The sequence below is a fragment of the Lathyrus oleraceus genome, chromosome 1 (genome assembly GCF_024323335.1).
Source record: "Lathyrus oleraceus cultivar Zhongwan6 chromosome 1, CAAS_Psat_ZW6_1.0, whole genome shotgun sequence".
Taxonomy (NCBI): domain Eukaryota; kingdom Viridiplantae; phylum Streptophyta; class Magnoliopsida; order Fabales; family Fabaceae; genus Lathyrus; species Lathyrus oleraceus.
Window position 1 is genome coordinate 44,710,896 of NC_066579.1, and position 68,822 is coordinate 44,779,717.

Here is a 68,822-nt window from a genome sequence, read left to right on the forward strand (position 1 = left end):
TACGAAGATGTATCATGATTTGAAAAAGTTATTTTGGTGGCCGGGAATGAAAAGAGAAATTGCGAGTTTTGTTTATTCTTGTTTGACTTGTCAGAAGTCAAAGATTGAGCATCAGAAGCCGTCAGGGCTAATGCAACCGTTGGCTATTCCAGAGTGGAAGTGGGATAGTATCAGTATGGATTTTGTTTCTGGTTTACCGAGGACAATTAAGAATTTTGAAGCTATTTGGGTGATTGTCGACAGATTGACGAAATCGGCTCATTTCATTCCGATCAGAATGGATTATCCGTTAGAGAGATTAGCCGAGTTGTATATTGAGAAGATTGTAAGTTTGCATGGTATTCCGTCGAGTATTGTTTCGGACAGAGATCCTAGATTTACATCGAAGTTCTGGGAAGGTTTGCAGAGGGCTTTGGGAACCAAGTTGAGATTGAGTTCTGCATATCATCCGCAGACTGATGGTCAGACTGAGAGGACAATTCAGTCACTGGAGGATCTTTTGAGGGCTTGTGTTTTGGAAAAGGGAGGTGCTTGGGATTGTTATTTACCTTTGATTGAGTTTACCTACAACAATAGTTTTCATTCGAGCATTGGTATGGCACCGTTTGAAGCTTTGTATGGTAGGAGATGTCGGACACCTTTATGTTGGTATGAGTCCGGTGAGAGTGCTGTGATTGGACCGGAGATTGTTCAACAAACTACGGAAAGGATTAAGATGATTCAGGAGAAGATGAGGATTGCTCAGAGTCGTCAGAAGAGTTATCATGACAAGAGGAGGAAGTCACTTGAGTTTCAAGAGGGAGATCATGTGTTTCTTCGTGTTACTCCGATAACTGGGGTTGGTCGAGCTTTAAAGTCGAAGAAGTTGACACCTCGATTTATTGGTCCTTATCAGATTTTGGAGAGGATAGGGGAGGTAGCCTATCGTATCGCTTTACCGCCGTCACTTGCGAATTTGCATGAAGTTTTTCATGTGTCTCAGTTGAGGAGATACATTCATGATCCGTCGCATGTGGTCCAAGTAGATGATGTCCAGGTGAGAGATAACCTGACTGTTGAAACATCACCTATGAGGATTGAGGATCGAGAGTTGAAGCAGTTGAGGGGTAAAGAGATTGCTTTGGTAAAGGTAGCTTGGGGAGGACCAGCAGGTGGCAATGTAACTTGGGAACTTGAGAGTCAGATGAAGGAGTCTTATCCTGAGTTATTCGCTTGAGGTATGTTTTCGAGGACGAAAACTCTTTTAGTGGGGGAGAGTTGTAACACCCCGATAAAACAAGATAATTATTTAATTTAAGTTAATAATATATTTATTAATTTAATTAAATAATTGGAATTTTTATTATTGGATTATTATTTTATTGGAATAAAAGTTGGAATTTAGAAAAGGTCCCATTTAGTAAAAAGGTTTATTTTTCACGTGAAAAGGAAAAAGGGGCAGAAAAGTGGAAAAAGGGCAAAGAGAACCAGAGAACAAGGGTTGGAGAGAGGAAGAGCTTGAAGCTGCAGGATTTGCCGGATTAACTCAGGTAAAGGGGTTTATCGTTGATTAATGGGTATTATGGGATAACATGTAGTAGGTAGTGATAGACCATTGATTTGACTCTATTCGGAATGATGCATGATGAAATTGTGAACTTTTGGATGAACGAAATTGGATTGTGATTGAGAGGAATTCGTAGGAATTAGATGTAAAAATGTTAGAATTGGTGAAATTGAATAGGGTATGATTCGTGTTAGATGATATGAACGATTACTGTGAAAAATTGGATTGTAGGAGGTTGGAATTGGTAGATCTCGTAGCAGAGAAGACCATAGCAGATCTGGAAATCTGGTTTCTGGTCATACGCGTATGGGACTAGGCAATACGCGTATGAGATGGTCTGGTACGCGTATGGCACTAGGCAATACGCGTATGGATGAGGAAGATGATGTTTTGAACGTGGTTTGGTCTCTGTTGGTACGCGTATGGGGAAGTGGTACGCGTAGCATACGCGTATGAGATAGGTGGTACGCGTATGGAATTGGCTGAGAATTGGGCCATACGCGTATGGGACTAGGCAATACGCGTATGGGCAGGATTGTGATTTTTCTGTGCTGTTGTTGTGCAGTTTTGGTTGTTCAGCTGAGTAATGTAAATTAACTGATGTATGATAGAGTAGGGATCATTTCCCGTTGTTTTGAGTAGTATAGGTATTAGTAGAGTGTGCTAATGCTGTGATTGATTATGTGGTATGACATGATATGATTATGTGGTGAATATGTTGATGATGTATGATGATATGCATAATGTTGTGAATGTATCTATCATGTCTGAAATTATGAATGGACTGTTTATGGCTTAGAGTGTGAGCATATGTCCATTGTGGATGATTGTTGATGTTTGCATGACTAAGTGATTTAGCTTGCATATTGTGGCCTTTATGGTGGTAGCTAATTCCCATGGTGAGGAATTAGTGAGTTAGTATTGTGGATCGTTGTTGATGTTTGCATGCTAGGTGATTAGCGTGCATATCATAGCCCTTGGGGTGGTAGCTAATTCCCATGGTGAGGAATTAGTGAGTGAGTCACTAGGTCTCAAATGAGTGGGACTAGTGAGCTTGGTAGCCGTATCTGGATTTGATCGGTGAGGTTGAACTATATGTTCACGAATAGTCGGTACCGCATGCATGGAGTCTCATTGCATAATGTATGTATGTATGACGTATAATATGAATGGATGTATTCCAATATTATACGTGTGTTTTATGGTTGTGTTGAGTTTGAGTATGATGATGATGATGATGATTATGAGTTGATATTGCCGTTGCTGAATATGTGAGATCTGATTAGGGTGGTGATATGTGTTAAATTACTTAGCATTACATGATATTTTATAATGCTTATTACATCGATTGAGGAACTCACCCTTACAACTATGTTTCAGGTAACGAGCAATGATTGAGTAGGAGCTAGTGCTTGGAGTCTAGTGTAGTTCCTTAGTGGGTCATGCTCTGATAGATGTAACATCGGGATGGGATGTTTTTAATTGTCTTATTGTTGGTTGTTGAACCATTTTACATGTAATGTGTTACATGTTTTACAATGATTGATGAGATTTCTATCCGCTGCGTATTATGCAAATGCTTATGTTTTGAATTAATAAAAGAGCATGACAGTTTTTTTGGTGAATGGTGTGAAGTGATTGTGTGACACCCTTAATTGCATATCTACTCTGATATATATATAATTGTTGTTTTAATTAAATATTTGGGGTATTTTAGAAGGGTGTTACAGTAAGCCTCCGCTTCACTATCTCTCGACTATTCGAATAATTGGCGTACGCCATATTGCTCGGATTTTCGTCATTCAATTCAAACCCTAAAAATTCTATAAAATTAAAATCACTCCCCCAAATTATTTATAAATTCTAAAAGCTTTACTTTAATAATTAATTTTGAATGAAAAGGAGAATAGTAAGCCTTCTTCACTATCTCTCGACTATTCGAATAATTGGCGTACGCCATATTGCTCGGATTTTCGTCATTCAATTAAAACCCTAAAAACTCTATAAAATTAAAATCACTACCTCAAATTAATTACAAATCCTAAAAGCTTTATTTTAATAATTAATTTTGATTGAAAAGGAGAATAGTAAGCCTCCGCTTCACTATCTCTCGACTATTCGAATAATTAGCGTACGCCATATTGCTCGGATTTTCGTCATTCAATTAAAACCCTAATAACCATACAAAATACAAATCATCTTCATAAATTAAGGTAATACTAAAAATATACCTTTTTATAAACTTGGGATGAAAAGGAATATAGGAAGCGTTCGCTTCACTATTTCTCAAGTACTTGAATGATTGGCGCACGCCATATTGCTCGAGTTCTTGTCGCCCGATTAAAACATCAAACCATAACATTCCGAATCATTTCTTTTAAATCAACTACAAATTCTTTTAATTCTAAATTTCCGAAAATTAAGGATGGGAGGCGTTCGCCTCACTATCTCTCGATTATTCGAATAATTGGCGTACGCCACATTGCTCGAATCTTCGTCATCAAATTAAAACGCGATCGAATAAATGTAAATCATTTTTTATATCAAATACAACATCTAAAAACATTTCTTCTTAAATTAAACTTCGGATGATAAAAGATGGGAGGCGTTCGCCTCACCATCTCTCGATTGTTTGAATAATTGGCGCTCGCCATATTGCACGAATCATCGACTTCCGATTAATACATTTTAAATAAACTTGGATAAAGGAATAAGTGGCGTACGCCTCATTATTCTTTGAATAAGCAAGTAGGAGGCGTACGCCTCACTACCGTGCATATTCAACATCCACAAACAAACCTTCAAAATAATCGAACGAAAAAGGAGTAGAAGGCGTTCGCCTTATTATTCCTCGAAAGAATTGGACGATTGGTGTGCACCACATTGCTCAATCTTTCGTCGTTCTTCAAAACACCTTAACAAATCAAATTAATGTCTCGCCCCCGTGCGACCAACAACTTAAAAATTCTTTTCAAAAGAACACTGTTAATCCTTTCTAATGCGCACCACAAACCAATGCTTAAGCCTCCGCCGAGAGTAAAAAAACCAGCGTTTAGCCTTTAGAACGCGATCTACACAGTCGTTCATTAAAAGACACCAACAAAAACCGTAGTTCCCCGAACTACGAATGCTCTGATTTCCTTATTGCACCATAAGGATACGTAGGCAGGAGATTGTTGTATCTTCGCGAGCACACTAATAAAAAACCTCCCCTTTTCTCCTTTTGAGGTCTTCACCCATACCTGTCATCAATTCTAATTACTCGAAGCAAATAAATAACAGTCAACTAACGTTCAAATAGCAAATTAGACTAAAAGGTTCTCGTTGAGTACAACGGACGTGAGGGGTGCTAATACCTTCCCATTGCGTAATCGACTCCCGAACCCGAATATGGTTGCAATGACCATCATTCTATTTTCTAAAAGGTTTTATCGATATTTTCCTATTCCTTCATTGGAATAAATAAAGTTCGATGACGACTCTGTTCGAACATAAATTTTTCCGCGACCATCGCGAGGAATCGTATTTTTCGAGATGCGACACATCCAAGATAGGATTAGGCGGTGTGCTTATGTAGAATGGTCAGGTTGTAGCTTATGCTTTGCGATAGCTAAAGATTCATGAGAGGAACTATCCTACTCGCGATTTAAAGCTGACAGTTATGGTATTCGTACTGAATTTATTGAGACATTATTTGTACGGTTCTAGATTAAAGGTATTCAGTGATCACGAGATTTTGAAATATTAGTTCAATCAGAAGGAGTTGAATATGAGGAAAATGAGATGGTTAGAGTTTTTGAAGGACTACGATTTTGGTTTGAAATATCATCTCGGTAAAGAAAATGTTGTAGCAAATGCTTTGTGTCGCACCTCGAAAAATGAGAACACGACTTAGCGAAGCGCAATCGCACGCTCGCATGATGAACTAAACAGAGTCGCCACCGAACTTTATTTATTCCTAAGAAGGAAATGGGAAATATCGATAAAACCTAAGAAAGAATGACAAAGATTATGGTCGTCGCAACCAAATTAGGGTTCGGGAGTCGATTACGCAAGGGGAAGGTATTAACACCCTTCACGTCCGTTGTACTCAACGGGAACCATTAGGTTAGTTGTGCGCGTTAGTGTTAGTTTAAAATATTAGGCTTCTCAAGATATTATGAGGAAAAGAATAATAGGATCAAAAGAAGAGAGAAGATGCTTTTGGATTTTTGCAACAAATGGGACTAAACCTAAGTTTTTTATTAATGGGTCTGATAAGATTTACAAATCCTGCTCCTACGTATCTCCGGGTGCAATAGAGAACTCAAGGCTTATGTAGTTCTAGGTAGAAAATGTTGGTTTGTTGGTTGATTTTAGCGAAAGCTATATTGTATTAATCGATGAAAAACATTGTTTTACCCAAAACAGATGAGGAGCGGACGTATACCACACATCGAATGGATTTACAAATCAATATTCGGAAAAACGTCACTTATCTCAACTCAACAATAATGGATGAAGCATTGCTTTACATCACCTTAAGACAAGACGTCTTTCGTTTATGAAAACGTTTTTCTGATTAATCGCACGGCGGCGAAGAAAAAAGTTTGATTGGTTGGATGTATTTTTGGGTTGAAGGACGAGTATTTATGACTTGCAAGCTCTTACAACTTGGGTTTAATACTCGGGATTACGACTGAACATTCATTCAGATAATTTTGTTCTTTCAATTTTATTGAGAGAAAGAAGTTTGAATATTTACGAGTGTTTTAGAGGAGAAGACGAATACATAGGGCTTACAAGCTCTTACAACTTGGGCCTAATATTCGGGATTACGACTGGATATTTCATCTAGGTAATCTTTTTCTTCATATTTTATTAAGAAAAATACGTTTGAATATTTACAAATATTTTGAAGAGAAGACGAATACATAGGGCTTACAAGCTCTTACAACTTGGGTCTAATATTTGGGATTACGACTGGATATTTCATCAAGGTAATCTTTTTCTTCATATTTAATTATGAAAATGTCTTGAATAAAACATTAAAATAATTAAAGTACAGAGGTTTGAAATTATTGAAAGTTAAGTTGATGTTGCTTAAGAGTTCATTGTAAGAAGGCCCAAGAGTAAGCCACGAGACCGAAATTCAACCGAAATTGAAAGCAAAACGAATTTTGCTCTAAACTATCTTAAAGTGGACTCATATATAAATCACTTTATAAGAAGTCGAGCAACAGAATCTATGCGTCCAAGCGATTTTCGGAAGTCAAATTGGATTTTAACTCCCGAATCGCAACGCAATGAAAAATCAAACAACAAATCAAATATGTTTATTATCATTATAGCACTTTTATAGTTTTTGCGACACATACATGCTATTCACAATGATCCATATTATTACGAAATCGACATAAAACTAACAATAAAATAAAATATAAAAACAATATTAACACACTACAAAAAAAAAAATATATATATATATATATATATATATATATATATATATATATATATATATTAAAAAACATTACAAAATATATAAACTTCACAAAACTAAAACATAATTGTATATATATAAAAAAAAATTTAACTAAGATTATATATATCTATATATAATACACAAAAGTATCCTAACTATATATACATATATAACTAAAAATAGAAGAGTATATATATAATATATAAAACCCACGTTAAGCAAAAGTATATAAAATGAAAAATGAAAAAAAAACAGAAAGTAATATATATATATATATATATATATATATATATATATATATATATATATATATATATATATATATATATATATATATATATATATATATATATATATATATATATATATATATATATATATATATATATATATATATATATATATATATATATATATTATATAAAACTATATTATAAACCTATAAATAAATAAAAAATTTGCAAGTATGTATATATTATAAATCTATAAAAAAATAAAAAAATCTGCAAGTATATATATTATAAAACTATAAATAAATAAATAAAATCGGCAAATATATATATATATATTATAAAACTATAAATAAAATAAAAAATCTGCAAGTATATATATTATAAAAATATAAATAAAATAAAAAATCTGGAAGTATATATATTATAAAATTATAAATAAATAAAAAACAGAATGTATGAATATATATATATATATATATATATATATATATATATATATATATATATATATATGTTGGTGTGAATAGAAATGGTTTATTTATTGTCATGAAGTTGTGAGGTGTTGTGTGTAGAAATTAAGATGATATATGGTGTGGGAAGATGTTGTAGAGATTTGTAGTTGTGTTTTCTTTCTCTCTACACATTATTTAACATGGAATAAGTGTGAGTATGTTTGAAGCTTTTAATGGTGTTGTTGAAGAATGGATGAAGGTTGGTGTTGATACGGATATGTATTCCTTCTACTGTGTAAGGAAAAAAACAAAAGAATGAAGAAAGAGTGTCTAGGTTGCAAGTGGTATCAATGTATTAGCTTTTCAAAATGAGAGATAATTTTATTATGAATGGTCCTCTCAAAACCGTGTTGGATCTTAGCATATGAAATATGACTTTTTTTCCCTCTCTTATTCAATGCAAATGAGAGAGAGAGGATTCCAAGTCTAATTGAGAAAGAGAAAGTGAGGTGATGTTGGAGTTTTAAGAGGTGAAAAATAATGAGATGATGTTATGTGATGTAGAAAAGATGCAAGATGTGATTGAAAAGAAGAAGGAAATATTGCAGGTGGTATGTTGAAAACGTGTTCTCTCTTTCCAACTTGCCTTGTCTCTATTTTTATTTTTCTAATTTGAAAATGAGAGTGATGTTGTATGTGAGGGGGCGCCGCATGTTGATTGGGATTCGTCCTCCGTTCCTCCTCTTCCACATTCTTATTTATACCAAAACTTAGGGTTACTCGTGCAATACAAATGTCATAAATGTCCTTGTGAATTAAAAAGAATTTAAATTATTCAAAATAAATGAACTCAAATAAATTAAATAAACATAATAAAATTGATATGAAAACATGACTAATCTTATTTATTTATTTAGCACATATTGACAAAATGCAAAAACTAAAAGGGATAAAAGTGAATAAAATTCGGGCACGAAAGTGCTCAAAAAATTAAACTGAATGCACTAAAATGATCAGCGCGAAATAAACCTCTCAGAAATATACAGAGTTTGAGCCAATTTTGAAATAAAATTTGACCGGTTAAAAGACTCAGACTATTTAAAATTCGACTGAAAAAGTAGTCCAAAAAATAAGACGAGCACACCAGATTAAATTACACAAAACGTAGATCAATAAAACTGATATTTGCAAGCTTGATTTTGAAACTTTTTCGCCCGCTATTTTGACACACATTTGATAATTGATTCAACTGGTTTGCCTGTAGATCCAAAAATTTATTTCGATTTACATTTTAGGCATTATGCGGTATGGAATGCATGTTATGATATGCAAAGATGCAACGACTATGATAAATGTGTTAAATTGGTGATTCAGGGTCAAAATCGGGGTGTGACACTTTGATTCAGAAGTCCTTGCACATGGCAACGTTGATGATTATGGAGTTGGATTTAATCGAGCATTTAAGAGATTTGAGCTATGTGTGCAAGGTGAATGCAGATACTGTGAGATTAGATATGTTGAAGCTGACTAGTGGTTTTTTTATGAGATCAAAGAAAGTCAAAAACTGGATGTAGCCTTGGTTAATCGTATGTCATTCGTTAATCAAGGTGAAGATGAAGATTTTAGAGTTGACGAGGATGAGATCCTAATATTTTGGGATAGAGTTTGTGTACCTGATGTACCTGAACTTAAGAAGAGCATTTTGGAGGAGATTCACCGAAATGGTTTGAGTATTCACCCTAGGGCTACTAAAATGTATGAAGACCTCCAGAAAATGTTTTGGTGGCCCAGTATGAAGAGGGATGTTGCACAGCTTGTATATTCATGTCTGACTTACCAGAAGTTGAAGATTGAGCATCAGAAACCGTCTGGATCGATGATGTCGTTGGATAGTCCCGAATGGATGTGGGACCGTATATCGATGGATTTTTTTACTGGGTTTTCGAATAATCCTAGAGTATTTGATTCAATTTGGGTGATCGTGGATAAGCTGACTAAATTGGCACACTTCATTTTGATTAAGACCAGTTTCACATTATAGAAGTTGGATGAGATTTACATTATTGTAATTGTGAAGCTTCATAGTATTCCGTCGAGTATTGTGTCAGACAGAGACCAAGATTCACATCCAGGATTTGAGAGAGTTTATAGGAGACCTTGGGTACTAAGCTAAAGTTGAGTTCTGCTTATCATCCATAGACCAATGGTCAGACTAGGAGGATTATCCAGTCTTTTGAGGACCTATTGGGGGCTTGCATCTTAGAGTAAGAAGGTGTTTGGGATAATTTTTTACCATTAATCGAGTTTACATATAATAAAAGCTACCACTCTAGTATTGGAATGACACCATTCAAAGCTTTCCATGAGAGGAGGTGTAGGCTCCTTTTTGTTGGTATGACTCTAGAGAGATTAATGTACTTGGACCAAAGATTGTACAACAGACTACATTAAAGGTAAAGATGATTCAAGATAAGATGAAGACATCTTAGAGTAGGCAGAAGAGTTACCACGATAAGCGGAGGAAGGCTCTTGAATTTCAAGAGGGTGATCATGTGTTTCTGAGAGTCACTCTTGTGACTTATGTAGGAAGGGCTTTAAAGTCTAAGAAGCTTACTCCTTGTTTCATTGGTCCCTATTTGATTTCCTAGAGGATTGGAGTTGTTTCCTATAGGGTGGCCTTGCCACAATCCTTTTCGAACCTATATGATGTTTTTCATCTATCACAGGTTTAGAAGTATATTCTCGATCCATCTCATATAATCCAAATGGACGATGTTCAAGTGAGGGATAATCTGACTGTTGAAGCATTGCCTATAAGTATTGAGGATCAAGAAGTGAAACAACTCGGAGGGAAGGAGATTTCTTTAGTGGTTGTGGTATGGGGAGGACCTTCTAGAGGAAGTTTGACATGGGAGATGGAGAGTCGGATGAAGGAATCTTATCCGGATCTGTTTGCTAGGTAATTTTCAAGGGCGGAAATATTTTTAAGTAGGGGAGAGTTGTAACCGTAGCGGTAAATTCATGATCATCAAGCTATGGATAAACTTGACGTCAATAAAACCAGAGTCGCCACCGCGCTTTTATTGTTTCCAACGGAAAAGGTAAAAGTACGAACAAAACCCAAGGATAAGAAGTTTTCAAATCAAAACTAATAAAATGCCAAAGATTACATGTAAGGGGGTTGGTTACACAAAGGGAAGGTGTTAGCACCCAAAATGTCCTAGGTACTCCTAGGGAGCCTTTTTTTATGTGCATATGTTTCTGGATATAAATGATGTTTGATAAAATAAAGAATGTGGGGATGAGAAAAGAATTCATTGATTATATTTTTGTGTATGACAAGACCTTCGGTCTTGTGCCTACGTACCAACATAAAAATGAGGGATCAAAACCTCGTTGTTCATGGTAAAAATTTCAAATGAGTTGGTGAATTGATTTTAACAAAAGTTTAAGTAAAAGGGAATAAAAGCCAAAGTTTTGAATGTGGTTGTCAATTCTTTTTGTCTTTTTGAAATTTGAAGTCAATATAGTTAAGTTTATTTACAAATTGGATTTAAAAAAATGTTTGAAAAATTCAATGGCATAAGGCCAAAGTTTCTAATCATTAAAACATGTCTAAGTTTGAAATCACAAGCAAGGAAAGTTTTTGAAAAGAGGGAGAGATTTTGAAATTTAAGAAGTGGGAGGAGATGAAGAAGCTACCCTAAGCAAAAATTTAAAATTTAAGAGTTGAAAAGATCTGACCAATGGGATGTAATCCAACAGACAAGAATGTCATATAGAAACCCATTTTCCTTTGGACTTTAATCAAGCAGTAAGCAACAAACAATGCGCAACATCCATACATCATAAATATCAAGGCATCAAATAAAGATAGCCACATCCAAGCAAGCATTCCAATAGCTAGCAGTCTTCATTGTCTTCCAATGCATCAGATGAAATATTCCTTTATCAACTCAGAGCAAAACATCAGACATAAGCAATAATAAAATAAGCAATTAAGCATAAGGACGGGGTAACAGATGAATCAATGGGAATTCAAGGTCTTGCATCAGATGAAAGTCACTGTCAAAGATAGCTCGGCCTCAAAATGTTGGCATTGGTCAAGTCCTTTAGCACATGGAATGTTGCCTAATTCTAAGTCCAAAAGCTCATATCAAGTCCCAACAGTCCACCAAATGTTTTTTAGGGTTTTTGTTGTTATTAGGTGTTTTAGGGTCCTATGACCACAAACAAAATCACAACACACAAACAATATATATATATATATATATATATATATATATATACAAATCACAAGATATGACTCAAATGAGAAAAGTGAAAAGTACTGAAATATAAATAAGTTATATGAAATGTAAATGGCAATGAAGGATAAATGATTGAAATTTAAATTGCATAAAGTAAATGACTTGAAAGTAAAAGCATAATGAATAAGGGTTAGTCAATGATTAGTTAAATGTTAGTGTTGAGTTTTAATTGATTAAATTATTCTTTGGAGAACACTCAATCATTCATTCACAAGTATGGATCCTTAAACCAAGACATCTTCCATGAGAAGGGCTCCAACTTGGATAATTCAACAAGTATGCTACTAACTCTCATGAAAGAAAAAAAGGTCAAGTCTCCATACAATTCCATGAAGAATGGGAGACTTACAATCTCACTTACTAGAATGTTATGCTTTGAGGGTCAAATTTAGCTCTATGTTAAGCAGTCATAATTGGACTTATGTAGAAATCAGAATTATCTGAGATCGGGCAATAAAAATATAGGTATTAATGAATGTTAGAATTTTGGTACAAGAACCAAACTCCTAAAACATACCACACATTAAAAAGAAAATGGGAGGGGTCTATCTCATTCATACTTGTATTGATTCATCTGACACAAGGTCATTGATGAATAATTTAACATTTAGACATTAGAGATTCATTGGTCAAATGAGGGAATGAGAAAGAATAGGGGTGAAGATGAATAAGGGGGGGGGGGGGGGGTAATAGAAACACAAATTGATCGTGAGAGAAATTTCATTTGGTCAAAACCATCTATTCATTTTGGGAGATAAAATGTACATTTCATCAATCCCCTAAATTCAATGGTTTTGATCCAACAAAAGTCAAATCAACCATGACCAAGGCCCAAACAGAAAGTCAAACATCACAAGACCATAAAAATGGCTCAACATAATTTTTGAACATTTAATCAATTAAAAATCAATTTAAAAATGAATTAAAATGCATTTTAATTTGGACAAAACCTCAAATCCCTTCAAACACCAAATAAATGGTCAAAGGACCTTAGACAAAAAATTTCACCATTTTTAAAAAGTCAGAAGTATTTTTAAATAATTAAAAATATGCACAAAAGCACTTAATTCATGAAAAATACCAAAATCAATCCAAAAAATAATTTTAATTCGGAATATTGAAGAGAAAAATATTTAAAGATTTTTGGTGAAAGTCTCATATTTTTTGGATTAAAAATGGATTTATTATGAATTAAACAAAATAAAGCAATTAAATAAAAAATTAGAAAATATGAAAAATCAAGGGTCATCAGATATCCCTCATTAATTGAGGTGGCAGATCTGATGGCCAAGCGCGTGCTATCCATAATGCACCTCATTCAAAGCATCACATACGTGGTAATCATAAGGAAAAGCTGAGATTAAAACAATTCAAATGGATCAAAAGATTGAGAGAGTGCCAACGCACCACCGGAGCCCTAGCTCCGGTTTTCTTCTCCGGTGGACCTCACCGGACTGGTCCACCACCAACCTTCACCAAAATAAAAAAGTGTGGACATGGTTTTAAAGGAAAAATGCTCAGGAGCTCGAATATGGCCTCAATTTCTTCCAATTCCGAGTGTATTGAAAGATACATGGATTTGAATTTTGAGGATCATGAACTGAGTTGCTTCGATTTGACCTCAAAGTAACTCAATTTTGTTGCCTACATTGGTAGGACTTTAGCAAACCAAAAATCAATCAAAATAGTTGAGAAATGAGGGAGAATCGAAGAAGAGAAATTTCTAAAATTTCACCTTCGGGTAGCTTCAAATCAGCTTGATCTTGCTTCCAATTTGTCTTAGCTTGACTCTAGAAGCTTGCAGGAAGTGAAATTGATCAAAGAGAGGCTTTGATTCTTGGAGTTTCAATCTCAAAACAGAAGGAGATTTGAAACTCAATTTCAAGTGAAATCTTCAAGTTTATCCTTTAATGGAGGTTAGGGAGGCAATGGTTCAAATCTTGGACAAGCAGGATCCCTATTCTGATCACCAAGGCCATGTATATATAGGGTATCAAGTTGCTTTACACACACTTTCAGTTTTTGCCAATTTTAGGAATTTTGCTTGCAAGGATGTATGGGCGTGTACAAGGCCCAATTCATGATGCCAAATGATCCAACATTTTGTGCTAATCAACCTGAAATGATGTCACATGATCCTGCATTATGGAAATGAATTTTGAACATAGATCTTACCAAATGAAGCCTTGTAAAGAACATATGCACAAGTCCTTCAATTCTTGTCCAAATTAGGTGATCTTGGACTTTTTGGAAAGGTGACATCAAGGGGAACAACTTTGATGTTGAGAACTTTTCCATTTGAAGCATGGATCGTTATGGATTTTAAGTTGGAAAGATGAGAAATCAAACATAATTGAAATTTTTGTAAGTACCAAGTCAAATATCCACTTTTTCCACCTTGAATAACTTTTTCTATGAGTTTCAAATGGAAATGGTTCCTTTATAAAAGTTGTATCTATTTCAATACTATTCAATTTTGTCACATATTTTACCTTATTTGGATTTGTCATGAGGGGGTTATGCATTTTAGAAGTTGAGGAAAATTGCTTGTTCAATGGTAATGGCCCAAAATGACCTATAATGTTTCCTCTTGGAACATGCCCTTGCAAGTTGAATTTGACATTTCTCAAAGAATAAAAGTTGGAGATGACATCTTGAAATTAATCATGAAATTTTTATGGACTTTATCTCATAAAAATGAGTAAGTTATGATCCTTGGAAGTTGACCTCCTAACTAGGGCACATACAAAATGACCTATAATCTTTCACCATAAAAGATTTCTTTCCAAGCAAAACTAGCTCTTGATGTAAACATGAAAGTTGTTTAAAATGTAATAAGGAGTAATATTTCTATTGAAATCATTTCCATATGACAAAAATTATAGGAGATGGGGTCTAGGGAACCCCAGTTTTGACTAGTTGACTTTCTCTAGTCAACCTTTTTGAACCAACTTGCAAACTTGAAATTCTCTTGATATTTGGAACTCATGGAGGATCATATATGAATAAGATGACATGAAATGAAGTATCCCTTGATATATTGGACCAATTGTTGAAGAAACTTATTGAGGAAGTCAGACAAGATACCAAGATGAATTAGGGTTTCCAAGGCAAACAAACTTCAAACTCTTGATGAATTCTTGATCTAAATTATAAATGAAGAATATGGGGATCAATATATGATGTTTAGAACCATTGTGAACCATCTCTTGATTGATCTCCTTGCACTGAGGGTTTCAAACCCTAGTTATGAGCTCGATGAGGCATAAGAGGACACTCACACTATCTACAAAAGAAACAAAGTTATACATAGACATATTTTGACATATTTTTGGTATTTTGGTTAGTAAACAACGAAAAATAAAGTATGATACAATCAAAAATGTGCTTAGTGATCTCTCCCAATGCAAACCCAATGAATAAGGGGTAAGGAGGATGCCAATGTGTGATCCCAAAGTCAATGCAAATGATGAGATAGCATGAGGGATCATAGGGTCAAAATTGGGGTCTTACAATAACACCCCAACTTTTTATCGAGTATTTTCATTTAATTTTTGGTGTGTTTTATTCATTATACTTGATTTTTTTGTGTTTTTTGATGTGTATGAGTATTTTGGTAATTTAATAGTTACTAGGGTTATAGAATTGGACAGCAGAAAAATAAAGTAGAAAGGTTATTATGAATAATTGAATATATTTAATTATTTTGTAATAAGTTGAGAGAATAGAAAATTAAGAAATTTTGGTTAAATATTTATTTAATTTAAATAATATCTTATGAAAATTTGAGATGGGAAAAAATTAGAGTTTTTAATAAAATTTGAGGGTTAATGTGTGGTAATAAAATATTGAGGGGAAATTTGAGAATTTTCCCAAATCTATTGGGTTATTTAAATAGAAAAGTTAGAAATTGGGAGAGAATTGCTAATACGTGAAATTTGGGAGAAACGGAAAAGCGAATAGGAAACCCTAAGGAGAGCTCTAGGAAGGAGAAGCAACAACTTATCCCAGAAACTCTGCAATTCCAAGGTTAGGGGGAATTGTCATATTGATGGGTGACTTGGATAACCATGATGGTTAGGGTTCCTTACCCTCCCATCAGCGGCTTGGGATAATGTAATTTTTTTTCTTATTTTCTATGATCTATATAATTTTAGCCAAATAAGATTTGGGTAAAACCTACTTGGTGTTTCATTTTTGTCTTCTTGAAGGTGAATACCATATTCTAGTTTCCATGATAATGATAATATATATTATACAAATTAATTATGATTGGTACGGATAGACGGGCTTGCGGGTAGAATTTTAGAAATATGTTGCCCGAACCAATAAAAATCGAGTTTTATGGTTTTGTTCGATTTTTTCCCAAACTAAAAAACTTCCCGAACCAAACATCATAGTTTTGTTTGGATTCCAGTTTGGTTCGCATTTGACCGAACCAATTAACACCCTTAAATATGAGTTACAGGAATCTAGATATGATCAAATTACTGGATATATGTCATGATGTAAGTTGTGCTGAAAAATGGCCGCTTCTTGACAATTTCTTCACTTTTTCTTTAGAATTATTCTAAGTACCTATTTCTTACTCTTGATAGATTTTTGCTCACTTCTTCACACTTTGGTATGGATTTTTCTCATTATTCCTTTGATTTCATTTGAATTTTCTCAGAAAAAAATCATGTAATGACGACTGTCGTCATAACCCTAAACTTACTTTGTTGCTTATCATCAAGTAACATGTCTGTACACTGAACACTTTGGTCCCTTCTTCAATCCAATCAACTCGAAAAATTTCTTATGAACCTACAAGTACTCAACTTGTCTTTCATCTCATATATATGCCCTAAATTTGACATGGTAATCTCTCGATTTATATACAAAAGCATTTAATAGTGAATTTCTAAGGTTTCTAATCAAATCAATCAAAGTCATATTTAAACACACACTTTCGAGATCTTTTTTAGGTTGTAATGTGACTTATGTCTGGGTAGGATAATTTAGGATAATAGGCTTAAACCTTTATAGTTAGGTACCTAGTTTTCTCGATGTTATCTAATTCCTTCCATATCACTCTTTTATAATTCACTTGGTACTAGAGAATTACATATTGTTGGTCCTATTTTTATTTCACAACTTTTTTTGAAGAAGCTATTTTAACTTCTTATTTTTCTTTCTTTTTATTTTTGACCAATTTCTCTAGTACCCTGATCCATGAGATGTGATCATCAGTCTATATACATAATAATCTTAATGCTTTAATGTTATCCCACTTTACAACAAAGCTCGACTACGAATACTTTAAGAATAATGTCCTTATGTTTAATTGGATCTCAGGATTAAGTCACACTTGATACATTAAACGGACTAGTTATTCTAGGGACTTGATCAGTCACCATTTATAGTGAGTTTTCATTACAGATCCGACGCAAAACAGAGACATTTGATACACTGTGCAAGCATTTATGGTACATTTCGAGTTAATTTTACTTTCGTTATTTTATTTACGCATTTTTAATCTTTGTTATGCTTTACTTCTTATTATCTTGATTTTATGCGTGGGATAGCTGTGTTTATGTCCGACAGATCCAGGTAGAAGAACCAGAGAACTCAGAAGAAGACAGTGTGAGATTCCAGCATGCAAAAGAGCCACAAAACCCCGGTACAGGAGGCCTGACACGGCCACCCATGTCACCTGACACGGGCCGTGTCAGAACAAGGGAAGCAAAGGAAGGAAAACAGTAGCCTAACACGGCCACCCGTGTCAGCTGACACGGGTCGTGTCAGGCAGAAGCTCCAACCGTGTTAGCCTTGCCATGGGCGTTGTCGCATCCGCGAAAAACAACCGGCGGGCTGAAACAAAAACAACACAGAGCCGCCACCGTGCGTTATTTATCCCAAAATAGGGAAAGGAAACGCTCAGAGTAAACCTGGAAAAAGCATGGTCTCGCGACCAAAGAGAAAGGGTACGGGAGTCGGTTACGCAAGGGGAAGGTATTAGCACCCCTCACGTCCGTCGTACTCGACGGGATCCACGCTCTAAAAGAAAGAAAAGGTTGCTAAAACAAACATCACACACACACACTGAAGACAACACAGGTGGGGGAAAAGAGGAGAGGGCTCGCTAGGACATCGCGTCCTATGCCTACGTATCTCGTCTGGAACGAGAATCAGAGCTGCCGTAGTTCGGCTCACGCACGCCAAACAAGACACACACAAACACGGGCAAACTTGGAACCCGAATGCCAATCGCTGGACTTACATCGGCTTCCGAACCAAACAAACACAATCAGGATACGGACAGCCAATCGTTGGGCTTTAATCCATATCCTGACACACAAGAGAATTAACAAGCAAACACACACAAAAAGAAAAAAAATGTGCTCGGAGAGACCTCGTATGGTCTCCTGCCTACGTACCTCATCTGGTATGAGGATCAGGGCGACGTAGTTCCCCTGAACGGGAAAGAAATTCTAACCAGATACAAAGGGAGACACACTACCAGGGAGCTGGACTTGAGCCTAGTGTTATCATGCATCATTGCCCTATGTTATGGTTTCTATCCTAACTTGCTCAATAGCAAGCTAATCCTAACCAGGAAGAAGCAAAGCATGCAAGCATAAGCAAAATAAAGCAAACATTTCACATTTAGCACACACTATATCCAGTCAAAAAGTGGGCTCAAACAAAGGGTCAGACTGCCAAGGCAAGTCATCTGTACAAGGGTGGTGTTTAGCTCTTAACCCTGACATTGAGAGTCAGGGTGAAGCCAGATGAAAGGTGAGTGAAGATGGGACTTCACAGCTCTTATCCCTGGCCAGGGAGAGCTTCAGACAAAGGAGTGTGGGTTCAGAATGGGGGAACCCTTCTACACTCATGACTCTGACTCGACTGTACAATTGTACAAGATCTTGGGTTAATGTCCCAATGCATCAACACAGTGGTGTGAGCAGAGGGACGACTCAGCAAGAATAGTGGGGGATGGATTGCACATCCCTTGGGTTCCGCCAATTGCCTCATAGAGGTCTTTACCTGCTTGGGGACAAAGTTAAACAATCACAATCATCGCCTCTTAAGGAGGACTTCAGACAGTTGCCTGGCTAAATAACAAGCCAGGTCTTCCAGACTACATGGAGACAAGAGAGTCTACCTCAACTGGTTTATACAACTAAGCAGCAGCACAGCAAGTTCTTAAAGAACTAAAGCGACTATGGTACCTGGAATCAATCAAGCACAGTCAATATTCCAGACAAACCAACATTAAACAGCAAAAGTCAAACAGTTAATATATACAGTCAACCAATGCAATGTGCAAAGCACAATCAACTCAATTGAGCCAAGCATCCTACAAAACACACAAGTTAGTTTACAACAAGCAACCAAACTCAATTCAATCAACTTGCATTTTTCTCCTTAAGGCATTTGCATCTCTTCCTGAAACACAATTCAAAAGTGAGAAACAAGACCACTAGGCCAAGCCTAGGGTCCAAAGGGGATGAAAAATCCAAAACAGCAAGTGAAAATTAATCAAAATCACAATCAAACAAATTAGAAACAAAACCCATTGGTCCCATGCTCATATCATTCATTATCATCATTTCATGCACAAAAAGGCACCAAACATGCCATTTGCAACCTCAAAAGACCAAACAGAATGATCATCATCAAAAGCATACCAAAACACTTCAATAAATTCCACAAAAATTCAAGTCTAAACAGAACACATTCAATGAGTAGCATATCAATTTTCAGCTCATTTAGACAAGTGGAAGTAGGGAAATTAAATTCATAAAGCTCAGACAAGTTCAAACAAGCCAACACAAGGCATCAACACAAGCATCAACTTCCAAAAATCATAAAACAGTGACAATACATGATAAATGAATGGGATCAAAACCACAATGACTTATAATGTGTCTAGAATCACTCCACCAAATTTCACATTTATCCAATCAATGACCAGCATTTCACAAATCAAATGGTAACATGTGTCACAAAAAATCACAAAATGACCAAACAGAGGAGAAAATTCCAATCAATTAGGAAATGCCATCAATAAATCCAGAAAAATTCACATGTCACCTCAACATACCAATGCTCAATCATGCAAAAATTTGGCTCAATCCAATATCCCTAGGAATGGCAAATAAAATCATGAAGTTCACAATGCTTGGTGTGACACAAATTGTCACACCTCTAATCAAAAATTCATATCTCCTCAACCAGGGATCTAAAAATCACAAACTACATACCAAAATCACCAGCAAAGAGTCCAGAATAAGCACAAAAAATTTCATGAATTTCTTTGGAAGCATCATCATTTTATGAATGAAATGGCAAAGCATGTACAAATTGCATACATCCAAACAATCCCTAAGCAAATTATTTTTTCACACGTGCACAAAAATCATAAAAATCACCATTAAAAACTACACATTATAAGGAGAATCATGCAAAAAACTTCACAAAATTTGGACTATTTTTGAATTAGTTATGGATTTTCTAAGTTCATGTATCAAAGTGAAATGGAAATGAAAAAGAAAATGAAATGAAATTGAATTAATATTGAAATAATGGCATAAGCGTAATTTTTAACCACAAGCACAAAACGACGTCGTTGGCATTAATTCAGTGGCGCGTTTCAATTGGCCTAGGCTGCGCGGTAAACAGAATTTGAAAATGAAGCCAAGGCAACGAAGATCAAATGCGTGTTGCTTCACCATTTACAGCAAACACACTTCCAGAAAATCCAGAAAATCATGAAGAACAATTTCTCACCAAAATGAACAAACTCTATATCATTGGAACCGTCTAAGCATGCACATCACGAATATGTAATTATTTTAACCTAATTCTAAACATGTTAACCGGATCGATCAAAAAAAGAAATGAGCATCAAACTTCAATCTCAGATTTCTCTCTCAATACTTAATCAAATCAAAAACCACGAGTATCATAATGATCTACAATCAAAGACCTATCAAAACCACATCTCAATTTAAGCAATTAAGGAGATCGAGAATTTACCTCTTGGAGATGGCAGTTCGTGATTTGGATGTTTCCACGTGAAAGAAGCAAAAACAGATGAAGATCCAAGTTATGGAAGTTGATTAGAACGATCAGCTCAGCTCAAAACAGCTCCAGATGCAAGAATTAGCAAAACACCATGGTAGATCAAGCTTTTCAACAGTCCAATTATTCAATGCCTTGCCACGATTTTGATGAAAACAGTTGTACACAAGCTTTGGTAGGGTGTGAATCAAACAAGAATCATCCAAATTGATGAAGAATTCATGGAGAATTGATGAAAAATATTGAAAAAGCTTTGGAGAATTTGGAGAGAATTTGGAGGGAAAAATAGTTATGATCTTGGAGAATGAAATGTCATTAGCAATTTCTGTTACAGTTAAGGCTTTATACCACTGCTTAATCAACTTCTTAATCCAAATTATCAAAATCAAAGTGATTAGCAAAAATGAGTTTTCAAGTGAAAGTCCAAAAAGTCCTTTTGCATTTTAGGCCAATATGACAGCAAATGACAGTCCACACAACTTCTAAATGGTATTTGTGAAGTGTTAGAAAAGGCCTTGTGTGCAAAATCCTTGTATTTCACAAAGTCACTTATTTTCCCACCAATTTTCAAAGTGATCACTTGAAAAATGACTTTTTGCCATGCTTATTTTTGATGAATTTTGACCATGCATCATGAAAGTACATGTGAAATGGGGTTTGCTCAAAGAAAGATCACCCAAATTGGCCATTCCATGTGAAAGTTATGCCACTTTGATTTTAGGCATTTTTGGAAAATGATTGGACCATAACTTGTCAACCATACATGGGAAATTCAAGTTCTTGGACTTTTTGGAAAGGTGAGAGCAAGATCTACAACTTTCATGTTGAACAAAATTTCTTTTGAAGCATTTTTGGACATGTAATTTTGTGGTGAAAAACTTTCCATTTTTGGAAACTTTCATTACAAGTCACTTTCCATTTTTGGAAACTTTTCTCCTGACTTTATTTTCTTCATTCTTGATGTTTGAAATGTCAAATGAAACTTGTTTCAACATGAATGAAGTGTCTCCAACCCTCTCCTACCTCCAAATCCATCAATTCTAGCACAGTTGACCATAGTTGACTTTTCTGATTGATAGATGAATTTGGCCATGCACTGATCAAGTTGAGCCTCAACCTTCTGATGAAATGGCTCAATGATGAACCCCTAACTTCCATAAGCTCAATACAATCATGAAATGATCCCCATATCCATTGTAGACCCCATCTCCATGCCAGGCCCTGATTGGCCCAATGCAACTGATTCAACTGATTAGGGTTGACCAGTGGTCAAAACCCTAACCTCAAGGTATCTGATCAATCACTTGAATCTCCTGGATGATAACAAAACCATGATGATGATGATGTATCATAGCAACCAAGATCAAGCTCAATCTCTTTGAGAAATCATGAAACCCTAATTTGAATTACCACCCTCAGATGGTTAGTGATCCAGTCCAATGAGACCTTAGCTTGCATCTCAACCTCTTTATCTTCTGATCAAGACTTAGGAGGATGACTTGCACAATGTAACCACATGATATGCAATATGCAATGTCTAATGACCTACAAAATGATATGCAATATGTTAGCTAGTCCCAAGAGAGGAGGGCAAATTTTGAGGTGTTACAGGCGTGTCAGGAGAAACAGTAGGCTGACATGGGCCATGTCAGCTCAAGCCCAAAATTTCCAGTTTTCTCGGGCTTTTCATTCTGCAGGCTTTTTGGAGACATCTTTGGACCTGTCCAACTGCTGTTGTGAACTTTCACTATAATAAGAGGTCTGCTGCCAAAGGAAAAATCATCTTGGAATACAGCAAACCACAACATTGTGAAGCAATCAAGTATTACAGAGATCAAGGCATTTGGAGAGCTGAAGAGATTCATGAGCGGGAGTGATTGAAGATCAAAGTCACCCAATTACTTGTAATGTGTAATTTTTATCTTGAATTTGTTTTAAACAATATGAGTAGCTAAACCCCCCAATGCTAAGGGGGTGTCCCTGATTTAGACTTGTAATGAATTTGAGTTTACATTTGCATTTATAATATTTTGTTTACGGTAACCTTTTATTGTGTTTATTGCTCTCTCTTTCTGACCAATTGAGATTGATTTATGGTTATCAATTAGGCTGGACCGCCATTGATAAGGTTTTCATTAGGTTACTCTGCAGTAGATATCACCTAGGACTAGGGATACCCTGTATGAACCAGAGCATTCTTGATATTATACAGCTTAACTTCACCCTAATTGGCTATGGACATAGGAATTAGGGTAGATTGATTAAAGGTTTTCTCACCAAGGACTTGGGAGAAAATACCCTAGAGAAATGGTAGTAATTGATATTTGTTGATGCAATAGTAACTCAGAGTTGTTACAGGGATAAATCATACACCTTCCCTGACATTGTTCCTTTTTCTCTATAAACCCTTATTTTCATATTTCTTAACCTTTACTTTTATTATTACATTGTTACACTCAAAAACCAAATTAATACTTTTTGTCTAATTGAATGATAATTTAAACTCAATATTAACGTGCAGTCCTTGAGATCGACATTCGGGGAATTTCCCCATTATTACTATAAAAGGCAAAATAGTACACTTGCTATTTTACCGATCAAGTTTTTGGCGCCGTTGTCGGGGACTGCCAAAAATATAGAGTTTAATTTTATTTCAATTAAAATTTTGTTGCTCTGCAATAAAATTATTTTTCTGTCATTTATAATTTACTAATTTGTGTATGCGAGGAAAACCCCCAACTGAAATTCTTTTTGATGCAGAGATCGAGAGAACCCTTCACAGAAGACGCAGAGAACAAAGAGTGGATTCTACAGAAGAAAGTACCTCGGATCAACCAGAAGTCAAGGAACCAATGGCTGAAGTTCCTCCAATTCCACCTCCTCCACCTCCGGAAAGACTCATAGGTGACTATGGAGATGCAAATGCACCGGGTGGTCGACTAACCATTGTTAACCAACCGGTGAATGTGACGAATTTTCAACTACATCCTAGCACGATCAATCATTTGGAAAGAAAAACTTTCACCGGAAAGGTTAATGAAGATGCCAACAAACACCTGCAAAGATTCCTGACCATGAGCACCACCCTGAAAATTGATGGTCATACTGATGAAGCAAAAAAATTAAGAATGTTCCCGTTCACTTTAGCTGAAGACGCGGAAGAATGGTTCTATTCTCTCCCTGCCGGTAGTATCACTTCCTGGGAGGAGATGGAAACTGCATTCTTAAATGAGTATTTTCCAGCATCAGTATTCCTGAGAAAAAGGTATGAAATTCTGAATTTCAAACAAAAGGATGGTGAATCATTGGGAGACACTTACAAAAGATTCAAAAGAATATTAGTCGCGTGTCCCACTTATAATATGGATCAGATCGAACAAATGTCGATGTTCATTAATGGGCTGAAAATAAAAACAAAACAGTTGATTGATACAGCAGTCGGTGGCTCAACAAATTTCTCAACAGCCACTGGTATCAAGAGGATTATTGAAGCAATAGCTGCCAATGAGCATCTAGAGCTATATGACAGATGTATCAGTCAGCCAGACGGGGTAATTGATCTAAAATTAGAGACAAATAAAATCCGTCTGGAAGACACTGTTGCTGCCGAAGTAGACAAAAAGTTGAAAGCTATGAATATAGGTACTCAACAGATAGCACAGGTTCAGGCAGCTCAGGCAAGCACTTGTGAAATCTGTAATGGACCTCATCATACGGTCTATTGTTTTGCGACTCCCCAACAAATTGAAGAGATCAAATTCTTGAAGCAGAATAATCCTTATTCTAACACTTACAATCCAGGTTGGAAGAATCACCCAAACTTCTCCTGGAAAGATCAAAAAGGGAATGTTTCACAACAGGGTCAAAGTCAATATCAGACTCAATATCAACAACAACAAGTTCCAAGGAAAGCAGACTGGGAGTTTGCCATTGAAAACATGGCAGCTCAAAATAGGCAAATTGAAGAAGAGACTAGAAACAATCAGAAAAACACCACAACCTCCCTAAAGAATCTTGAAGTTAAGCTGGGGCAGATAGCACAGCAACTAGCAAGTTCTCGAACACCAGGTTCCTTACCAAGTGAAACAGTTCAAAATCCGAGAGGTCAGGAGAATGTTAATACCGTCACGATGACAGAGAAAAAGGTTGCTAAAAAGAAAAAAAAAATTATATCACCGAGCGAGCCGACTAAAGAGGAAACTACAAAAGGAACTAAACCGGTGATTAAGTTGCCCTACCCTCAGAGAGTGACAAAGAAGGAACCTAGCGAGTCAGACTTGGAGAAATTCATGACAATGTTTAAAAGGGTTGCGAGTCGTATGTCGTTGTTCGAAGCACTCAAAAGAATGCCCATGTACAAGAAATTCATGGAAGAGGTACTGGCCGAAAAGAAACCAACCACCGAAGAACAAGTATCCTGGAAGGAACAGTATAGTACAAACTCACTGGGACAGAAAATTCCCAACAAACAAAAGGATCCGGGAACGGTAACAGTACCATGTACAATCAAAGAAAGAACCTTCAAAAAGGTACTAATAGATTCTGGACCTAGTGTGAATCTGATGCCATTATCGATCTATCACAGGCTGGGTATTAAAAATATCAGTGATATAAAGACCAATCTGAAGTTTGCGGATCACTCAAGAAAAGATGCATATGGTATAACTGAAGATGTACTGGTAACAATAGCGGACTTGAATTTTCCAGTTGATTTTGTAATCCTAGACATACCTGAAGATAATGAGGCATCCATCATTCTGGGTCGACCTTTCATGCAGACGAGTCGATGCAATCTCGACATGAATCAGTGCACGTTAACCTTGAAAGTTCACGACAAGGAAATAACATTGAATGTTATTGAAGACCATGAGCTGGAGGAAGATACAGAATCTCATTATCAAGTAGGCTTAATCAGGACATTAAATAATATTAGAATCTCACCACTGCCATTAGCCACCCTAAACGGAAAGACTTCCATCTCTATTCCAAAAACCAAGAGAAATAAAAGAAAACGAAAACAAGGTAATAAGAGGAAGGAATCGTGGCACAAAGGAGTCCCCACTAAGAAAAGAGACAACTTCCTAGTTGTGGACAAAAGGTGCAACAAGGTTTTGAACCTGAAAAACCCCCCATAATAAGGGGAATGAACCGTCGAGCCATGCGACGTTAAACGAAGCGCTTCGTGGAAGGCAACCCACGCTTTTTATTTCTAATCAGTTGTGTGTGTGTGTGTGTGTAGGTATACAAGAGCTCTACAAGGACGGAACCAGAGGAACCAGCGGTTGACCTAACAAGAAAACCAAAAAATGGCCAAAAGGACAGCCTGACACGGCCACCTGTGTCAGCTGACACGGGCCGTGTCAAGAGAGGGAAAATGTATGAAGGATATTGGAAAACAGTGGCCTAACACGGCCACCCGTGTCAGCTGACACGGGTCATGTCAGGAGCACTGAAGGAAAACATGGTTTTGGGTCTGGTAAAACAGTGGCCTGACACGGCCCGTGTCAAGAGCACTGTAAAAGATTTTGTGGAATGTGGTAAAACAGTAGCCTGACACGGTCACCCCGTGTCAGCTGAGACGGCCGTGTCAGGCAGGCGGATTTTTTGAAATTTTGGATTTTTCGTGGGGCCCACCCACTTAATCCACTCTTAACCACACATTTTCCCTTATCACTCATCATTATCAGATTTTTACCACACACATCATTTCTCTCTATCATCATTTTTTATCTTCTTCTCTCACTCTCTTACAAACTCCATTAAAACTCACTCACCTCACCACACAAAACCCTCCATGCACCCAAGTTCCACTCACCTGTAGCTCAAACACCCTTCACAAATATTTCTCACCTCGTCGTCCCGGTCATAACCACGGTTTCAGATTTTCCTAACTCAAAAGTTCGGAATATTGCTATTTTTTGCAGGTCCAAAATGCCTCCGCGAAGAATCCTTACCGGAAAGCAACAACTTGCAGAGATGGCGAAGTCCCAAAAGCGCCCGAGCCAGAATCCTAATCCCCACAAAATTGTGTTTGACAATCCGGAGCAAGAACGACGTTACCAAATTCACCGGAAGCGCAAGATCACGCTGACCAGGTATATGTGTGAGCATACTTTGAACGCTTTAGGGCTGAAAATTGAGGTAGACCGAATGTTCCATGTTTTAGGCATGCTCGAGTTTATGAGTTTGGAGACGCCGACCTACGAGCGCATTACTCTCGAGTTCCTCAGCACTTTGGAGTTCCAGCTGGAAAAGCGGTGGATTAACACAACCAGGTATTATTTCGGCACCTTACGTTTCCGGTTGTTTAACAATTATCATGAATTGTCTGTTGAGGAGTTAGCTGCAATACTCCGACTCCTGTTGAACGGACCTGGAGCGGTCCCAGACGGGATCTCACCGAAGGATTTCTGGATCTCCATAATCGGGAGGACATATTACTCCTCCAAAGGGGCAAAAGCCTCGGGCATCCAGAATCCTTGTTTCAGGGATGCCCAAAAAGGTTTAGCCTACACCCTGTTCGGAAGAGGCGATAGCATTGGGGTAGCCACTCAGAGAGAGCTATTCTTCATGTACTCGATGGCTCAAACCAAGACCATCAATGTAGCTGCCTTTGTAGCAGACTACCTGGGCAGAGTCGGCCAAGCTAACTCCTGAGGCATATCCGTGGGAGGAATGATCACCCAAATTGCATTGCATTTCGGGTATCAGACTGTTTTACTCAAGGACACGCCAATTGCAGGTAACACAAAAATTGACATGTTTGCTCTGATTTCCCAAGGTATGATTGTGGTTGCCCCTACTTATTACTCCGTTCTCATTCATAAAAGGTTTATCATCGCTCTGCCGGATCCGAATAAAGTGGCTATTACTGACTGTGCGAATTGGTTATATGTGAGCGCCGATCCCGATGCGGATGAAGGCCACGAAACTGACCATTTTAATGCAGGTGAGCAATTTGTGGATGACCAGGCAGAGGGAACGGAAATAGAAGAAGAAGAACCTCAAGCACCTCCGGAGCAGTTTGTCCCACAATATTAGGAACCCGCCCAGCAGGCGGCGGGTTCATCATCTTGGTCAACTGACCAATGGAGCTGGGTACAGACCGAGATAGGTGACTTGAGGACTGAACAGCAAAGGCAAGGCATCGAGCAAGCCCGTCAGGGAGCTATGTTGGATGAGATGAGCAACATGATGCGATAGTTGATGTTGCATTTCCCGCACCCGCCTCCTCAGTAGGACCCTGTGAGTTCCCTCCTCCGTGCTTGTTCACAAACATTGTGGACAATGTTGAGTTCAAGTATTGGGGAGATTTTATGTCTTAGTTATTGTGTTATTTTTACTTCTTTTTTTTTTAATTTTGTATTCTAGATTTAATTTGTCTATTGAATGTACATTATGCCGCAAGTGTGTGTGTCAAGTCTGTGTTGACAGGTTGGAAAAAGTAATTATCACAATTGAGAGTGGATGAAAGGATCACACCACTCACTATGGCTCGTTGTGAAGGATCTCCCTGGAAAGTGACACTGCTGAAAGTAAAGATCGGATGCAACGTATACAGCTTAACCGACACGAGTATCCTGCACGTTTCAAAGTAAGAAAGAAATCGCACCAGATTAAGGAGCACTGTGGATCCTGTCAAAGCTGAACCAAACCAAGTGAGTCATAAAAAGCCAAACACATTAATCATCATGAGCGTCATTCAGGTTTATCTTTATCACTCTAAATTTGCGTAGACTCTCTGGGACTGTCAATGCATGATACACACACTGAGGCACGTTGTTTGTAATTAACCCCGAGCCTTTCTAGCCATCCCGAATTATTATATCCCTCGTTAACCCCCTTTGAGCCTATATCCATTTTTTTGTTTAAAACGCCATAAATGTAACCATTGGCCAAAACACTTCCTCACCCTGTTCAGAGTCATGAGAATGTATTCAAGCTGTGTTGAAAAGCTAAGTTTGGGGTAAAAACCCCAAAAGCTCTCAAAGCCCAAGAAAGTGCAAAAATAAAAGAAAAATTGATGAATCGAGAAAAAGAAAGAAAAATAAAAGTCGAATACTCGAAGATTCAAAAAGAAAAAGCACGAAAAAGGGCAGTCGGTAAAAATTCAAGAAATAAGAAAGGAAAACCGAGCAAATAAAAGAAACAAGCACAGGATGTAACATCGACTCTGAACCAAAAGCCCCTTGTTTTCCTTTTTGAATCCATACCCTAACCCAAGCCAAGCTACAACCCGAAATACCTCAAAAAGTATGTGTGTTGTGTATAGGTGATGAGAAAAGAGAAACTATTCAAACTTGTGAGTGATATTGCATACTTTGAATTATGAGTGTAAACAGCTTACCCCGAGAGAATTTGTGAGAATGTGAAATAAGCTGACAGGTGAAACGGTGCTTTAAAGTGGAAGTGTGAATGATGACTTACGAGGATGGGCAGGACTTGTGGAAGGAAAAGGGAAGACGTTTGCGAATAATCTCAGTAGTGGTGGAAAACATAAAGAATTCTGGGCAGTGATAATGAAACATTACTTGGGACAAACAATGAGCTAAGTTTGGGGTTGTGATCAGTCACCATTTATAGTGAGTTTCCATTACTGATGCGACGCAAAACAGAGACATTTGATACATTGTGCAAGCATTTATGGTACATTTCGAGTTAATTTTACTTCCGTTATTTTATTTACGCATTTTTAATCTTTGTTATGTTTTACTTCTTATTATCTTGGTTTTATGCGTGGGATAGTTGTGTTTATGTCCGACAGATCCAGGTAGAAGAACCGGAGAACTCAGAAGAAGACAGTGTGAGATTCTGGCACGCAAAGAAGCCAGAAAACCCCGGTACAGGAGGCCTGACACGGGCCGTGTCAGGGCAAGGGAAGCAAAGGAAGGAAAACAGTAACCTGACACGGCCACCCGTGTCAGCTGACACGGGTCGTGTCAGGCAGAAGCTCCAACCGTGTTAGCCTTGCCATGGGTGTGTCAGGAGAAACAGTAGGCTGACACGGGCCGTGTTAGCCCAAGCCCAAAATTTCCAGTTTTCTCGGGCTTTTCATTCTGTGGGCTTTTTGGAGACATCTTTGGACCTGTTCAACTGCTGCTAGGAACTTTCACTATAAAAAGAGGTTTGCTGCCAAAGGAAAAATCATCTTGGAATACAGCAAACCACAGTATTATGAAGCAATCAAGTATTACAGAGATCAAAGCATTTGGAGAGCTGAAGAGATTCATGAGCGGGAGCGATTGAAGATCAAAGTCACCCAATTACTTGTAATGTGTAATTTTTATCTTAAATTTGTTTTAAACAATATGAGTAGCTAAACCCCCTAATGCTAGGGGGTGTCCCTGATTTAGACTTGTAATGAATTTGAGTTTACATTTGCATTTATAATATTTTATTTACGGTAATCTTTTGATGTGTTTATTGCTTTCTCTTTCGGACCAATTGAGATTGATTTGTGGTTGTCAATTAGGCTGGACCGCCATTGATAAGGTTTTCATTAGTTACTCTGCAGTAGATATCACCTAGGACTAGGGATACCCTGTATGAACCAGAGAATTCTTGATATTATACAGCTTAACTTCACCCTAATTGGCTATGGACATAGGAATTAGGGTAGATTGATTAAAGGTTTTCTCACCAAGGACTTGGGAGAAAATACTCTACAGAACTGGTAGTAATTGATATTTGTTGATGCAATAGTAACTCAGAGTTGTTACAGAGATGAATCATACACCTTCCCTGGCATTGTTCCTTTTTCTCTATAAACCCTTATTTTCATATTTCTTAACCTTTACTTTTATTATTACATTGTTACACTCAAAAACCAAATTAATACTTTTTGTTTAATTGAATGATAATTTAAACTCAATATTAACGTGCAGTCCTTGAGATCGACATTCGGGGAATTTCCCCATTATTACTATAAAAGGCAAAATAGTACACTTGTTATTTTACCGATCGGGACTTTATTAAACCAACATAATAAAGAAAAAGCTTTTTATTATTAATAAACAATTTGATACAAGTACCAAAAAATATTGGCCTCTAGGGCTTACACCAACACATTTTGGTCCATTGCATCTCATTTTCAGCATTGTACATTGAATTGTATCTTTTCCACCTAAGTTGACCAAAGTCAACAAACTAATGATGGTTTTTTCTAAGGATAAGGAGTTATTAAGTCTTAAACATAGGTATGAATATTAAGAGTAATATTTATACTGGATTGACTCGCTATGAGAATACTATATAGAATGTTATGCAAAGTGTCATAAGTTATTCTCATGGTGATAATGGTGTATACCATCCTTCGACCTGACACCACTATGAACCCTAGATGTAGAGTCGAGTGTCTTATTATTGATCAAACGTTGTCCATAACTGGATGACCATAAAGACAGTTGATGGGTACTCCACAAAGCATGATGAGGGACATAAGTGACCTAGATGGAATTTGCCCATCCTGCGTAACAGAGTAAATGTCTACGGGCCCAATATTGAACTGGAAAAGGATGACACAGTATATGTCATGTGTTCAATATAAACATAAGGGCAAAAGGGTAATTGTACACATAAGTATTATCACAAAAGGAATTGTCAGATCACATGTCATTTTTGTGTCTTGGGTAGCAATGATGTGTTGCTAGATACCGCTCATTGTTTATTATGTTAAATACGTGATTTAATATATTTCCCAATGCCGCGAAAACCTATAGGGTCACACACAAAAGGAAGGATTGATGAGAGATAGAGTAACTAAGGAACACCTTAAGGTACGGTGCACTTAAGTGAATTGTAGAACATCGTAAGGTACATTGTACTTAAGTAGAATACGAAATATGGTAAGGTACCACACACTTAAGTGATTTTGGCATATCATAAGATATGGGCCACATACACTTAAGTGGGCTTTTTAGCTTGCAGCCCATACAAGTGGTTCTATAAATAGAACCCTTATGTAGAAGCATTTGTGTAGTTACAATTTCGTTTCTCTCTCTTTCTCTCTCTCACTCAAAGCCTTCATTGGTAGCAGCTAGCACTGAGATTGAAGAAATCCGTTTGTGTGGACTGAGTAGAGGCGTTGTCACCATTCAACGTTCGTGATCGCTCCGTAGATCTGCATCAAAGGTTTCAATCGCCACAAGAGGTAACGATTCTATCACTGATCATGCCCATTCGTAAGAATCACTAAAGGAGAAATTTTTAAATTCCGCTGCGTTTTGGATCGCTCTTCTCCTTCAGTGGTATCAGAGCCACTTACGAAACCATACGTCTGATAGCTGTTTATTTTCTGTATTAATGCGATTAAAAGACAGAATGAATCAAAAAATAAACGAGTAATTAAATTTGGCATCATGTGTGTACGATTTGGATGATTGATATTAACTATGCTTCGGAATTCGACGTTAGTATGGTGAAGCAACGATACATCGGTCGTCCATAGGTTATGAAATTGAGATCGATCAAGTTATATATATGATATAAGTAATCCTAATGAAAAATACGGTATATATGATATACTGTTTTTGTTTCGTTCATTCAAACACTTAATGGTTGTTTTCCTTTGAGCGGTCAATAGTCATTTGCTTCTTGATCCGAGATTAGTATGGTGAAGCAATGACGTATTGATCAATCATACTGAATTAACAATCGATGTGTGTTTGACGGTCTGAAATTGGTGCATTAGGGTTCATGACGGTACAAAGGTTGTGTTGTCAAAGAGTTATGTGATTAGGGTTGTGACTGCGCAAGAGTTTGCTTTAAAGTATCAAGTGTTGATGCGAAAAATGATGTCAATTTCAAATGAATTATTCATTAAAATTTTGCATCGGGGCGCTTCCCCTAACAACCCCGCAAGGGGGCGCTGCCCCCTTGAACCTCATCCATTGATCGGTCAGTGGAACCACTGTCCGCTGACTGGGCAACGGAACCCCCCGTCCGTTGACCGGGCAGTAGAACCCCGGGCTAACTCTGCATAGTGTGATCGGTCGCCAAAATTTAATTTGGTTTTAATTAATTAATAGAGTTTAAATTAATAATAATAATAATGTGTTTATTATTATTGTCTTGTGGTGATCGGTTATGGCCTTAGTTTTCCTTTATTTTGTTTTGGGATTTTAAAATACGATTTGCGTGTCATGCCTCTCTTTTAATCTCTTAATGTAACTTCTTTCTCATCTCACTCCCTCGTATGTAAAACGAGTTTATTTTATGTAATATAATGTTATGAAGAAAGAGAAGAATACAATATCAAAGGAGGACAACCTTTAAGGTCTTGCTTGGAGAAACTTAGATTGTTATTAGGTTAGCTTAGGTTCTTTCATTGGCTTGGGAGAACAATTGTGCTAGGGGCCATAACTGTTTCATTATGTATATTGATGCATGTGAGAGACGATTTATATGATAAATAAGCCGGTGAGATCAGAATAATTGCAAATTCCCTCAAATTAAATATTAAGTTTATGGTTTCCAAGTTTTAGCACTCATCAAGACTAGTATCGAATAATGTAGGTTTCGCCTGCGCGAGGTGTACATTCTAGATTAGTAAGGTGCGATGGGATAATTGTAATATCCAATTGCTAAAACAATGAGTCAAACTTAACTAAACAAATTATAATAAGATTATATATGTTTAGAAGCAAGAGTTGGAAATTATCCATGTGATGAATTGAAATAAGGAGTTATTCACCTAACTAAAATATTCGAGAGTTGTATTAGATACAATTGGAAGGAGTTCCTACCTAAATAACCTAGTTTTGTGTAATCCGCCTACGCGGACTTAAAACAAAGTGAAATGTGGATCTCGACCCACTAGAAAATCTTCCAACGGGATTTTCCGAATCAAATGGTGAGGGTCATTTGTTTTGAGTAAAATAGTGGGAGCATATTTAATTAAAGGCCTAATTAAATATGTTATTGATACTTATATTTTCATTATTTTCATGTAGATTACCATGAACACAAACACCTCTAACAACATTTTATGATCAATCCTTGACAAGGAAAAATTGTCTAGGACAAATTTTCTGGATTGGCACCGAAATCTGAGGATTATCCTCAAACATAATAGAAAGCTGTATGTCTTGGAGAAACCTGTTCCTGAAGAGGAACCTCCTAGTTCTACACCTAAGGCAGAAAGAGATGCTTATAAGAAGCATGACGACAATGCCAATGAAACTTCTTGCCTCATGCTAGCTACCATGAACTCAGAGTTGCAAAAGCAACATGAGAACATGGCAACATTCGATATGATCGAACACCTGAAGATGCTCTATTAAGAGCATGCAAGGCATGAAAGGTTTGAAGTTTCAAAAGCCCATTTTCAAGGCAAGTTAGCTGAGGGAGCCCCTGTAGGTCCCCATGTGCTCAAGATGATTGGGTATGTGGAGAACCTTGAGAGGTTGGGTTTTCCCCTCAGAAAGGAACTTACGACTGATTTGATCTTGCAATCGTTGCCAGATAGATTCACTCAATTTATCCTTAATTTCAATATGAATGATATGGACAAATCTCTTCCTGAACTGCTAGCCATGTTAAGAACTGCTGAGCAGAATCTGAAGTCAAAAGGGAAGTCCATTATGATGATCGGAAATGGAAAGAGACAGAACGAAAGACCTACCAAGCAGGGTGATAAAGGGAAAGGCAAGGAAGTTGCCAAACCCACTGCTCCTGCTTTGAAGCCTAGTGGAGGCATAACAAAGGAAGGCACTTGCTTCCACTACGGTAAGACCGGACACTGGAAGAGAAACTTCCCAAAGTACCTGGAAGAAAAGAAGAATGGAGTAGAGACTTCAACTTCAGGTATTTTTGTTATTGAAATTAATTTATCTACTTCTGTATCATGGGTATTAGATATTGGATGCTGTTTTCACATTTGTATCAATATGCAGGGGCTAAAAAGGAGTAGAGATTTGGCAAAAGGTGAAGTTGACCTATGAGTTGGCAATGGAGCAAAGGTTGCTGCTTTAGCTGTAGGAACTTATGTATTGACTTTACCTATAGATTTAATAATACAGTTAGAGAACTGTTATGATGTACCTACAATTAGTAGGAATATTATTTCTGTTTCTTGTTTAGACATATTTGGTTTTTCATTTATAATAAAGAACAATTGTTACTCCATTTATTTGAATGATATATTATATGCTACTGCATAAATGAACAATGGACTATATGTCCTTGATCTTGAAATGCCTATTTATAACATTAATACTAAAAGGATGAAACCTAATGAGTTAAATCTAACTTACCTTTGGCATTGTTAATTAGGCCACATAAATGAGAAACACATTTGCAAACTCCATAAAGATGGACTCTTGGACTCTTTCGATTATGAATTATATGAGACATGCAAATCTTGTTTAATTGGAAAGATGATTGTTGGTTTTAAGTATTGAGAGCAACTTTGGTAAAACAAAGAGTGTTCACAAGATGTTATGTGTGATGTCTTAACATGAGATATCCTATGTACCTGCTGGAGTTCAAGAACATGATAATGCAGGATTGTTTCAGAATGACATAATAACATGGCATCTGATATGTGTGTACCTGCTGGAGTTTAAATGAAAGACATGTTCATGCAGGATTGTTTCAAGATGTCATACATAAAGTCATGGCATCTGATATGGTTGTATCTGCTGGAAGTTATAAAAGGAATTATGGAATTATGCAGGATTTTTCCAGGATGTCAGACCCGATGTCAATGACATCCTGTACACAGAACATTCAGTGTGAATGTCTGGTGTTTTGTGATTGCCCAATTAATGGCAATCTATGTATGATTGAAGATTTGATTTACAGACGCATTCAATCATTAATTACAACCTGATTTACCTATTTTCCAAAGAGATCTAACCAGCTGTCATAAGAAGATTTGATAAATAGATTTAGGGTTTTCAAGATGTCCAAGCCCAGCTGCAAACTTCTATAAAAAGGGACTTAGAAAACCTGTTTTACAACACAACCAATACTGAGCGAAATATAGAGATAGAGTTAGGGTTTGTGCCTGTTTAGTCGCGAGACTTGTAAGCCATTCAAGTCATCTTTTGATGATTGAATTGGACTGATTTGTGGTTGTAATGTGTCACTCTAAAGCTGTTAAGAAAGAGTGTGTGTCTACTTGATCAAAGCTGTGAAGCAAGATCAAGTGTGTGTCTACTTGATCAAAGTTGTGAAGCAAGATCAAGTGTGTGTCTTCTTGATCAAAGCTGTGAAGCAAGATCAAGAGTGTGTCTTCTTGATTGAAACTGTGAAGTAAAATCAAGAGTGTGTTATTGAAATTTTTTTTCTTTTCTCAAGGGATTGTTGTTTAAGATCACAGGTGTGATTGTAGGGAAGTGAGTGGGTTCTCATATCTAAGAGTGCTTAGGTAGAAATTGCACGGGTAGAGATTAGGTGAGAAAGACTATAACATGTTGAAGTGTACGGAGAGTCTTTGAACTGATTCTATTTTAGTGAATTTCCTTCCTGGCTTGGTAGCCCCCAGACGTAGGTGAGTTGCACCGAACTGGGTTAACAATTGCTTGTGTCATTTGCTTTACCATTCTGTATCTTTATCTTGTTTGTGTTAACAGATATTAGTGTCGTGACATAACATTCGACATCTTATATCTGATACCAGAATTTCAATTGGTATCAGAGCAGGCATCCTGCTCTGGTTCTGGGTGAGATCTTAGGACAATACTTTCTGGTACAATAGAGAGAGATGGAGGATCTGTTCACAGGCCACCAATTTTGGATGGTTCTAACTATGACTATTGGAAACCTCGAATGGTAGCCTTTCTAAAATCTATTGATAACAAGGCTTGGAAGGATGTGTTAACAGGCTGGGTGCATCCTGTAATTACTAAATAAGGAGAAGCCACTACTGAGAAGAAGCCTGAAGAACAATGGTCCAAGGAGGAGGATGATCTAGCCCTTGGAAATTCTAAAGCATTAAATGCAATATTTAATGGGGTAGACAAGAATATTTTCAGGTTGGTAAACAATTGTGAAGTGGCCAAAGATGCTTGGGACATTCTCAAGACCACTCATGAAGGCACCTCTAGGGTAAAGATGTCTAGACTTCAGCTGCTCACCTCCAAGTTTGAAAATTTAAGGATGAAAGAAGATGAGAATATCCATGAATTTCATATGAGTATCCTTGAACTAGCTAATGCCTCAGGAGCCCTAGGAGAAAAGATGTCAGATGAAAAATTGGTAAGAAAAATACTCAGGTCACTACCTAAGAGATTTGCTATGAAAGTAACTGCCATAGAAGAATCTCAAGACATCTCCAACATGAGAGTTGATGAGCTGGTTGGTTCTCTCCAAACATTTGAGATGGGATTAAATGATGGATCTGAAAAGAAAACCAAAAACATTGCCTTCATATCAAACACAGAAGAAGAAAATAGTCAGGATGTTGGTGAAGATTTGGCCAATGAAGTTGCAATACTGGGGAGACAGTTCAACAGATTGTTAAAAAAATGGATGTAAGATCCCAGGAAAATGTCAAGAACATCTCATCTGACATCAACAATGGAAGAAGAGCAAGGTCAGATGAAAAGCCCAAAGAAGGAAAAGAAGTAAAGTGCTATGAATGTGATGGGTATGGACACATTAGAACTGAATGTGGAACCTACCTCAAGAAGCAGAAGATGAGTCTTGCTGCCACCTGGTCTGATGAAAGTGATACTGAGGAGGCTGCAAATCTGGTGACTGCATTGATAGGAAAATGGGGCTCTGATGAAGACTCAAGTGATGAAGAAGTGACCTTTGAAGAGTTGGCCTCTACCTACAGAAAGTTGTGTCACAAAAGTATGGAGTTGTGTAAACAGGTTGAAAGCCAAAAGAAGGGGATAACTCAACTTGAGAATGAGAAGGTAGAACAATTGGAAACCATCTCCAAATTAAAAACAGAAGCAGTGGCCTTAAAGGTCAAGCTAGATGAAAGTCAACAAGTTGAAAGCCAGAAGATAGTGCAGCTGGAGAATGAAAAGGCAGAACATGTAGACACCATCTCCAAGTTAAAAACCGAAGCTATTCTCATAAACTCAAAACTAGAAGAGATGACCAAGTATGTAAGGATGTTAAACAATGGAACTGACTCCTTAGACAAGATTCTCCAAATTGGACTAATCACAGGAGACAAATCTGGAATATGGTACAATAATAGTAAGAGCAGTCCTGAGATGTCACAACATCAGAGGAGAAGACAGCAGAAAGGGAAACACCAAAGATGGAGATGCCATTACTGTGGGAAATTTGGCCACCTAAAGCCCTTCTGCTATAAGTTGTATGGTTACCCTACCTATGTCCATCAACAGACTCACTATCAACAACACAGGCCTATCAACAAGAAGCAATGGGTTCCTAAGACTAATGTTACCAGTCTATTAGCTCACGTTCCCATCATAATCTCAACCAAAGAAGAGTGGTATTTTGATAGTGGATGCTCCAGACATATGACTGGAAACCAAGATCTGCTAACTGACCTGCATCATCATACCATAAGCCATGTATCCTTTGGAGATGGAGCAAAAGGTGAAATCAAGGGAACAGGTAAGCTTGATTGTATTGGAGTTCCTATACTTGACAAGGTTCTATTTGTTAAGGGCTTGACTGCAAATCTAATAAGCATCAGTCAACTATGTGATCAAGGTCTGAATGTTAACTTCACCAAAACTGAATGTCTAATTTTTAACAAAGATAGTGAAGTGATTATGAAAGGAATCAGGACCAAAGACAACTGTTACATGTGGAGCTCTCAAATGGGTTTTTCCTCAAAGTGTTCCTATGTCAAAGAGGAAGAGATGAAGATAGCTTCTAGAAGAACCCTCAAGAGTAATGACAAACAAGTCTGTGGGAAATGTCAGACAAGGATGTCACACCAGAAGCTCAGACTTAAACTCACTTTCAAAGGAGAAAAGGTCATGATGGCCCAAATAGCTGAGAAGTTAGATCAAATGGATGGACATGTGACTAAGCATATGCAGTCTGAAATTGGAAAGAGCTTTGTTGGAACTGGACCACAAGGGGCTATGTGTCTATCTCAAAGCAAAAGTACCAAGAACAATGTGGAGAAGATTGAGATGAAGAGTGAAAGGACTCCTGCTCCTACACATTTGAAAGAAAAAAATGATGTTAATGATGAAAGTATATCAGATGAAAGTAGTTGTTCTCAACTAGGTTGGATGAAACTACTGATAATTGCATACAATGTCACACACAATGTCATGACATTGTATTATGACAACCTGTATGTTGCAACTATGTCCAAAAATCATATTCAGCACAGTTGGACCAAGTACATTATTTGTTGTCATCACTCAATTAGAAAATATGTGGAAAACAAATTCTTAGTTCTAGAGCATGAAATGCAACTAACTTACAAGGCTGCAGAGGATTTGGATGATATTCAACTTAAATATGTAAGAGGGAAATTAGGGATTTGGATTCTTGAGAAATTATGGAAATTAATATGGAGTGGAAAAGGTAATAAATATAGTGTCTGCCCAATCAAAAGAAAGAGCCTCATTAATGATGAATCATTACCTTATATTGGAAATAGTATCTATGTCATCTGCATACGCTACCTGAACACAACTCTTTCCATCTTCATCAAACTTCTCAGAGGACCTCTGCTAAGGCAAAGAACTTTCTCTCAAAATTTCAACAACATGTCTCAACATCCTTCATCATCTGGGTCAAAACCCTCTCATCATGCAAAGACTCCCTCCGTGGAGTTTTTAGATGAAGACGTGTTGGACGTCACTGCTTTGTGTGTGATTCCCGGTGACGCCCCAGGTCCCTCTTCCACTGCTGAAAGTAAACAATGTAATATCCCTGATAAATCTCCTTTTCCAAAGGACATGCATTATGCTGATCGTGCCATTAGGAACCTAGTTACTAGGATACTAAGTAAAGGGCATTCAGTCAAGGGTGTTTCTACCCCTATGTCCAGAAGGGACCCCTCTTCTGAGGAGGAACGCCAAGCTGAGAAAGATGATGACTCATCCAGGTCAGAAAAGGAAGTGGCTGTTGAGGGGCTATGTTCTCTAGGAAAAACCCTACCTAGCAAGACACCAGCAAATATGTCTCAGGAGAATACTATTAACCTAGAGGTAGAAAGCTCTAAAGAAGAGGATGACACTTTGGTCCATCTTGTAAAACCAAGTGATGTTGAGAAACTGAGGACTAGAAAAGGAAAAAGTGTGGCTAAAATAAGAACAGCAAGAAGAGTGAAAAAGGTTGTTGGTGTAGGACCCTCCAAATCTTGGAGTAAAGTTGAGGTTAGGAAAAGGAAAGAAAGAGACAGTTCTGACTCTGATAAGGATGTCGAAGACGATGTCCCAGACATCTCCCCTACAAAAAGGCAGGCTGTTAAAAAGTCTCCTGGCAAAGCTGTTGCTGTGCACCTAGACAATATCTCCTTCCATTTAGAAGATGGTGCTGCAAAATGGAAATTTGTCATTCAGAGGAGGGTAACTGTTAAAAGAGAGCTTGGAAAAGAGGCTGTAGAGGTAAAGGAAGTAATTAATTTGATCAAAAATGCTGAACTAATGAAGACTGTGGTTGCTCTACCCCAATGTTATGAGGGGTTAGTAAAAGAGTTTATTGTGAATATTCCTGAGGATATTTATGAAAGGAGCAACAGGGAGTTCTGCAAGGTGTTTACAAGGGGTAAATGTGTGAAATTCTCACCAAGCATTATCAATAAGTTCCTAGGAAAAGGAACTGATGGAGGAGTGGATCTAGATACTACAGACAATGAGGTCTGTAGGATTATTATAGCTAGCCAAGTTAAGGAATGGCCTAGTAGGAATCACTTATCAGCTGGCAAGCTCACTATCAAATATGCCATCTTACACAAGATTGGTTCAGCCAACTGGGTGCATACTAATCATATCTCTACCATATCCATTGGTCTTGGCAGAATCATTCATGCAATTGGAACCAGGATAAACTATGACTTTGGAAGGTTTGTATTTGATCAAACTATCAGACATGCCTCCACAAATGTTGTGAAGCTGGCCATTGCCTTCCCATCCATTATTTGTGGTATTATCTTGAGTCAACAACCAGACATACTCAATAAAAATGACATTCCAAGCAGAAGAAAGCCCCCACTATCCATTCATTATAAGTTGTTTGAGGGAAGTCATGTCAATGATGTTGTCATGACATCTTCCAAAAGGGAGCCTGCATCTAAAGGAAGCTTAATTGATCAACTAAAAGATACTTGCAAGGAACTGGATAATGGTATAAGGGTAGCCAAGGCAAGAAAAGAATCTCTGAAAGTTCTTATTAGGAGCCTAGAAAAGGAAGAAATGGAAAAGGCTGGTGAAGATTCAGATGCCAATACCTCAAGAGAGAGGTCAAAAGCTCAATCCAGTGGCAACTCTGAAGGCTCTGAAGGTGAAGGTGATACTTCTTCCTCTGATTGATGGTTCCCCCTTTTTGTGTTGAAGACTGAAGATTGTGTGAGGTGTGTTGTGTTTGAAGAATGGTCTTGGTGTGGCTGTTGTGGCTGATGTTTTGGAAGTTGTTCCCCCCTGTTGTTTGGAAGCTGAAGTCTTATTGTTTTTTAAAAAAATGTGTAATTTGTGGCAGTCCTCATTGATGCTTGTTTGTAATATTTTGGGCTCTTAATGAGTTCCATGGATTTGTTTATTATCTCAGCTATCACAGTTGTGTATGATGATGGTTTGTACTGCCTAACTATTATGTTTTAACATTTTTAATGTTATAACATCTGATCTGACATTCACTACTAGGCTAATTGACATTTATTTTGTCTAATTGATCACCTTTGGTCAATTTTGACTAAAAATGGGGAGAAGTGTTTATGTGGAGTTGGAGTTGTGAGGAGATGTATGTGAAGGAGAATTGCCATCCAAGGTGCAGCGGAATTTAAAATTTTCTCCTTTAATGATCCTTACGAATGGGCATGATCAGTGATAGAATCGTTACCTCTTATGGCGATTCAAACCTTTGGTGCAGATCTCTTGTAACGTTCAAAACCTTGGATACAAATCCACGGAGTGATCACGAACGTTGAACGATGACAACGTCTCTACTCAGTCCACATGAACGGGTTCCTTCAATCTCAGTGCTAGCTGGTACGAATGAAGGCTTTGAGTGAGAGAGAGGGGGAAACGAAATTCCAAGTCTTCACTTGAGTGTTAGTCTGAGCGACAATGCTTCTACCCAAGGGTTCTATTTATAGAACCACTTGTGTGGGCTTCAAGCTAAAAAGCCCACTTAAGTGTATTTTGGCCCATATCTTATAATATGCCCAAAATCACTTAAGCGTGTGGTACCTTACCATATTTCGTATTCCACTTAAGTGCACCGTACCTTACGGTGTTCCTTAGTTACTCTATTTCTTATCAATCCATCCTTTGTGTGTGACCCTGTAGGTTTTCGCGACGTTGGCAATTATATTAAATCACGCATTTAACATAATAAACAGTGAGCGGTATCTAGCAACACATCACTGCTACCCAAGTCACGAAAATGTCATGTGATCTAACAAAACCTCTTGTGATAATAATTATGTGTATAATTATCCCTTTACCCTTATGTCTATATTGAACACAAGGTATAGACCGTGTCATCCTTGTCCAGTTCAATATTGGGCCCATAGACATTTATCCTGTTAAGCAGGATGGGCAAATTCCATCTAGGACACTCATGTCCCTCAGCATGCTTTGTGGAGTACCCATCAACTGTCTTTATGGTTATCCAGTTACAGACAATGTTGGATCAGCAATAAAGCACTCGACTCTACATCTAAGATCCATAGTGGTTTCAGGTCGAAGAGTGGTATACACCATTATCACCATGAGAATAACTTATGACACTTTGCATAACTTTCTCTATAGTATTCTCATAGCGGGTCAATCCGGTATAAATATTACTCTTAATATTCATACCTATGTTTAAGACTTGATAACTCTTTATCCATGATCCATGAGATGTGATCATCAGTCTACAAACATAATAGTCTTAATGCTTTAATGTTATCCCACTTCACAATAAAGCTCGACTACGGATACTTTAAGAATAGTGTCCTTATGTTTAATGTGATCTCATGATTAAGTCATACTTGATACATTAAACGGACTAGCTATTCTAGGGACTTTATTAATCAAACATAATAAAGAAAAAGCCTTTTATTATTAATAAATAATTCGATACAAGTACCAAAAGTATTGGCCTCTAGGGCTTACACCAACGGTATGTGGCTGGACAGGTATTAAAACAGAATATGGGATGACTGATGTGGTGCGCATGTGTTGATGTTGAAGCAGATGTCAGAATGACATTCTGATTGTTACAGGTGCTGTTATTTTCATGGAGATGAATGCACAGTTTTAGAGGGAGAAGTAGTACCCTTGTGCATTTGTGTGTCTTACTAGTTGCATCCATAACTAGTAATTCTGTTTGTGTTGCACAGATTTAGGGGAAGGAGAAGTACCCTTGTGCATGTGTGTATTACTAATATCTATTTCTAGTAATTGTGTTTGCTTCTGCTGCTGTTTAAACTGTTGTTTAACTGCTGATAGTTTTCTTGTGAACAAAAAGGACAGATATATGTTTTAGCCAAAATTTGCCAAAGGGGGAGTTTGTTGGTTCTAAGTATTGGCAGCAATTTTGGTAAAACAAAGAGTGTTCACAAGATGTTATGTGTGATGTCTTAACATGAGATATCCTATGTACCTGCTGGAGTTCAAGAACATGATAATGCAGGATTGTTTCAGAATGACATAATAACATGGCATCTGATATGTGTGTACCTGCTGGAGTTTAAATGAAAGACATGTTCATGTTTCAAGATGTCATACATAAAGTCATGGCATCTGATATGGTTGTACCTGCTGGAAGTTATAAAAGGAATTATGGAATTATGCAGGATTTTTCCAGGATGTCAGACCCGATGTCATGACATCCTGTACATAAAACATTCAGTGTGAATGTCTGGTGTTTTATGATTGCACAATTAATGGCAATCTATGTATGATTGAAGATCTGATTTGCAGGCGCATTCAATCATTAATTACAACCTGATTTACCTATTTTCCAAAGAGATCTAACCAACTGTCATAAGAAGATTTGATTGGAAAATAGATTTAGGGTTTTCAAGATGTCCAAGCCCAGCTGAAAGCTTCTATAAAAAGGGACTTAGAAAACCTGTTTTACAACACAACCAATACTGAGCGAAATATAGAGAGAGAGCTAGGGTTTGTGTCTGTTTAGTCGTGAGACTTGTAAGCCATTCAAGTCATCTTTTGATGATTGAATTAGACTGATTTGTGGTTGTAATTTGTCACTCTAAAGCTGTTAAGCAAGAGTGTGTGTCTACTTGATCAAAGATGTGAAGCAAGATCAAGTGTGTGTCTACTTGATCAAAGCTGTGAAGCAAGATCAAGTGTGTGTCTTCTTGATCAAAGCTATAAAGCAAGATCAAAAGTGTGTCTTCTTGATTGAAACTGTGAAGTAAAATCAAGAGTGTGTTATTGAAAAGTGTTTTCTTTTCTCAAGGGATTGTTGTTTAAGATCACATGTGTGATTGTAGGGAAGTGAGTGGATTCTCATATCTAAGAGTGCTTAGGTAGAAATTGCACGGGTAGAGATTAGGTGAGAAAGACTGTAACTTGTTGAAGTGTACGAAGAGTCTTTGAACTGATTCTATTTTAGTGAATTTCCTTCCTGGCTTGGTAGCCCCCAGACGTAGGTGAGTTGCACCGAACTAGGTTAACAATTGCTTGTGTCATTTGCTTTACCATTATGTATCTTTATCTTGTTTATGTTAACAGATATTAGTGTCGTGACATAACATTCGACATATTATATCTGATACCAGAATTTCAATGACAAATTCTCCATTCACAGGAAAAGGTTAAAGAGTTAATGATCTTTTGGCCCTCATACATACTGATGTATGTGGACCACTGAACATACAAGTCAGAGGAGGTTTTCAGTACTTCATCACATTTACTGATGATTTCAGTAGATATGGTTATGTGTATTTAATGAAACACAAATCAGAGTCCTTTGAAAAGTTCAAAGAATTCAAGAATGAAGTACAAAACCAGCTACGTAAGAATATTAAAACTCTTCGATCAGATCGAGGTGGTGAGCATTTAAGCCTAGAGTTTGATGACCATCTGAAAGAGTGTGAGATCCTATCCTAACTTACTCCATCTTGAACACCCCAATGGAACGGTGTATCTGAGAGAAGAAATCGAACCTTGTTAGACATGGTCCGATCCATGATGAGTCACGTCGATCTTCCAAACTCCTTTTAGGGACATGCACTATTGACAACAACTTACACACTTAAGCGTGTATCATCCAAAAAGGTTGAGAAGACACCATATGAGATATGGAGTGGTAAGAAACCACATATGTCTTACATGAAGATTTGGGGTTGTGAAGTTTATGTGAAACGACAAATTTCAACTAAGCTTGAGCCCAAATCTGACAAATGCTTATTTGTGGGGTATCCTAAAGAAAAAATAGGGTATTACTTCTACAATCCTTCTGAGGGAAAAATGTTTGTCGCTCGAACTAGAGTTTTCCTAGAAAAGGATTTTATTTCCAAAGGAATCAGTGGGAGGAAAGTAGAGCTTGAAGAAATTCAAGAATCACAAAGCATTGATACACCTATGGAGGAATTAGAGAAGGAAACACAAGTAGTTGTGGAAGAGAAACCTACTCAAGTAGAAAAAGACCAGCGTAGGTCAAGCAGGATACGTCACCTATCTGAGAGATATGGATATCTCATAACTGATCAAGGTGATGTATTACTCATGGATCAAGATGAGCCTGTGACCTACCAAGAGTCCATTACTGGTCCAGAGTCTGAGAAATGACTAGAAGCCATGAAATCTAAAATGGATTCCATGTACACAAACCAAGTTTTGACCTTGGTAGAGCCTCCTGTAGGAGTTAACCCTATAGGATGCAAGTGGGTCTTCAAAAAGAAGACTGACATGGATGGTAAGGTACATACCTATAAGGCAAGACTAGTTGCAAAAGGATATAAACAAATTCATGGGGTTGACTATGATGAAGCCTTTCACCAGTTGCAATGCTTAAATCTGTTCGGATTTTACTTGCTATCGCTGCATATCATGATTATGAAATATGGCAGATGGATGTCAAAACTGCTTTCCTTAATGGGAATCTTCTTGAGGATGTGTACATGACACAACCTGAAGGATTTGACATACCAGAACAAGCCCAAAAGATATGTAAGTTAAAAAGATCAATCTATGGATTGAAGCAAGCTTCCAGAAGCTGGAATCTTAGTTTTGATGAAACAGTAAAACAATATGGATTCATCAAGAATGAAGATGAGCCTTGTGTCTACAAGAAGGTTAGTGGGAGCATGATCGTTTTCCTGGTATTATATGTAGATGACATATTACTTATTGGAAACGATGTCCTTACCCTGCAACAAGTAAAATCTTGGTTGGTGAAATGCTTTTCTATGAAGGACCTAGGTGAAGCAGCCTATATATTAAGAATCAGGATCTATAGAGATAGATCACAAAAACTGCTTGGCCTAAGTCAGAATACATACATAGACAAAGTGATGAGACGCTTTAATATGCATGATTCCAAGAAAGGATTCATACCTATGCAACATGGCTCGTGTCTATCAAAAACACAATCCCCTTCAACTAAGGAAGAAAGGGACCGCATGAATAAGATTTCATATGCATCTGCAATAGGATCTATCATGTATGCCATGTTATGTACTCGACCAGATGTCTCGTATGCTTTAAGTGCAACGAGTAGGTACCAATTTGATCCCAGTGATGCTCATTGGGTAGCTGTCAAGAATATCCTTAAGTATTTGAGAAGGACTAAGGACTCATTCTTGATATATGGAGGTCAGAAAGAGCTTGTTGTAATTGGATACACCGATGCTAGCTTCCAGACAGATAAGGATGACTTTAAATTGCAATCTGATTATGTGTTTTGCTTAAACAGTGGAGTTGTGAGCTGGAAAAGTTCAAAGCAAGAGATAGTTGTTGATTCTACAACCGAGGCCGAGTATATTGCTGCCTCAAGTGCAGCAAAGAAAGTTGTTTGGATCAAAAAGTTCATTAGTGAACTTGGCATAGTTCCTAGCATTGTGGATCCCATTGGTCTCTATTGTGATAACAATGGTGCTATCGCAAAAGCTAAGGAGCCTAGATCTCACCAACGATCCAAACACATACTTAGTCGTTATCACCTCATTCGAGAGATAATAGATATATGAGATGTGAAAATATGCAGAGTGCCTACACTTGACAATATTGCTGACCCACTGATAAAGCCTCTTGCACAGCAGAAGCATGATGGCCATACTAGATCTACGGGCATTAGGGGTATGCATGATTGGCTCTAGTGCTAGTGGGAGATTGTTGGTGTAAGCCCTAGAGGCCAATACTTTTGGTACTTGTATCTAATTATTTATTAATAATAAAAGGCTTTTTCTTTATTATGTTTGATTAATAAAGTCCCTAGAATAGCTAGTCCGTTTAATGTATCAAGTGTGACTTAATCATGAGATCCCATTAAACATAAGGACATTATTCTTAAAGTATCCGTAGTCGAGATTTGTTGTAAAGTGGGATAACATTAAAGCATTAAGACTATTATGTATATAGACTGATGATCACATCTCATGGATCATGGATAAGGAGTTATCAAGTCTAAAACATAAGTATGAATATTAAGAGTAATATTTATACTGGATTGACCCGCTATGAGAATACTATATAGAATGTTATGCAAAGTATCATAAGTTATTCTCATGGTGATAATGGTGTATACCACCCTTCGACCTGAAACCACTATGGACCCTAGATGTAGAGTCGAGTGCCTTATTGCTGATCAAACATTGTTCGTAACTGGATGACCATAAAGACAGTTGATGGGTACTCCACGAAGCATGCTGAGGAACATGAGTGACCTAGATGGAATTTTCCCATCCTGCCTAACATGATAAATGTCTACGGGTCCAATATTGAACTGGAAAAAGGATGACACTGTCTATGCCTTGTGTTCAATATAGACATAAGGGTAAAAGGGTAATTGTACACATAAGTATTATCATAAAAGGATTTGTCAGATCACATGACATTTTCGTGTCTTGGGCAACAGTGATGTGTTTCTAGATACCACTCACTATTTATTATGTTAAATACATGATTTAATATAATTGCCAATGCCGCGAAAACCTACAGGGTCACACACAAAAGGACGAATTAATGAGAGATAGAGTAACTAAAGAACACCGTAAGGTATTGTGTACTTAAGTAGAATACGAAATATGGTAAGGTACCACACACTTAAGTGATTTTAGCATATCATAAGATATGGGCCACATACACTTAAGTGGACTTTTTAGCTTGCAGCCCACACAAGTGGTTCTATAAATAGAACCCTTGTGCAGAAGCATTTGTGCAGTTTCAATTTCATTTCTCTCTCCCTCCCTCACTCAAAGCCTTCATTTGTAGCAACTAGCACCGAGATTGAAGGAATTCGTTCGTGTGGACTGAGTAGAGGCGTTGTCACCATTCAACGTTCGTGATCGTTATGTAGATCTGCATCAAAGGTTTTAATCGCCACAAAAGGTAACGATTCTATCACTGATCATGCTCATTCGTAAGGATCACTAAATGAGAAATTTTTTAAATTGCGCTGCATTTTGGATCACTCTTCTCCTTCAAAATGATGAACCAAAACTTGTAGGCCAAGCCACTCAATGGATTTGTATTTGTAAGATGCGTCTTGTACTCATGAACCATGATATGCTTTCATATGAACTTGAATAAATGGAATGAAAGCTTTAAGGTAACTTACGAATGAAGGAAGTGATGATATGAACTATGATGATATGCGCCACAATGAATGAATGACCAACAACCAATCAAACCAATGCATCAACTAGTAAATCTTTAACCAAACACATGACAATGTTATGAATCAATAGTTAATAAATGAATCTCACCTTGACCAAATGATCCAAATGGATTCAAAAATTCTAATTGCCAAAAGGCATAGGGGATTAGGGTTTTGTGCTTGGTTGGGCACACCTCAAGATGGTGCCAAGAAAACCTAGTTCACCTCAAGTACAATCATCATGCCTTGACTCCATGTAGCATGCCTCATTGTCTTGAATGCTAATGACAGTTTTAAAATGTCTGGACAAAATTAGGGTATGACACCCAAGACCGACGCTAACTAAATGAAGGCAACACTAAAGTTTCACCCAAGACTGACGCTACATAAATCATAGTGTAGATAATGGTCGACACTAAACCTAAATATGTTTATACTATAGCGTCGACTTTTATGTATTAGCGTTTCGTTTAGCCGACACTATAGTCTTGCTTCCAGCTTTTAGGTGTCAGTCTCAACCCCGACGCTAGGATGGCAATAACACCCTAGTGTCTGTTTTTGGCCTTTTTGCAAGAGGTTTCGGCCGACACTAAAAAGTAGTTTTCTTGTAGTGCCGACACTAGCTATCCTTAGGATTTTTTCGAATTTAATCCATTCAGTGAACTAAACTCGTGATTGTTTACTAAAAATACCAGTAAATAAGTTTGTGGTAATATTGGTTAAAAACATGTTCGATTCGCAAGCTCAACCTGATTAAAAGTTTGTTTCGGTTAGAGATAAACCAAGTATAAAATCTCATTGGTTCGTGGTCATCCTGGTCAAAACCTCAGTTCGGTTCATGAATTCAACCTGGTTTGAAAGCTCACCTTGGTTCAAGATAAAACATGTAATAATCTCAAGCTTGGGGACTAACCGTTTCAATTTACTGTTTGAAAAGAAGACTAACCGCGTCAATCCGCTGTTTGGACGAAAGACTAATTGCTACTCTCCGATGTTCGTTGTTTGGTTGAAAGTTAGTCTAAAACTTCATTTTTCCTTGTATAAGGAGGTTCGAGATTTCAACTCACTAAAAGTTCTTAAGAATTATTAGGATACTCTCAAAATCAAATCTTAGGAAGAAGATTATGTCACTTCATTTCGACCGAACCTCTATAATTCCTGGTTTCACTTCTCTTACCCTTAACTTTTCATTTTCTACTTATTTATTTTCCGTTACTAATTTCTTAAATATTTTTCAACTCTGAAAATAATGTTAAATATTTTTTAAATCATAGTTTTATGAAACCCACAATTCACCCCTATTATATATGGACTCAAATGTCCAACACGAACCACACCACCAGTTGAAATATTATTTCAAATTAGTCACAACACTTGAACACTCTAGTACAAGAAGGCATCATAACTTCCAGGCATATGGACACACATCAAGGCTCCCCAACTAAGCACTGCTAATCATGAGGAATGTGTTTAATGCACTTATTTCCAATGTTAGCGGCGTCCCATCGAAGCTCTTCCACTTCCTTTTGCCAGAAGCTGGACAAAAGACATGTACGACAAACCTTAATTCTACAACTATGAACAAGGGCTTAAGGGAAAACTATTCTGAGTAATTCAGAATGCTCATAATGAAAGGTCTAATATCAATCATCATGCGAAAAAGGGTCGCAAAATAGGTTCGACTTCACCTAGTTAAGGGCACGTGACTCCAGCCATAAGCATGCTTCCCACCATTTAATCTGATAAAAGGTTATCCGTATAAGACACCAGATCTCATGGAGACGATTTAACTGTCGTGTTATATAAAGCACAACTTGCATCATTTCAAGTATTCCCTCTCATTCACCCACTCAAATTATTTTCTCACTCATTCACTAAATTAGACAGTGAAGTGCTAATCTTGTAGATTAATCCTGCTCTATCATATCAGAAGTTCGCTCAACCACATCAAAACACCAACAAAATAAATTTAATCGACTGGTTCTTAGTTTAGTCTTTAGCAACATCTTTTTTTATTATGTACTATTGTAAATAAATGGTTAATATTTCTAAATTAATAAAAAAGAAATTTTAAAAATGAATGAAATAAATGTGTAGTTTGTTAAAATATTTATGTTAAATAAAAAATGTAGCACCAAAAATGATAACGATGATAGTTTGGTATTAGGCTAGGCTGTAGCTGAAATGAAAATACGCGTTGCGAATGATACGAGACGACTTTATATATAAATGAGAATGCAAGTAGTAAAAAGGGTTACATCAAAGTAGAAGATCAACCGCATCGCACAAGTACCAACAACAACATGAAAAACAATTCCTATCATTTCTCTACTTGAAACCCTAACTCACTCCGTTCTCGATCTGCAACTACCCATTTTCCAACCCCGTCTTCTGTCTCCATCTGTAAGTTCAATTCGCTTCGATCTAATCTAACCAATTCAATTTCAATTTCAATTTCAGTTTTTTATATAATCGCTTAATTTATCAAATCCAAAATCACGTTCTGTTTCACCAGGTACACAGTTACAGATCCGTTTTTGTAGAATGGATGGAAACAAAGACGATGCATTGAAATCCTTCAAAATCGGTAAAGAAGCGTTGCAAAACGGCGATCGGAATCGCGCTTTGAAGTTTCTTAACAAAGCTCGCCGCCTCGATCCCGCCCTTCCCGTTGACGATCTCTTGTCCACCATACAAACAGATGAAGGGGATCCTCCTCCTCCAGTAGCTGCCCCCTCCGATCAACCTTCCATTCGTCGAAGGTCTTCCGCTCCGGCTCCGGCGCCAGGGCCTTCGACAACTTCCTCGATATCATATAGTCAGGAACAAATTTCAATTATAAGAGAAATTAAGAGGAAGAAGAATTATTACGATATTTTAGGGTTGGAGAAGAGTTGCACTGTGGATGATGTCAGGAAATCTTATAGGAAGCTCTCTTTGAAGGTTCATCCTGACAAGAACAAGGCCCCTGGAGCCGAGGACGCATTTAAGTTGGTGTCCAAGGCTTTTCAGTGTCTTGGTAATGAGGAGAGTAAGAGAAAGTATGATGTTTCTGGAGAGGATGAAGTGGTTTACGAAAGGCGCACAGCTAGACCGGCTTCTGCCAGAGGTTTTAATGGTTACTATGATGCTGATGTTGATGCTGAAGAAATATTTAGGAATTTCTTCTTTGGAGGAATGGCGCCTGCTGCTAATTTCGGCGGGTTTAGTTTTGGAGGGCCGGGGATGGCTCATAGACAGCCAGCTGCTGATAATAGGTCTGGTGGATTCAATGTCCGAGCTTTGATTCAGGTGCTTCCTGTGCTTCTCATTTTGCTGATTAACTTTTTGCCTTCATCGGATCCTGTGTACACTCTTTCGCAAAACTATCCCTATGAACACCGGCTTACTACACCTAAGGGTGTTAACTACTATGTTAAGTCCACAAAGTTTGAACAAGATTATCCCTTGGATAGCCGCGAACGTCTTACAATTGAGGAAAGAGTTGAGAGAGAATACTTTGGTATTCTTCGCCAGAATTGTCAGTTTGAGATCCAGCGACGCCAGTGGGGATATATCAGGGAAACGCCTCACTGTGATATGCTAAGGAAGTATGATTCAGTCCGTTGATGAGTTTGAAACAAGGTTTAATTTTACTATTGTCTTGCTTTTGATGTAGATGCAGAGCTAAACTGCGTGTGATGATATTATAGAATGTACAACTTATTTTTTCACTCAGTAATTAGTGAAACAATTACTAATAAATCACTTTGATGGGATTGTTAGCATTAGCAATCAATTTTCATCTTAAAAGTCATTATTTATGTAAGATATATGATTGCATTGCCCCCTCTTAAGTTCCCAAATCTGCATTTTGACTGGCATATATGTCTTTATATCAAGTATTTTGACTGGTATGTATGTCTTTACTTCAAGCATTTGGAATGGTGTATATATGTCTTTATATCAGCAACAGTGGTACCAATTGATAGTGTTTCAGTAATAACCTATTGTTGTTATGTTGTTTTTATAATTCTATTGGTTTTATTGCTGCAAATTGGTGATTTATGTGTATTGAGTGATTGCTTTTAGTTCTAACAATATAGCGCGGTTAGAAGAACCTTATGTTAGGGCGATTATGGATTAATGGAGGAAAAAAAGGATAGAAGGATTAGCTCAATGCATCATGAGGAACTATGTTTACAGAGCATGATTACATGAAGTAATCAATGTCTTTAGTGAAGACGTAATGGAAGCTTACTGTTTAAAATAGATAGCTAGTTATTTTGAATTCCTTTTAATAAGCTTGATCTCTAGCTGAGAGGTCGGTTTGGAGACATATTTGGATGGCAATTACATTCTTTATTGGTTATTAGCGGAAGACTGAAGATCTGTAGTCTTTGGGTATGTTTATGTGTTGCATGATCTACCTTATCTATAAGCATGTGTGTGTAGTTTTTATTAGACGGAGATGAGTAGCTGAGAGGGAAAGCCTCTGTGATCAGCAAACTAAGCATATGGGATCAGATTTCATGTTGATATATGCTATGAGTTGATTGGCCATGGTTTCTGTTATTCACCTTGCTTGGATGTGACGAGTTTGAGGAGAAACAGAACTGCCAAATGATGTGTGCGGGTGTGTTTAATTAATCAGGCTAAGGTAGATATTTTCCCTCCTACCTTTTCCCCGAGTAGCACTTTCATGTTGATATATAGTATAAATAACTAACCTGGTACTTTTACTGAGACTTGAGCTATATGTTTTGGATGGAATCTGGTTGATAAATATAAGCATACACTGCAAGTCTGCTACTCAAGTGTTATATGTTGATTCTTCTATTAACTAAGTCATGTTTAGTCACCTTGAGCTTGTAATGATAGGATTTTCCATGTAAACTCTGAAATTTTTTGTTCTTCCGGGCTGAGAGATTTTATTATTATTGTAAATCGATTCATTAACCAACTAAATAAGTGTAAACAAAGGAAGAAATACAAGAGGACATTGCTCAATATTAATGGAAGATTAATGACTCCAAAGCATGAATGATCAAACGAAGAACTATGCATTCATCATATGAACAATCAAGAGAAGTCGCCTTCACTTTTCGCCGGTCCAAAACCTATATGTAGAGAGAACCGCAAGGTGGGCTTCCAAAGACCAATTCGTGTTTGAGGATTTTTTAATGCATCCTATATGTTTCTTATGTAGCAGGCGAAAATATTAAAATGCTCTTCAGTTTTTGGAGATGTATCTCCGAACGCACTCTAACACACACAACACATGTTATTCTGAACGACTTCCTATCTATCTCTGGAATATTTCAAATAATATATTCAAAATTGATCAGTTCAGTAGAAATTTCAGAACCATATTTAAATTGAGAGGATTTTGAAATATTTTGTCACCTTTGAATGTTAGATATTTTTGGAGATGCATCTCCGGAATAATTTGATAAAAGACAAAGCTACATGATCACACGATCATTGTTGTCATTGTTGTTTTTCAACACAAACTCTCACCAAAAACTTCTTAATTCTCAATTCATTTTTTTACTTCAAATCTTCATTCTTGTGGTTCATCACATCGAAAAGAGCAAAAGAAAATAAAATTTAGGTAAATATCCTTTATTTCACACTGCATTGCTCACATTAATCATGCATTTTGTTTGAAAAAACGAGCGTTGTATCCGAAAATGTATCTTCGGAACGAGTATGAACTTTTTCGGAGATGCATCTTCGAAACTAGTATGTATTCATTTTCCAACTATGTTTTTAAGAGTGACGCTTATATACTGTTATGTTGTAATTGTTTTCATTAGATATGGTGCATCCCGAATGTCCAAGGTATTGTTGTGAAGGCGGTAAATGTTGATAATCAATTTAATAACGAGGAAAAGTTTGAATCTCGTGATCAAATGCTTCAATGGATTCATATGGAGACTTCTAAACTTGGATTTAGTGTGGTTATTGGAAGGCCCGATAATGGTTTAGATAGAAGATGCGTTTTTGTGACAATGACGTGCGAAAGAAGTGAAAAGTATAAAACTCTTCTCCGGAATTTTAAAAGAGGTGACACCGGTGTAAAAAAATGTGAGTGTCTGTTTAAGGTGCGTGGTTACATGTTGGCAAACAAAAATTGGAGATTTAACGTCATATGTGGTTTGCATAACCATGATTTATGTGAAAAATTAGTCGGTCATCCTAGTGTGTGTCAGCTCATGCCGGAAGAGAAGGAATGTGTTGCTGACATGACATTGAATTTGGTTCAGCAAAAAAATATACTTGCAACATTGAAACGAAAAAGATCTAAAAAATATATCAAATATCAAGAAAGTGTATAATATTTGATACCAAACTAACAAGGCACTTATGGGGAATAAAACTGAAGTGCAACAACTTTTGAAACTGTTGGATAATAACATTTACGTGTCAAGGTACCGAACATGCGAGGATGGAGTTATTGTTATAGAGATATTTTGGACTCATCCTGATTTCATAAAGTTGTTCAACACATTTTCTATTGTGCTGATACTTGATTCTACTTATAAGACTAACAAGTATAGATTTCTATTATTGGAGATGGTTGGTGTTACCTCAACTGAGAAGACATTCTGTTGGGTTTGCATTTCTTGAGTGTGAAAAAGAGGAAAATTTTACTTGGACCTTAAAGGTGTGTCAAACACTATTGAAGGATCAAGGTGAGATTCCTGAAGTGATTTTAAAGGTTCTGTTTTGGAACTGGTTCATGATAGGTTCTAGAGATGTATCTCCGGAATAAGATAATAGGGTGCGGAACTGAAGATATATCTCCGGAATCAGCATGTAAGTTATTGAGTGGTCCATATTGATCTATGACTTCTATAAATTAAGGTGCTCTTATATTATATTTTACACAAACTGAAAATGTCTCAAGTGTTATAAATAAATATTAATTGGTATGTTGCAAATGTCTCATTCTCAAGCTCTACACCCGGACGAATGTTTAAGCTCACCGAGTTCACCTCCCTTGAAGATATAAAATACGAAATCCACCAACTTCTACCTTACGGAGACAATCGAAGGATATTAAAACTCGAGTACCGTTCACCGTCGATTGACAACGAAAGGAAGATTGAGTTCAACAAATTTGAGCTTAAGACGCAAGCAGATGTAAGAGCTATGTGGAATATGTATTTCCGTTTCGAAACAAAAGTTCTGTTCGAGTTGGAAACGACAATTTCAAGATCAACCGAAGATATTGCGAAGATGTTGGAGCATTCGTTTGGATATTGAAATAATGTTGTATTTTGTGGTGAAATGATCTATGTAATATTAATTATATGTTATGAATCTTAATTTTATTTTGGAAAATTATATGTTTTTGATTCTGCTACTAATGTGTTTGTGTTACGGAAATGTAACTACGGGAAAATTATAAAGATACATCTCCAAAATAAGAAAAATCAAATAATAGGACATCGAATGACCTGTGTTGAATGTGTGTTGGAGTGCGTCCGTAAATAAATCTCCAAAAACTGAAAATATTTTTAAATTTTCATATGGTGTTTAAAAAACATATAGGATACATTAAGAAATGCTCTAACAATTTCAAGAGTTGTTAATCAGATTTGCAACATCTATGTTCATCATTTAATGAGGTCTCACACAAGGACTCCACATTAGTTGCTTCTGTTGTGTTAGTTGGGACTAAGTGATAATCACTCCACTATATTCCTTCACCATGCCATATGCCTTTGACATAAGGATTCATATTACAACACTTGTAATGGTGAAATCAGAGGCTAAATATGTCAGTGTTCTGTTGGTGTTGGTGCTGATGTCGGACACGGACACTAACACGTTTTTTTCCTTGATACTACAAAAATTTGATACATCACAATATTTTTAGAAGTATCAACAAACTTCATGCCTAAGAATCTGTCATGTCGAATTATGATATCACCAATGCTTAAAGTCCTCAATTTCTCTGCTATCACTATCGGTAATTAATAAGTCATTTAAGTTAAAAGTTGGCTAACTCATTCTTTTACTTTCAGATATACTCCATGTTCTACTAAGTATTTGGAGAAACAATGCTGCACAGAGAATGAGTATTATTTTAGGCTGAACATGTTTAAAATCATAAAATCCTTGAACAATCTGTACACCTTATCTTGTATCCTTTTTGATCTAAAAATTCTGGTGGCTAAGTGACATAATACTCCTTTGTGCATCTAAACCTTCTCATTTGTATTGAAGATTATATCATGAATGGAAAAAAAAGTGTTTGTAGGAAACACAACTCTTTAATCAAAACTATTTTGTGTCAATGTTGCTATTGTCGTATGTTACTTGTACATTTTATGATTTTAAATTTTATTTCAAATTGTATTCTCAATCTATTTAGCTTTGATGTTTTCTTTTGAAGTTCTACTCTACATTAGGTCAAAGATGAGTTTAGAAGACCTAATTCTTCTATCGAAATTACTTTATGCAATTACTGTCATCCACTCATATCCTTAGGTAAGGGTTGAATCATTTGTACTTGAGACTTAGTTTTACGGTTGTTCTTGCGATTAAATTGGTAAAAAGAAAATTAGGATTGTTGTTACGTAGCATTCAATCCACATTAGAGAGGGAAACATTATGACTTTAAGGGACGTGACTTGCAAGAAAAGTAAACAGTAAATAGACTCGATTTGAAATAATAGATATATGTCGATCAATCGATAATGTTTAATGTTTAATTGAATGATTTAATGTTTAATTGATAAATAGAACTAAAAATGATAAACATTAACACTTTTAAGGTCTTGCGTCATTTATTAGCAATATATGTGAATGATATGTGTATACATTAGATAAAATTGAATTAGTGTCATTACTTTATATTGCCATAATTTATAATTGAATTTCATGTGAAATGTCTATTGTTTCTAGTTATTCATTAAAGTTTTTTTTAGTAACTATAACCATGAAAGTGTGATTCAATGATTTGAACTTTATGCAATATTGATTTAACTATGAAATTAATGTGTTATGAGTTGTGAATTGTGTTAAGTGACGTCTCATTGAATCCTATCTATAAATTATGTGATGTGCTAAATATGAACCATGATAAGTTCTATTGAGTCATGAATTTTTAGTATTTTTAGTAATGAGAGTCCCCAAGATATAAAAATGATTTGAGTCTAGAAAAGAAAAACAAATTTAGAAACTATGAATTGATTCGAATTCGAGTGTGCTAAGTTTTAATTCTTTGAAATATAATTATATTTAGATCTTGATCCTTAAAGATCTACTTATACGTCACAAATGTATAAAGAGGGAGAATTTTTAAATGACTTTGATAAATCATCTTAATTATTAAAATTACTCCCTCCGATTCAATCTATAAAAGTCAGTTTGTATTTTATATATATATATATATTTAATATTTAATGTATTTGATTTATTTATAATCCATATAAATTAATTATTCAATATGTTAAAAAACTAAATTGTTTTTTATAAATAGGACTATTACATAACTATTGTGTAAATTGTCATGTCATCTAAAAGATCTTAGAGTGAATTGAGAGAGCCTATAAGTTAAATGTGTCTGCATGAGAATATTCTGACATGTGTCTCACCTAGAGTCTTGGAATTCATGGTATCGGAGAAGTGTCTCACAAAAGGGTATATGAAATTTCATTATATTGTATTGTCAAAAGTGTCGCATGTCATGGGATTCACTTTAGAAAATATAAGTCTCAAGTGTGCAGGTGTCTTGTATAATCATGCTTCATGGTGTCCATTCTAAATTTGATAAATGCTTAAGGTGATGATACAATTTAAACATTATAGTTGTTAAAAATAATGTTAATGTATCTAATTGATAACTCGTGATTACTTATTGGTGTGTTTTAGGCCGATCAGAGAGTCAAATAATTATGGTCCGGATAGCAGAATGATCTGTCACATCACAAGTAGAGCAGGTGGACTACTATCCTAGTCAGTATTATGAAAAAGTGATAATTCAAGTTAGTGTAATTGATTATATTCAGGGAGTAATCGATTACCATCAATTCAGAAGCAGTCAGAATCAAATAGAATCGACATGTAATCGATTTCATATTTGGTGTAATTGATTACCACCCCTCCAATTTTTAGTTTTTTTAGACAGTAGTATAATGTAATCAATTACAGTCTGAGTGTAATAAATTATATGTTTGAGAAGTTTGTTTTTCTTATTAGTTTGTTAGCTACATTGTTTTGTATTGTTGTATATATACCCATGTTGGATCATTAGTGAAATAACAACCATTTTTTCACCCTAATTCTTTCACTCTTTCCATTATTCATTAGTTCATCATTCTATCTTGTGAACGTGTTTTTCCCAACATTTGGCATCAACAATCTAGTTCTTTTGATCAAACACCTAGTGTACAAAAATGCTTTTCATCCCCAATGAATGTATTCCTGCAAATCTTTCAATTCTCGATGCAAAAACTTATGGCAGGTGATGCAAACAGATAATGATGTTGTTTGGTTGTCAAGATGTTCTTGAAGTGATCAATAATGATGTTAATTCACTTGTAGAAGGTGCAATGACTACACAAATAACTGTGTACAAAGAAGAGAAGACGAAAGACTTCAAAGCTCTGTATCCCATTCATCAATATATTAATGTTGATAACTTTAAGAAGGTTGGTAATTGCACATCCTCAAAGGAAGCTTGAGAAATCTTAGAGAAAATTTATGCAAGAGTGAACAAGGAAAATGTGATGAGGTTACAAACTCATAAAAGGCGGCTGGAATTAATTCAAATGGAGGAGAAGGAAATTGTTAGTGAATTTACAAAAAAAAATCACAAGATTGGTGAATTAAGTGAAATCTTGTGGAGAAAAAAATCATTGAGCAACATGTGGTTGGTAAAATCTTGAGATCATTAACATCAAGATTCAGTAACATAGTTGTTGCAATTGAAGAGTCTAAGGATATTTCAACCATGATCAAAGAATAATTTCAAAGTTCTCTTGAGGCTGATGAGGAGAGAATGGAGCAGGTAATGTTGACAAAGAAAAGGTTGAAGTTTCTTTGCAGACCTTTTTCCATGGAAAAGACAAGAAGGTGAAGGGAAAATGGTCCATGAATAGAGGTGGAGAAAACTACCACAACAATGGTGGAAGGGACTCCCAAAATTCCAAAAATTCAACATTACAAAAGGGTGAAAAAAGTTGCAACAAAGGTGGTAGATCAAGCAATTACAAAGGTGACAACAATAAAGAAAGGGAAATAAGATGAAAAATGACAAGAGCAACGTCCAATGCTACAATTGTCAAAAGATTGGACATTTTGGTCGCCTATGTAATGCCAATAAGAATTATCCATAAGAAGTTGAAGCAAAGTTTGCTAGTATATAATATGATGAGAGCACATTGTTAATCGTGACTGCCGAAGTAGAAAACATCACATGAAAATGTAGCCGAAACTGGGTATAATCACTCGAAAATATGACGGTGACTACGCAAGAAGATGCATAATGAAACAATCAATGGTACCTTGACTCCAGGTTTTCAACGCACATGACAGAAAGGAAGGATTGGTTCGTAAAAATCAATCAAGCGTTGAAAAAAAAGATGAAATTTATGGATGGCAACACACTTGCAGTATAAGGTATTGGTGATGTATTAATCAAGAGGAAGAATTGTGCGCATTCTTTGATTAAACATATGATGTATATTTCGGGAATCAAGTGTAATCTTTTAAGCATTGGTCAATTTCTTGAATGGAATTACAAGATTCACATGAAAAATAAAGTGTTAAAAGTTATGGATGCAAACAGGAGTTTAATCCTAAATGTCCATATGGCTCAAAATAGAACTTTCAAGGTTGAATTGAAAATAATGGAGCATAGGTTTCTTCCAACATTTGCTAGTAGGGAAGAATGGATATGGGACTATAGGCTTGGGAATTTGAATGTCAAGGATCTCAATGTTATGTAGATAAATAACATGGTTACGAGGTTTCCATTTATCAATATGCCAATTGAAGTATGTGAAGAATGTGTGCGGGCCAAGCAACACTGAGGAAGCTTTAACAAAAATACAGGATGCATAACTAAGTGTCATCTTGAGGTGGTGTACTCAGATGTTTATGGATCAGTGCATGTTGACTCAATCGGAGACAATATGTACTTTGTTACTTTCATTGATGATTGTAGTAGAGATTTATTGAAGTATTCAAGAAGTTCAAACCCATGGTAAAAAAAAAGCAAAGTGATCACTAAATTAAAACGCTAAAAATAGATGGTAGGGGTGAATATGTCTCAAATGAGTTTGTAAAATTTTGTTATCAAGAGGGCATTATACATGAGGTAGTGCCACCCTATACGCCTTAACAAAATGGAGTCATTAAGAGAAAGAATTGATCGATTATAAACATGTTGAGAAGCATGTCGAAAGGAAAGAACTTTCCAAAAGAATTGTGAGGATAAATGTTGTCCACAGTTGCATATTTGTTGAATATGTGTCCAACAAAGAAGTTAAAAAATATTGCACTCGAAGAATCATGGTCCGGATTCAAGCCAAATATGAGTCACTTGAAGGTATTTTGTTCGATTGCATATAGACAAGTTTTGTATCAACTTAGAAAGAAGCTAGAAGACAAGGGAAAACAAATGATACTTGTTGGTTATCACTATTCGAGTTGCTACAAACTTTATGATTAAATTAACAAGAGAATCGTAATTAGTAGGGATGTGATTTTTGATGAATTAAGGGACTGGCAGCATGCTGTAATTGATGAATCTAAATGTTACAATAATGTTGAAATTGTTCCTATAATGTTTGAAAATGCAGAAACTGCAGTCGGTGAAGATCAAGTTGAAGAAAATATGAGAAGATCAATGAGACAAAGAGATATGCCTGCAAGACTACAAGATTTTTAGTTGTTCCCAGATAATGAAGTGAAAAATAATGGTGATCTCGTCCATTTTACTCTCATGACTAAATCAAGCATAAGGCTTGATTAGTTGTAAAGGGATTTTTGTAAAGATAAGGCATGGACTCTGAAGAAGTATTTGCATCGATAGCTAGAATTGAAACCATTAGGCTAGTTGTTGATATTGCAGATAACAACAATTGTTCCATCTATCAAATGGATGTCAAATCTGCATTTTTGAATGATTCGTTTGAAGAGGTATATGTGGCATAACCACCTGGTTTTGTTATAAAAAATTAGGAATCCAAGTTCTATAGATTGAGGAAAATGTTGTATGGGTTGAAGCAAGCACCAAGAGTTTGGAACAAATGAGTTGATGGGTTTCTAAATGAGATGGGATTTGATAAATGCATATCTGAACATGGTGTGTATGTGAAGAAGGATACAAGCAAAGGAATTATCATTATATGTCTCTACATTTATAATTTATTGATTACGAGCATCAATGAAGGTTACATTATCGAGTTCAAAGGTGATTTATTGAATGAGTTTGAGATGACCGACCTTGGTCTCATGGCATATTTCCTTGGCATTTAGTTTCACAAGTCCGAAAAGGGACTACTCGTGCATCAAAAAGGTATGCTCTTAAGATATTGAATAAGTTTGAAATGGAGCATTGTAATATGGAAATTACCCATACATAGCCAAAATTGCAACTGTCAAAGAATGAAGACGAGCAAGCTATTAATCCAACGCAATACATGAAGCTGATTGGATCATCGTGGTGCTTGTGAAATACGAGATCGGACTTGGAATTTAGTGTGGGCATATTGAGAAAATTTATGGGGAAGCCAAAGGCATCACACTTGGAAGCAGTCAAGAGAATTCTAAGATACATCAAAGGTTCAATTCGCTGCAGAATTCTATTTCCCACAACGGATAAAGGTAGAACCTGCAAGTTGCTCGGTTATACCGACTCAAACTGGTGTAAACATAAAGATGATAGAAAATTCATTGTTGGATACATATTTATATATGGAGAAACATCATATATTAATGTTCTAAGAAGGAACCAATTGTGGCGCTATCTTCTTGCGAGATCGAGTGCATTGCAACGTCTATGTGTGTGTGTGTGTGTGTGTCAAGTTATATGGTTAATGAAATTTAATGAAGAAGTTGTGCAACGAAGAGAATGAAGCCATGACTTTAATGATAGAAAATGTTTATGATATAAACCTTGCTAAGAATCCTATTTCACGTGAGATAAGAAATCATATAGAGATGAGACTTCACTATTTGAGAGAGCTTGTGAGTGAAGGAAAATTGAAGTTGGGGTATTGCAAAAGTGAAGATCAAGTGATTGGTTTACTAACCAAGGGAGTAACAATTCAAGTATTCAAGAGGTTGAATAAGCACGTGAGTATGGAAGACTTGAATTAAGGTGGTGTGTTATAAAAAAGTGATAATTCAAGTTTGTGTAATTGATTACACTTAGGGTGTAATCGATTCCATTCCCTTCAGCAATGGTAAGAATCAAACAGAATCGACACGCAATAGATTATACATGTGGTGTAATCGACTACCAACCCTTCATTATTCAAATTTTTCAGACAGAAGCGTACTGTGATTGATTACAGTCTAAGTGTAATTGATTACATGTTTGGGAAGTTTGCTTTTCTTATTAGTTGTATATATACCCATGTTGGGTCATTAATAAAATAATAACCATTTTCACCCTATTTCTCTCTAATTCTCTTACTTTATCCATTATTCATTGGTTCATCATTTTATCTCGTGATTGAGTTTTCCCCAATAGTCAGGAATACGAGTGATCTTAATCCAAAATCAATCAGATGGATATATGCATTTAATGCCAATAGATCAACAAGCAGTTATAACCAATATATTATATAAGAAAGAGACAGGCCATTTCACATGTACTTTTTGAATTTAAATTTCATTCATTTATCCTACTCTCATACTTACTTGAGTGTTTGATGGATAAACTTGCAAGCCAACCACTCTTCCAACATATCAGAAGCTCAAGTCCGCCATTGTATTCCATATATGTCAATCACCAATCAATTCTGGTTTTCCCGCGGAACAATATGTTATTAATTTTTAATAGTACTATAAATGCTAAATATAGTAATAATTTAATCTCTCGATACCTGAAGAAATGTTTATATCTATTATTTATGGCATTCGATCCAATGAACTATCTATCCACTATGATTACATACCATCATTAACCCTTAAATACCCTTTAATGACATTTACTTTTACTCACTAAAAAGGTCAAAATGGTCAAAGCTAAATCACCAAATAATTCAACATCCATGATGAATTTGTTGCTGCCATGTGTTAGCATAACTTTCCCTCATTTCCTATACTTCTTCTCATTTCTACCTCAACCTCATTTGAATTCCATATTCACTATCACCTCTCCGACTCTCACTTTCTCATATTGTTGTTGCTTCCTTCAAAACATTAAGGCACAAAAGTTGATCTCCAGCTTCAATAGTTAAACAACTGAACCTTACTATCACATTTCGATTCATATTTTCTTCTTGCCATCGTCTTCATCTATGTTTTTTTGTTTCGTTTCTTGGCATAATCTATGTATTTTATTCTTCAATGAAGTATGAATATTTTTGTTTTGAGATTTCCATGACTTTCCTTGCAATGCACAACATAACCCCTGGTTTTTCGAAATGAACCATAAAGTTTTGCTTTGCCTCTGAACACTTTGACTTTTGATTTTGCACGGAACATATGCATTCTTGACTAGTTTGTTTTGTTTTGTTAGATCGATGTTTCAAACCATACAACTCTTCTGACTTCGAAATTTTTTCATAGTTGTTCTATTTCAAACTGTTGATGTTTGTTTAGATTTTGTTGTGTTATCTACGAGTTCTTTACATAACACAAACACTTGAAATTTACTTGTTTTATCTCATAACACATTTTTTTCATTGTTTTGCTTATTATGTTTTTTTTTTATATTGTGTTGTCTTTGTTCAAGCATATATGTTGTGTTGTCTATCGTGTAGTAATTTTTGTGTTGTATATCAGTTGACTTTTGTGTTGGATTGTGTTGCTTGTTTTGCCTTTGTTCAACTTTGTTTTTACCATTTCAGTTGCTTTTTTTTGTTAGCATAATAGTTGCCTTTGTGTTATTTATTTTTTGATTGCTATGCTTTCTAACTACCATATAATAGTCTGCTTTCAACCACTGATACATATTTATGGTATGACAGCAAAGTTGAGTTTTCCTCCTCTATGTTAAATTCTATTGAGTTTATAAATATTTCAATTGTCTTCAGTGTTGGATTATGTTTCATACTCGGCTATTGAACTTTTCTTCTCTATGTTAGATGTTAAGGCCTCCAATATTTATGAATGACCTTGAGATATGAAACCATGTTTGGAAGATGGCGGTCATAATTATCGATTTGTGGACTATAAAATAGAGGAATGACCGGTTGCATTTATAGATGATCATTCAAGATGCCAAGGTTATAAACCCTAAATAATGATTGTCTTTTCACTCTTCATTAAATTTCTTATGTTTTCTAATCACATGAACTTCATATAGGGAAATCAAATACAAATCGTTACATGTCCAAGAGATTACAAACATTGGATAGAAATGTTGACTGAACAAGAGACATATACAATGTATAACGGTGAACCATTAAAAAATGACTTACCATTCAAGTTTTGTGATAATCACCTCAAAATTTTGTTCAGCACTACAACCACTGTTTGTAAGAATGATGTTCAGAACATACTTGCTCACCATTTCAAACCTATCTTTGAATTTCTAAATGGAACATTCAAGACTGACTTCTTATATGGTAAATGGATTATAATTTCATTACACTATTTTGACTTCGACTTATTACTTTTCATTACTAATGTTGGTCCCATTTGTACCTACTATATGTAATTGGAATCCTGCATGAGGTTATCAAAAAATAGACTGATGGAAAAAAATACTTGTGATAACATTGCACTTATGGCTACAATGGAAACATTGTTGAAGTAACACTCTGGGACGATTATGCTTCAAAACTTTATGACTATCTATCATACCCTAAATTTTACCCTGAGTTTTTCACCTACATCAGCATAAGACAAATCATCTCACTTTATCATACATTACATCAGTCAAAAGCATTCATCAGGGTTTAGATGAAAAATCAGAAGTTCTAGCATTTTATCGGGCTTTGATGACATTCAGTCAGTCATTTGTTTATTAAGAAGTAAAAAAAATGATTTCCTAGTCTTAATGCGTCGTCCATTCCATTGCATCATGTTTCAGAGGTCCAGAGGGTGATAATCAAGAGTACTGACATCATTTGAATTTTCGTAGGGTTTTAATTATGATTGAGAATCATAAGTAAATGGTCCAAGAGTGATTGATTTGCATCTGATTGTCTATTCACGATTATTCTATCAATAAATCAATGCATTCACAAGACATTTGTATCATCTATCCATCACCACATGCATTTCATTCTGCATATTTAAAATGTCGTTCAGAATAAATTTTCGCATTTACAGATAGATCGGTTGAATCAATTTTCAAAAATACGTCAAATCAACGGGCAAAAAATTTCAAATTCGAGCTTGTAGATGTCAGTATTCTTAATCCATGATCCGCATAGTTTAACCTGACATGCTCGTTTTATTTTTTCGACCACTTTTTCGATTGCAATCTGATCATCCTAAGCCTTTTAACCAGTCATTTTTATTTCATAATTTGATCAAAATCTATATGTTTCTGAGAAATTTATTTCACGCTGATCACTTTAGTGTTTTCATTTTAATTTTTCGAGCATTTTTGTGCTCAACTTTTCATTTTTAACCCTTTTATTTTTGTTTTTTAGTCAAAATAATTCGTAAAATTAATTAGAATTAATTGAATTTTTAATTTGATTTTTATATTGTGTTATTGTTTTTTTAAATTTTAATTAGTAACTTTTGTTTTTAACATTTTTAATAAAAAAAAGAATTTGAAATAATAAAATAAAGAAAAAAAGGAAGGATAAAAAAATGTCTCTCTCTCTAATACACGTGACAGTTGGCTAAAAGAGAGGAGGATATTTTGCTTTAATTCATTAAGCAAAAGTGAACACAGCCCTAGCCCCATTGAGAAAGCAAAACGTTTCCTTATAATAGGAAGGGATGGGATCCACACCCATTTTTCCTTCTACACAATATAAAACCTCTGCAATTTCTTTTTCTTAAAAAACAACACAAAAATAAAACCTTTATCTCCATAAAACACCCATTACAAATTGAACAATTATATCACTAGGAGGCTAACATCAAACCTGGTAAACTTAGTCAACCTAAACTCACTTTCAAACATCATGAACACCATGTGAGTGACACAAACAACAAAATATCATCTTCTAAACCTCGCATATCTTCTTCCTCCACTTTTCCAACCATCACAACAACAAACTTCAAATCTTAAACCTTCCTTCTTTCCCATTAATACACCGCCGGCCAACCAAAATCCATCACCAAACATTTCGAAACTCATCGGAACCCGACCAAACACATAAACTCTCTCCGCCGTTCCGCCCTTAACACCAACTTCTTCTCATCGACAACCACATCCGCACCATATACGTACACATACCTGCACCACTTCATTTTCCTCATCTCCCTGCAAACAGCCACGAAACATATTCTCTCACTTACAGCAGAACGCAAGCAACCATAAACCAACCTTCCAAACCGAATCCAGGTCAACAGCGTACAAACGTCCAAGCCTTCACCGCCAGCGAAACTCCGGTTAACTACTCCCTCCACACGTCCAAAACCATCTTCAAAACACGACCATCACCACCACCAAGTTTTCTGGCCGGCCACCATATCTACCATCCAAAAAAAGCAATCTCATAACACACTCACCATATACAACCACTCTTAAACCAACTTCGAACAACCTTGCACCACCAGATGCACAACCCTTCTCACCGTGGCCAGCTTCCACGAATAACCATCCTCCCACCACCGTGTACCACCTCAACAGCAACTTAATCGCTCCACTTAGCCGCTGTTCACAACTTCCGGTCACTCTCTTCACCACTACCATCGAGCTTCAATAAAACATCACACAGCGGATTCGCCCTCCACCGAAGGTGGTTTTTCTTTCTCTCTTCTCATCCTCGTTGGCGGGTGTGAAAGAAAATGTTTAGGGATTTTATTGGAATGGTTTGAAGAAAGTGGAATGGGCTAGATTTGGTTTAGTGATTTGTTTTGTACTGGGTATGTTTCTTTTTTTTACACCATTGGTCTATTTTATCTTTATTTTTTTTATTAATTTTGATTAGTAATTTGTTTATTTGTTAAATTTTAAGTTAAATAAATTATTTTATTTCTTTTAATAGTTATTAGTGATTTAATCAATTGATTGATTAGTTTAATTTGATTAAAATATTTTAATTGATAAATAAATTATTTGATTATTTATTCCTTCCAATGCGTTGTAATTTTGGAAATTTAAATTTAATTTAATTTTAGAAACGGTTTGAACGAATAGATGTTATTGACCGACTTCTTATAGAGTGATTCCTACGTGAATTCACTTTAAGTTAGTTTAATATAACGCTAAATTCTGTAGTTTAAATTGTTGATTTATTTTACCTTTGAAAATGTCGAGTTGCTAGACTTTCCAAGGCGTTGCGATTTCGGAGTTTAAATTCAATTTAACTTCAGAAATTGCTTGAACATATAGATTTTATTGACCGACTTATTATAGAGTGATTCCTACATGAATTATTTAAAGTTAGCTTAACATATTGCTAAATTCAGTAGTTTAATTGTCGATTCTTTTCACCTTTGAAAATGTCGTTTAATTTATCAAATTGTCTCATTGATTCCAGTGCGTCGTAATTTTGGAGTTTTAAATTCAATTTAACTTCAGAAACCGCTTGAACACATAAATTATAT

The 68,822-nt window shown here is 36.3% G+C and overlaps 2 protein-coding genes across 2 annotated transcripts; both read left to right on the forward strand.

The window, feature by feature from the left end:
- Window positions 1-51,158: 51,158 nt before the first annotated feature.
- Window positions 51,159-52,776, forward strand: LOC127096347 (chaperone protein dnaJ 49). Its single transcript, XM_051034949.1, has 2 exons — window positions 51,159-51,371; window positions 51,484-52,776. The coding sequence occupies exon 2, from the start codon at window positions 51,513-51,515 to the stop codon at window positions 52,575-52,577; it is 1,065 nt and encodes a 354-aa protein (XP_050890906.1). The 5' UTR covers window positions 51,159-51,371; window positions 51,484-51,512; the 3' UTR covers window positions 52,578-52,776.
- Window positions 52,777-54,659: 1,883 nt separating this feature from the next.
- LOC127090371 (uncharacterized) lies at window positions 54,660-55,288 on the forward strand. The gene is made up of 2 exons (XM_051029396.1): window positions 54,660-54,692; window positions 54,767-55,288. Exons 1-2 carry the CDS (start codon window positions 54,660-54,662, stop codon window positions 55,286-55,288), a joined length of 555 nt encoding a protein of 184 aa, XP_050885353.1.
- The last annotated feature ends 13,534 nt before the right edge of the window (window positions 55,289-68,822 follow it).

Coding starts and splice junctions, on each gene's coding strand:
- LOC127096347 (XM_051034949.1), top strand. CDS start 51,513: ATGGATGGAAACAAAGACGATGCATTGAAATCCTTCAAAATCGGTAAA.
- LOC127090371 (XM_051029396.1), top strand. CDS start 54,660: ATGAACTTTTTCGGAGATGCATCTTCGAAACTA. Junction 54,693..54,766: donor GAGATGCATCTTCGAAACTA/GTATGTATTCAT, acceptor TGTTTTCATTAG/ATATGGTGCATCCCGAATGT.